The 69,901-nt window shown below is 55.3% G+C and overlaps 1 protein-coding gene across 1 annotated transcript; it reads left to right on the forward strand.

Moving 5' to 3' along the window:
* Positions 1-5,376: 5,376 nt before the first annotated feature.
* KCTD16 (potassium channel tetramerization domain containing 16) lies at positions 5,377-56,756 on the forward strand (the record flags this gene model as incomplete). The annotated part of the gene is made up of 2 exons (XM_084215712.1): positions 5,377-6,208; positions 56,305-56,756. The coding sequence occupies 2 exons, from the start codon at positions 5,377-5,379 to the stop codon at positions 56,754-56,756; spliced, it is 1,284 nt and encodes a 427-aa protein (XP_084071838.1).
* Between the last annotated feature and the right edge of the window lie 13,145 nt (positions 56,757-69,901).

Raw genomic sequence — 69,901 nt, forward strand, 5'->3', positions numbered from 1 at the left:
GAAAAGGAGAGGAGGAAGATGTCTGCTGAAATAGGCCTTCTTATGGCAGAACTTGAAAGGGAGGAAGGAAGTGCCTTGCAGAGGGGAGACTGAGAACGGCGATTTTTGTTTGATTTTAATCCTTGGTTGCTGATGTATCCATGAGGTCTCTGCCTGCCTGCACGTGCTGGCTCTCTTGCAGGGTCAGGGCTGTTTGTGTAGCTGATTGCTTTGTTGAACAGTGGCCATGGAATTCCAGAGGAGTTGTCAGCACACATATATCAATTATTCTCCAGAATGTTCCCCGATGTGCAGTGATTGATATGGAGATCACTGGAACATGATTCCCTCATACTGCCAGCTTTTGGAAGGCTCAGACCTTGTGCTGTGCGTGTGCTGTGGGTCTGGTGCTCGCCAGAAGGAGCAAAGGGTCTCTGTGCAGGAGCTGTGACCCCTCTCTGTGTGATGCACGATGGCAGAAAGCGATGTCATGTCTCCATTTGAGCCTTGCTCCCAGCCTGTGCTCACATCCTGAGCAGCTGGGAAAGCTGCTCTTCCCTTTGCTTGTTTGGGATGAAAATACATTATGCACTCGAGTTATGAATAAAAGATCAAGGGCAAATCTCTGTAATGCTTTACTCTGTGAATAAACCCGCCTTCATGGCACTCACGCTCTTTGCTGGAAGATCCTTTCTCAGGGATGCTCAGCCATTTAGTGTTGCTTTATGCTTTTTCTTCAAAGTGAAAGATTTGTTAGGGCTTCCCATTCGCACGTACTGCTGGATTTGAGCAGTGAGAATTTCACTGTGTGTAATTCACACTGCTGGATCAGGGGATAATCTCTGATTTAGCTCGGTATCACTTGTTCTTGCCTGGCTTGCCTTGCAGGGAGCTCTGGAGCTGGCTGATGGGAAGGATACACTCCTGCTGGAGAGGTGTCTGGGTTAGGGGGCTGGAACTCACAGGAGTCTGGGGTTGCTTCCTCCCAGGCTCTGTTCTCTCTGTGGGTTGAGGCTGGATTGGCGGTCCTGTCTGGGACCACCAGTGCAGGACACAGTTTCTGCCTCTCAGGGAAACACTAGCTCTCATGATAGGCCCAGTCCAGACATTTCCTTATTCCTCTGCCATGCCACCCTTCTCAGAAACTGCCCTCTTCTTGCTGGCTTGATGGAGTTCTGCCCTGGGAAACATTGCCTGGGCTCAGTACTCGGATACAAGCCTGCTGAGAAGCACAGACTGTTACAGGGAACAGGGCTGAAGGATCCTTAGGTGGCACCTTGAAGTTGTTCCTGAATCAAAGTGCAAGCCTGGAACTGGAAGTGCTGTTCTTTCTTCCTTTTTTATTTTAACTATTGTGTGTAAAGATCACACAGAGCGATGAAAGTTCTCATGTGGCTTTTTTAGGTGGAATCTTATATCAAAAATCCAGCTTGAATGTATTTTTTTCCTCAGAATTGCAACTTCAGTTTCTGCTACTTTCAGTTGCTCCTTCTCCAGGCACCTCTAAGCTCTTGTGTTGTTGCTGATAAACAGCTTCCACATTTCTCACTATGTGTGGGCGACTTGATTCGAATTTCCAGCCTGTGTGTTTCCTCTGGAGATGGGAGGTGATATACACACACACCCTGTTACTCCAGTCCAGGTAACGCTGCCCTTCCTTTCTAGCCCTCATTGCTGCTGCTTTTCAGACACCTATTTCTAACACCCACCAAATTCAATAAAGTCACTTGTTCCATGATTTCCTGAAATGCCAATTTAGCACTTTGTCATAAGGAATGACCTCAAACCTGTGAATGATGTCACAGCATTCATGGATTGGCTTCCAGCACAGCTATGCTGGGGCTTTTGGAACATACACTTTAAGCTCAGACTAAATTTTCCCTTGCCTGTGCTGAAGGTTATGAAGGCATCTGTCAGAAGTGAGAAGTGCTTCATCCTCCTCCCTTTGATGGATACTGCTTTTCCATCAGAACTGTAGTTGCTCCTTGGTGTGGTCCTGACACATATTTTACATTTAGGTCACCATGTATTTGGCCCAGATTTTAAAGTTTCACTCTCTCAAGCTGCATTTTGATGGATTTGGCCCATGGCTTGTATTTAGCTGGGGAGTGTTACGTGATGCTTTTACTCCTGAAGTCATTTCATCAAAGGAAATTGTGTTACAGTGAAATGATTGGAACATCCTATGTGAAGAAATAAAAGCAGGTGCTGAATTGCTTTCATTACTATTTGAAAAGTGCAGTTGCATTTCTAAAGCTGTTGTGATTAAAATTCTATGGGTTTTGTTCTTTTCAAAGGGCAATTCTGATGATAATGTTTCAAAAAGACTTTGAGCTTAGAGCTGTCTCTACTGGCTAATCACAGGGAATCCGTGCCTGCTGCTCGTTAGAGCCTGTCAGGAGTCCCAAGTGTGGATAACTCTGTCCCTGCTCACTGAGCACCTGCACATCCCACTCTCTGTGGTGGTGTCCTGGCCCCGAGCAGCGCCAGGCTGAGCTCCACCCCCAGCCTCGGGCCTTGGGTTGTTGTCACGGGGACATCACAAACGCTTCCGTGCTGGTTTGGGCACTGTCACCTCTTACTGGGGAGACGGAATGGATTCTTCAAGCCCTGCCAGTATGGCACCCCTGCCTTTATGAAAATGGATTTAAATTAGGTGGCAGCATATGAACTCACATGGACGACTGAAATATTTGCAAAAGCTGATGCAATTCTCCCTGCTGTGAACAGGGACAGCACTGGCACTCCCAGAGGCAGCTGTCAATCCCTCTGGCTGGCCATGCAGGTGTTAAATCCTCTCTACACTGACTGCACCAGGCTCTTAGAAAGGTAATGAAGACATTTAAGTGAACATGATCTCACATCCCACCTTTAAATCCTCTGTGCAGGGGTTATGGAGCACTTGACCTGCACTGCTTCAGCTGCTCTGCAGAGCCACAAGGGCAGGACACAGGACTTGGGCTCTTCTGAGGCACAACCAGCACACCCTGTAGTGGCACCAGATTCTGCTGGTTTGAAAATAAGGATCCTGAACTGAGAGACAGACTCTGTTCAGGAGTGCAGCAGTTGCTTCAGAATGAATGAATGAAGGTAAAAATCAAGGTTTGATTAACTGTTCAGCTCTCAGATTTAATTTGAAAAATCTGTAGGTACACAAGTAATGATTTTCTGTCTTAGCCTTGAAAATTATTCTTTTTGGCTATTTTGTTTTAAATTACAACCATGTTTTAAAATTGTGGCCATGCTCATCTGCAGCCTCAGCTGGTGCTAATACGCCAAGGTTGTGGATTCAATCCCAGGTGGATTTACTTAAGAGCTGAACTCCATGATCCTTGACCCTTCCAACTCAGAATATTCTGTGAATCTGTGGACTAGGTGCCGTCAGCAAAATCTACCCCTGCATGGTGACTCCATAACAGAGAGACTTCACTCTAAAGCTTTTAGTCAATGGTTGGGTAAAAGGCTTTCCTTTCTCATATGTTATCATTCCGAGAAGAGTATTTTTGCCCAGAAATGGTGTGAGCTGGTACGGGGCTGTGCTGCCCCGTTCCCGCGGATGCCGGCAGTGTGGGGTGCTCCGGGGAGCCGCCCCCGCAGCTCCTCCGCTGAGTTTCGCCTGCCGCCGGGATGCCGGCTCCTCTCTCCGTGCCCGCAGCGCCCGGGCCGAGCAGCGGGGACGGACACGAGGTGGCGGTGCCGGCGCGCCCGCGTCTCTCCCCGTTAGAGACCCACAAGGAAAGCGGGCCCTCCGCACCGCCGGAGCCGCCCCCGGTCCCTCCTCCTCCCTCCCGCGCCCCGCGGCAGTTCCCCTCCCTGCCGGCTCCGGGAGGAGCGGCGGCAGCGGGAGCGAGTCCCGGTCCTGCCCGGCAGCCGCGGCTTGGTCACCCGGAGCCCCCGCGCCGCCCGCCCGCATCGCCAGCGGGGACCCCGCGGAGCCGGGACAGGCACGTTGCGGGCGGGCAGGGGACGGGCGCTGCCCGCCGAGGGGACGGAGCGGGAGGGACTGCACCGCAGTTCGGGCGGCGAGCAGCGGGCGGCAGCGCTGCCCGGCCCCGGCCGGGCGGGGACCGCCGCTGTCCGCGGTGCTGCCGCTGTCCGCGGTGCTGCCGCTGTCCGCGGTGCTGGCCGGGCTGTGCGCGCCCTGCCGTGCCCGCCCGCGCCCGTGCCCGGCGCTGCCCGGCGCCGCCCGCTCGCGGCGCTGCCCGGTGCCGGTGCCGGCGCGGGACGCGGCGCCCATCCCGGCCCGACTCCTTTAAGATGATGCAATCGGCATCGCCCTCCGCGCTGCCGACCCCGCGCCGCTGAGCGGAGCCCGGAGCGCACGGCGGGGCGGAGCGGAGCCAGCGCGGGGCGGCCCCGGCGGTGCCCGCGGTCCCGGCGGGCCATGGGGGAGCCGCCGGCCGCGCTGCCGCCGCGGGAGCCGCCGGAGCCCGGCAGTGCCTAGCGCAGGCTGTGGGCTTTCTGCAAGTCATCGGGGCCGGCGGACGCACCCCCGCTGCCCTCCCGCTCCCCCAGCCCAGCGCATCCACTCGGGAATTATTTTATTTATTTGTTTGTTTATTTATTTATTTATTTTCTTCCGCCGTGCTGTATGTACTGGTTTCCTCGTCACCCGCCACGGTTAACTTCCCTGTGACTCGATTTAACACTAGAGACCTCCGTGGATGCTGCTAAGAGCACTTCTCTTGCCTTTGCTGTCCCTTGCTGGGATCGGATTCACACTACCCGGACCCTGTGTGCCTGTATGTGTGTTCTGAGTGTCTTGACATTTTGGTTTTCTTTACAAGAGCTATGCATTAATTGTTACCAAGGTAAGACTCCCCGTTCTTGTTCCCTCATGTGCATGTCTAATTTAGATGTTTCTTTAAAGATGAAGTATGCAGTTTCTTTTAAACAGTGGAGTCATATGTAGCTCTTCCATTGATGAATACTTGTGAAATAGAAGCGTAGAACTTGCCCAAAAAAAGAGACTTATTTAGCAGATTTAGCTTGGCTCTACAAACTGCTCTGCTTTTCTCTGTTGCAGGAGCTGTGATGCTTAGAAGAGTAATTTGTGCCTTGTTTTGTTTTCCCTTTTCACAGACCTGTGAATGACCATAGGCTTGGCTTGACCTTGATTTTGATGGCTTTGTTGGAAGATCTGATGATGTGATTGCATGTCATGAGGCGATTGCTCTTCAGCCTCCAGCCTCCGTGGCTCAGTGTATAAACCGCTTCTGCCACACTGTCACTCATGGACAATTCAAATTTTTCTTTTAAACAATTCTTTTAGCTATTTTTATTTTCTCACTTCTTGTTTTCCCCTTGTTTCTTCTGAATGTTGGGAGCTTTATTCTACCCTCTGATGTGATTGATAGTCCTGCTTCTCCGTGCTGCTGATTTCCAGTTTAAACTACAATGGCTCTAAGTGGCAATTGCAGGACTTACCTTCCTACTCGGGAGCAGGGGTCAGGGCTGCACTCCTTCCCCGAGGTGGTGGAGCTCAATGTGGGCGGCCAGGTTTACTTCACTCGCCATTCCACCTTGGTTGGCACCCCTCACTCCCTGCTCTGGAAAATGTTCACCCCAAAGAGAGACACAGCCAACGATCTGGCCAAGGACTCCAAGGGAAGATTCTTCATCGACAGAGATGGTTTCCTGTTCCGCTATATTCTGGACTATCTCAGGGACAAGCAAGTGGTTCTGCCTGACCACTTCCCAGAGAAGGGAAGGCTCAGGAGGGAGGCTGAATACTTCCAGCTCCCAGACCTGGTCAAGCTCCTGACTCCCGATGACACCAAGCAAAGCCCTGATGATTATTGCCACAGCGACTACGAAGAGGTGTCCCAGGGCAGTGACACCAGAATTTGCCCCACCTCGTCGCTCCTGCCGCCAGACCGCAAGTGGGGATTCATCACCATCGGCTACCGTGGCTCGTGCACCATTGGCAGGGAGAGCCAAGCAGATGCCAAATTCAGGAGGGTCCCAAGGATTTTGGTTTGTGGAAGGATTTCTTTGGTCAAAGAGGTTTTTGGAGAAAGTTTGAATGAAAGCAGAGACCCGGACAGGGCTCCAGAAAGGTACACCTCCAGGTTTTATCTCAAGTTCAAGCACCTGGAGAGGGCTTTTGACATGTTGTCCGAGTGCGGATTCCACATGGTGGCCTGTAACTCCTCGGTGACGGCTTCCTTTGTCAACCAGTACACGGACGACAAGGTCTGGTCCAGCTACACTGAATATGTCTTCTACCGTAAGTACCAGCCGCGGGGGGAGAGCAGCGCCGAGCTCCGGCTGCCGTGCCGCCGAGCGAGCGTTCCCGCAGCGCGGGGAGCGCCGGTGCCCGTGTCCGCCCAGGCGCGGGCAGTGCTCAGATCCGGGGGACACCTTTCCGTGCGGGCTGTGCAGGTGAAGCGGGGCTGAGCTCGGCGGGCCGGGCCTGGCTAGGTGGCAGCACAGACTGCCGAAAGCGCCGTGCCTGTGCCCGGAGGACGCGGTGCCTCTGGCACTGTAAAGCAGCGCCCGAGTGCCTCGCGCGCTTCCCGGGCCGTGTGGGACACAAACCAAGGGTGCAAACACCGCGAAATACATTACAGAAAACCTTTGACCGGGATTCACTTTGCAAAGGTAATAGGGGTTTGATAATCATCAGGCGCAGGCAGCCGAGCCATCTGTCAGCCGCCCTGACACGCTTCCACGCAGGGAGGGGAAAACACAATTCCATCCCTCTGGCCGCATTTCAGCGGGGCCCTCTCAGAGCAGCTGCTGTGCTCTGGAATGAGGGCTCGGAGCAGAGAGGGGCAGGGGCTGGGCCTTGTTACACAACACGGCCGTGGAAAAGCGAGTGTCCTCTCCAGGAGCAGCGTGTGCCCTGCTCCCCGCAGCCACCCCGGAGCCACGCTGCTGCTGCTGCCCTGAGCTGGAGTGCTCAGGGGCTCATTAACTTCAGCTGATAGCCAGGTACAGCCTGGTTACCAATGGTAACACCGGGCTAATTTGGATCCCGTGAGGTTGTACCAGAAAATCATTCCACATCTGCTGTGCCGACACGTTTGAGAGGTTCATGAAGCTCTTTGCCTCCATTTTCATTTGAGGAGGATGAAGGATGGAACAGTTGCATCCATCAGTGTATCCAGCTGCTGCTTTGGCAGGTGGCCTTGAGATAGAGGGACAGAGGGATAGAGGGATAGAGAGGTAGAGGAACTGAGGGACACAGGGATAGAGGGACACAGGGATAGAGAGAGGGACACAGGGATAGAGGGACAGAGGGGTAGAGGGATAGAGGGACAGAGAGAGGGAGAATGCAGAGCTGCCACCCTGGGTGTGGTGCTCACAGTGAGCAGGGTCCTGCTGTGGGGAGCTGACAAAAGTTTTCGATGGAGGATGCATCAGGAAGTGAACAGTTTGGGTGTAATTCCATGGATTCAGTGCCATCTACTCTTGTGTGGGGCTCAACAGGCAGCCCTAATCTGCTTATGCAATGAAGCTTAAGTTAGCATCCTGAAAAACCATCTGGGTTTTTGACATCTGTAGATTTACTTAAAATTAGTTTTCTAGCTGGATTTCTCAGCAAAATAGTCCTAAGGTCATGGATCCGCTTATATTCCAACCGGGATAGATGATTTGTGTTATTAAGAAGCTTCTTAGAAATTACAGTGTCTTGTACAAGTTCTAGGAGGAGAATTAATGTAGGTAAAGGAATGGATTAGAAAAATTGTGCTGGTGTTTATATTTGAAATAGGGAAAAAATATAAGTTCTTTAAAGGCACAATGATCTCTGCTAATTGAAGAGAGGATGAACATAGGCTTTCCCTGAATTAGCAGAACAGACTCCTGATTTTCATATTTCTGAAATTTTTACCTTAAAGGATTGCACACTGCTCCCACATCACTTCAGCCAGGGTAGGGACGAAGAGGAGAGGTACTGTAGAAATTTTAGAGAATGAAAGTCCATAGCAGGTGTCACAAAATCTTCTCTCATCAGTTGAATCCAATTGAAGTTCCTGGAAAGATTCCTATTCCGTTCAGCAGGCTTTGGATTTGGCTCTGATGGGTTTTGTGGGGTTTTGACACTGATGCAGTTTCAGAGGTGGATTTTCAGTGTCCTTCCCCAGGTAAAAGCCAAAGCCATGGCTGTGGTGCCAGATGACCCTTTCTTGTCCCAGCCCAAGTGGTTCAGTTCTGCCTGGTGCTGGTTCTGCTGCCATGGAGTTCTGGCTGTGGATCTTCCCTGGCCCCACACTCAGGGCTGGCTGCAGCTGATGCACCTGACAGCAGGCTCCACCTGGAGCAAAGGAGCTCCCTCTCCAAATCTCCTGAAATGATTCCATTCCCATTGTCCCAAAGCCCTTTCATCTGAAAGTTTGAGGACCAATAAAACTGACATCTGGCTTTGCAGTGGAACACGGCATCTCCTCTGCAGCTGCTTAGCCATAATTACTTCTTTAGATGCTGCCAGCTGTGTCTATGTAAGCATTAATCATCAAGCTGCTGTGAGCAGGTTAATGGGCCTGAACCTGGAGGAGTCTAACACAGCTGGGAGGCAGAGGCAGAGGTGGTCTTTGCAGGGCTGCTCAGGAACTCCTGCCAAAGGCCTGTTGGAGGAAATATTCTCAGCTGGAAATGGATGATTAGCTCCAGAGGAGCAAGAATACAGGGAGGAATGGTGTTTCAATACACCAAACACATTGTATGCTCCAAATAGCACTGAGAAGGAAAATGCCTGCAGTTGGCACAAAGAAAAAGAGCATTTTTCATGTTCAAATCCATCTGAAAGTGGCTGAGATGGAGTGGAGGGGGTGTGAGCTGAGCAGCTCTCACATGGGTACAGCGCATGCTGGGAAGAAATGCACCATCAATATTGCATGGCCCTGGGTCCCACGGGCCCAGGCCGTGCTGTTAGGGGTGTGGGAGAGAGAGCTCCCCGTGGGGGAGGCTTTCCCAAACCACCCTGCAGGGTGAGCCTGGCACTGCCAGCCCTGAGCTGTTTGCTGAGGAGAGCCCGGGACGGGGGCACAACAGGGGCACTGCCAGGCTCCAGCCAGCCCCCAATGGGCCGAGGCACTGCAGGGCTTGGAGACGGGCTGGGCTGGGCCAGCAGAGCCACCGCCGAGCAGTTCTGTGACACACAGCTCCTGTGGGGTGGCACGGGGTGGGCACGGGGCACTGCCAGGCTCCTGCTCGCAGGAGGGGAGGGGCTGAGAGCTGAGGGGCTGCCCATGCATTTCCTTTCCCTCTGGTTTCTCCTATAGCAAAGATATTTCCTTAAATTTTCTAGTGGCTATGGCTGGATTTCTGACCAGAACCATTTTGTGGGTTCTCCCCCCCCCCCCCCCCCCCCCCACTATTGCTTTAACGATCTTAAAGTAAAACTTCATCTCCAAAGTCTCTCATTTTTGAAGAGGGTGAACAGCCTCTGCTTGGGTCTTCATTTTCCCCTGTTTTCAGCTTTTGTAATGTGATGAACTGAAAGTGTGCACTCGAACCCCTGGTGACAGTGGTGTTGGGGGCGGGAGCTGTGACAGCACCGGGCTGGCTCAGCCCTCCATAGCCTGGCCCCATTCCTGGGCTGTGGCAGCACCGTGCTCCTCTCCACCACAACCCACAAACCAGCATTCTGCTCCTTCCAGTCCCACAGCTCTGTCACACTGGGGGTGACACCCTGCCTGTGGCTGCTGGCACTGCCAGGAGAGCAGAGCAGCAGGGTGGGAAGGGACAAGGCCTGAGCTCCTGCCAGCAGTGCTGTGACACAGCAGGATGTGTGTGCCTTGGGGCAGCTGGGACCTCAGGGACACAGCCAGGGACGGCATGGCATGGCATGGCATGGCATGGCATAAAACTGCCTGTCAGCCCCGTCTCACATGGCTATTGCCCCAACAGCCTGGAGCCATGCCCCTTCTCTCTCTAAGACGGGCTGAGAGGACGGTTGTTCTGATTTGGTGGAGCCTTTCCTTGCACTGGCCCCTGCCCAGCTGCACACAGGGAGCAGCCCAGGCACCTGCAGATGTGCAGAGGAAAAGGTGAGACGTTGCTGGTGCTGTAGCTCTGAAAGCCAAGAATAGATGAAGGATGCTCCTGCAGGCCCTGTGCTGGCTCCGCTCGCTCCGGGACCGTGGGGATGCTGGGGCCCCCCTTGCTCTGGGCAGGAGCTGGCCAGGTGTGCCTTGCAGCTGCTGGCAGGGGGCTGATGGGCAGAGATGTTTGTGAAGCAGGCTGCAGAATGTCCTGGCATAAACAGATGAATCGTCTTAGGTGGGGACGTGCAGGAGGAAGCAGAAATGTCAGGCGATATTCCTGATGCCTGTCCTTTGGGCACTGCTCCCTGGGATAATCCTGGTGTCTGTTTTACAAGAGGATCCATTTGGGATTGCTGCAGCCAGCTGGGGCCTGTCACTGTGCATGTGTGACTGAGCTAAAGGATCCCATACTGATGTGCCTACCACTGACTCATAAATTCATTGTGTGGCAGAAATTTGACTCACAAAACGGAGCAGCCTTTGCACGGTGACACCCACAGCTGTGCTGTCAAACGGGCAAGATGTGGGAGAGGAACATCACCCAGTTCTCTTTAAACCAGTACTGCCACATGATCCAGGAGCTGCTTCTGTCTGGTTTTAAATCAGTGAAGATCAAAATGACCCCAAAGTGAGCAAAATGAAGTCTAATCCAATGAATAATGCAGGCTTCTTCCCTGCTGACAGGAGATGTTTCTGTTTCCAGGTAATTATTGTCATCATTGATGCCTCTGGTTCCTCTTGCCAAAGCAAACCCTCTCACCAGGATGATCATCTGCAGGTGGTGGGGCTGCAGCCAGCCAGGTCTGTCAGTCTCTTCATGGCTGAAGGACCTTCCTCCAAGTTTTTTGCTCTCCCAATTTGTCAGGGCAGACTGAAAAACCTGCAGAGCTGATTAGAGTTATTCCATAGATGAGAAATGCCGTTATTTATTGGAAACCAGTTGTGTCAAATCTGATTGTCAGATTAGGCCAAGAATCTGCTGCTCAGTGAGTAAGCAAAGCAAAGCTTGACAAAAGAGTTGGTTGGATTTAGGGCTCGGAGTTTGTTCTGACAATCTGCAGACAGTGATGTTGAGGAGGCAGCAAGGATGGCTTTGGCTCTGGCCTGTCTGCCCAGCACTCACTGGCCCTTTGGCCAGGGTTACCCTGACCCTTGGGTGTGACCCTTGTGGACTGCCCTGTTTCTGTCCACATCTGTCCCCTGCCCCAAGCACCTCCTGGGCATGGCAGCAACCCCTGTCCCAGCAGCTGCACAGCAGCCAGGCAGGCTGCTGCCAAGGAGGAGCCTTGTCCCTCTGTCCCTCTGTCCCTCTGTCCCTCTGTCCTGTGACTGGGGGAAGGAAGGGGCTTTGCGGCTGAGGAGATAAATCAGCCCTGCCTGCAGATGTTTTGAACAGGTTGTGGCCTGCAGTTTTTGTTTTCCCTCCCTTCCCAAGCTGCCAGGAGGGCAGTGTGCCAGGGGCACTGCAAACACCCCCGTGGGGCCAGGGCCTGGCCGTGGGCACAGCTGTGGGCACATCTTCACTGGGCCCAGCCACCAGCGCTGCCACAGGGCAGCGGGAGGGAGGGAGGCACAGCCTCCCCTGGCACTTGCAGTGCTGCTGCTGCTGCTGCTCTGTGATCCAGAAAAAGACCATAATGACTAACAGATTAACCAAGGAGAACTGGCATTTAGGGGGGAAAAAAGAAAAATCCATGTATTTGAAAGTGCAGCCTGGAGCTGGCCATGTGCCAGGAGCAGCACACGAGGTCTGCAGCCCCGTTAGGGAGCGGGGCAGGGTTTGCTGTGCTGGAAGCAGAGGTGTGTGCCAGGGAGGGCAGTGGGCACGGGGAATGCCTGCCCTGCTGCCCGGGAGGGCACTCCTGGCTGGGGTGACCCATCACCCTGGGCAGGGCTGAGAGCGGCTCCCAGCAGCCCCTTTCTGCAGCTCCTTCAGCCTGCTGAGGTCTGGCCTCCTCCAGAGCCCGCTGAAACCTAGCTGTGGGTCTCAGGAAAACAGAACCAGCAAGAGTGAAGGAGTGCAAATGAGAAAACACAACCCGACGTTTGCCGTTCAATAAATACCCGCAACATATTGTGCACACAGACAAACACTGCCTTGCAGCAGGTTGGGTTTTTTCTGTCCAGCCATCCTGGATTTGTTTAATTTTGTTACCACAATATTTTCTCAGTTTCTCCTCTTTTCTTTTTCGGCTTTTCAAGTTCAAGGCTAACGTACAATAAATATGGAGACACAAAGCAAAATCTAAATTACGACTTTGCACACAGAAAGAAGAACCCTTTTTTCTTTGAGCTTCCTTGCTCAAAATTGTATTTTTTATGAAGCAAGAAAACAGACTAAAGTGCTTTAGGCTTGGTGGAGTCACTTCAATTGTCACTGAGCTGTAATGCTGCCTGAGCTGGCCAGAGCCAGGAATCCTGTGACAGTGATTCCCCTGCTACTTTCAGATGTACTCAAGTTAATTCTGGAATACACTCAAACATTGCTGCCATTATCAGGGCTCCTAATGCTGCTCCCAGTGCTTCAGGAGCAGAGGACTGAAGCTGCAGATGTGCTCGGTGAGGGAGGGTGCTGTGGGGATGGTCTGGGGGGTGCTGAACGCAAGGAATGCCCCTGGCTTCATCCAGGGCTGCTCTGAGCACTCAGGTGTGGTGCAAGAGCTCAGTGCTCAGGTGATGTGTCCCTCCCTGGCTCAGTGCAGCAGCCTGGCGTGGTCCCAGGCTCATGGACCTGACTGAGCCTTGCCAGCCACTCTGGGCTTACACAGAGGGACTGTTTACCAGGGCATGGAGTGACAGGGCTTCCAACCCACCCCATTCAATGGTTCCGTGCTTCTATGGCTTCTGGAGCAAATGTCCCTTGGAGTGATTGTCCCTTGGCTTTATCTCTGCTAGCAGGGGCTGCGTAAATGAGGTAGAGAATGCCCAGCAGAGCCCTGGCTGGGCTGTTTCCCTTGGTTTCCCCAAAGCAGCTTGCTAAGTCAGCTGTCTAATAGTGTTTGAAGGAGAGCGAGAAGTCTGGAGCTGTTAGAATTGTTTTGCATTTCAGTGGCTGGTCCAGCTGAGTTGAAATGCCCACAAATGTAAATTGGTCCATTGGAGGGTGCCCTGGTGACCCCTCTCTATCGACTCTCACTCATGTCCTTCCCATCCAGGACTGCTCATACATCACTTGTGTTATGAATTTCCCTGCACTGCCTCTGACTCTCCTAACGACATGATTAACGATTTCCAGGAGCTCATTGATTAGCTGTTAGGGCAGCTAAAAAATTCCTCTACCAGAAACCAAGTGAGGAGAACCGTGGCCATCCTGGTTTCCAATCCATCCTGGAAATCCTGCTGCCGTGGTGTTGGGAAGTGAGCCGTGGTGTTGGGAAGTGAGCACAACATCCCCAAACACAAACCCAAGGAGGAGAATGATCCTGGGCTCTGGGGAGTGTTCCTAGAACAGTCTGGGGGGAGCAGCAGCCTGAGGGATGCTCCCACCCTGGATCTGAGCAGGGGCTGCAGCTGGGAACAGACCCAGCACTGCCCTCCTGGCCTCAGGCTTGGCCAGGGCCTCAAAGTCAAATTTAGAGAGAAAATTTCTGTCTGCATATTTTGGAGGAGACTCATTTCAGGACTTCAGATTGAATTTCCATCAATCTGAATCAGAGTGTATTTTTACAGTGGAATTAAATCAGGCTGAAATAGAACCCAGTGGAACATGCTGATTTTGACTGAATTTTGCACTTTAAATATTTCCAAAGCAAAAAACTCCAAGCAAAGCTTGAGTGAGGAAAGACCACACCACCAGAGAGCTTGGGAAAGTGTTTGTGCTCCTGCAAAGGGAATGTCACTGGATTTCTCTCAGGTCAGAGCTTTCCCTGGCGTGGGCAGGTCCAGCTCTGGTCCCAGAAGGATCTCGGAGGCTGATCCCGAGGCTGGGAGGTGGACATGGCTTATTGCAAATCTGCCCTCTGATGCTCCTATAAAAATGGAATTTTTGACCACCACTTACACTAAATCTGCCAGCAGGACCCATGATGGGGCTTTCATAGACAGCTGGAACAGAATTCACTCTCATGGTGTCATTGCCTCAGTGCGCTGTCATGTGGCAGGTGAGTGTAGGGGAAACACTGAAGATCTCAAACCCCCTTGTTCTAGTGTGTCAAAATCAATAACAAGGAATTTGAGGAGTTACTGCTTGTTCTAAAAGTATGTTGGCTTTGGTTTTCTTTGGTTTTCTCTCCTGACCATCAGGAGCAGTCAGTGCAGGGAACTGGGTCTCAAGAGGCTGCCTGGTGCTTTTTCCTTTGGTTTGACGTTTCACCATAATTGTGGGGAAAATAAATGACCATTGTCCTCCTGTGGAATTGCAGAGGGAATTCTTTTTCTGAATTAATGGTCCAGCGGTGGTCAGTGGTAACAAAATTTTTATGCATAAATAATGCCATTTATTATATTATTGATGCCCTTACTTGTTGATGTTTTTTTAGAGTCAGAAGAGCAGCTCTGAGGAGCTCAGGTTAATGGCAGGAGCTGTGCTGAGTCCAGCAGAGCTGCAGCAGCTCCCCCAGTGCAGAGCTGGCCCAGCCTTTGTGCAGCTCTGCCCCGGCAGTGCGTGCTCCCGTGGGGGCTGGCTAATTGGAAAGGCTGCCATGGTGAATCTCTCACTGTGACACAGGGAAAATTCTAATGTGCTTTGCTTAAGAGCAGCTGGGCTTGCTTGAGAGGTCACTGTCAGGAAAATGTTGCTGAAAACTTCTTGGAAAACTTCCTTCTGTCTCAGGAGTTTGGCCGTGACATGCTGTCACAGAGTCCCAGAATCCCGGGATCCATGAGGCTGGAAAAGCCCTCCCAGCCCATCCAGTCCCAGCTGTGCCCCATCCCCACCTTGTCCCCAGCCCAGAGCCCCGAGTGCCACCTCCAGCCCTTCCTTGGACACTCCAGGGATGGGGATCCAACCCTCCCTGGGCAGTTCCAGTGCCTGAGCTCCCTTTCCTTGGGGAAATTCCTGCTGTGCCCACCCTGAGCCTGCCCTGGCCCAGCCTGGGGCCGTTCCCTCTGCTCCTGTCCCTGTTCCCTGGAGCACAGCCCGACCCCCCGGCTGTCCCCTCCTGGCAGGAGCTGTGCAGAGCCACAAGGGCCCCCTGAGCCTCCTCTGCTCCAGGCTGAGCCCCTGCCCAGCTCCTCAGGGATTTTCCAGCCCCTTCCCAGCTCCTCAGGGATTCTCCAGCCCCTGCCCAGCTCTGTTCCTGCCCTGGACATGCTCCAGCCCCTCAGGGCTCTCCAGAGCTGCCCCAGCCCTGGAGGTGCCCCAGCATTGCCAGCACAGGGACGGGCACTGCGCTGGCCCTGCTCCAACCCCAGTGCTCTGGCTGAGCCCTCCTGCCAGCACTGCACACGGTGACTTTGTCTCTGTCCTGCCATCACCTCTTGAGCCACAGCCTCCTAGAGAGAGAGGTGTTGTCCCCAGGGCCTGAGGAATTCCCCTGGGTGCTGTTTAACCCAGCCCACGTGCAGCCCATGGGTGGCTTCGCTCTCCCTGGCAGAGCTACAATTACCAGGATGCAAAACCTCTCCTTTCTAGCTGGGAGAAGAGCAGTTTCCAGGTATTCTTGATTTCATTAATTTGTGAGCATTCAGGAGAACAATCCCTCTATTCTCTCAAGTCAATGCACTTGTATTACGTGAGGATTAAATCATTCCCTTCCCTCAGAGCAGAGGCTGCAGACAGAAACCTTCTATGCCTTCCCTTGCCTAGACAAAGAATATTTAAATAAGGGTGCTGATAAAAAATGCTTTCACTGGTAAAGACTTGATTAAAGAATCTGCTGCTCTAGAGTCCTGTAGGTGAAGGCAGAAGTCAAGAGGTGCCATTTCGTGCAAAGGGATTGAACAGTTCCTTTAAGTTTGGTGTGTGGGAAGGATTTTCACAACTCAGTGACATCTCCAGGGCTGGGGAGAGCCCAGGTCCCAAATCTAGTGGAGGTCACTGGTGGGGAGGATCAAACCCTGCTCTATCTTATTTCCATTTCTAAATCTTCAAAATACTTGACTTGTACCTAGGAAGCATCAGTGTTCACTTCACACAAGTTTTCTGGTTTAAGAAGCCCAAATAATCTTCGGTGTGCTGAGACTGGAAGGACGGGAGCTGATCCACTGGAAACTGTCAATAATTGCCTCCCTTCCCTCCAGCAGCAGCCCACGAGTCCCCAGCAGGCTGGAACAGGCAGGTGGCACGTTGGCAGCCAGGCCCTCTCGTGTGGGAGGATGACAGATTTGCCCACCTCTCCCCGAGCAGCTCCACAGCCTCTCGGGTTCCTGCAGATAAGGCAGGGGACTCAGAGCTGGCTGAGGCTGCTCTGTTCCCATCACGGGATGGTTCCCATCCCTGGCAGTGCCTGCTGTGCCAGCCCAGACAGATCCACTGCAGAGTGCAGGGCTCGAGTCTGTGCAGCCAGCAGCTCCCACTGCATCCCCAGCTCCCACTGCATCCCCAGCTCCCACTGCATCCCCAGCTCCCACTGCAGCCCAGCTCCCACTGCATCCCCAGCTCCCACTGCAGCCCAGCTCCCACTGCAGCCCAGCTCCCACTGCATTCCCGGCTCCCACTGCATTCCCGGCTCCCACTGCATCCCCAGCTTCCACTGCAGCCCAGCTCCCACTGCATCCCCAGCTCCCACTGCAGCCCCAGCTCCCACTGCATCCCCAGCTCCCACTGCATCCCCGGCTCCCACTGCATCCCCAGCTCCCACTGCATCCCCAGCTCCCACTGCAGCCCTGGCTCCCACTGCAGCCTGGCCAGCAGCTGGACCCTGCCTGTCCTGCTTTGGCTCGTGGCTTTGGGACAAACACCATCAGAATTCCAGCCTGGAGCTGAGAAGCTGCAGGGCCACCCAATTGTGCCCTTCCAGTGCCCATGGCAGGGGTGGCACTGGGTGGGCTTTAAGGTGCTTTCCAGCCCAAACCATCCATGGTCCTGTGACTCTGGGATGCTGAAGTAGAATTTTAGAACGTCTAAAAACATTCACAGATTTTCTCTGCAAAAAGACAATCAACCCACAGGCAGAGAGGGAAAAGCAAACCCTCCCCCAAAGCCTTTGGAAGCAGCCTGTGCTGATGGAAATGCAGCAGAAATCCAGCATTCTCCTGAGGAAAGCTAAAAGCTACATGGCAGACAGTAAATAAATAATTGCAGGGAAACATTGCACATAGATTTCTTGGGGAACAGAACTTAATTAAATTTTGTGAACATGCCTACAGAGTTCCATTGATCAGGAAAAAATGGATATGGGCTACGTCTGTAAGATTTACTTGCTTGGTTGTGTTTTGCCTTTCTTCCCTCCCTCAGCTTCATTCACTTTATATCCTGCAGTGGTGAGGGAGCACAATTCTGGTTTTCCTCTGTGAAGAAATTGATTCTGAGCAGCACAGGACATGATGTATGGTTTGTAACTCTAAAATATTGCTAAGCAAAAAAAAATCACTGAAGAAGGCCATGCAGATATTATATTAATTTCCATTCTAAAATGGATTTCTTTCCACTAGGACCAATAAAAAATATGCAAAGACTTTCAACAACCTCTCTAGTAATGATTAATTAAAAGATGGGATAAATCTTGCTAGGCTAATTTAGCAAAGTAGGTTTTTTTAGACACTTCACAGGACATTTTTTGCCATTGAATCCAAACTTCTACCTGATTTCACCCAGCAGCCACTCTGGCTCTGGCTGGGGTCTCAGATCTGTTTGTCACCACAACCAGAGTCAGGGAGGTGAGAGTGGCTGGTGCCTGGTAAAGGAGCAGAGGGGCTGGGCAGGCACAGCCACCTCCGTGGCCAGCCCAGGGAGTGCCAGGGGACTGGACCTGCTCCCCTTTGCAGGGCTGAGCTCTCCTGGAAGGGCTGATCCCCCTCTGGAAGGGCTGATCCCCCTCTGGAAGGGCTGATCCCCCTCTGGAAGGGCTGATCCCTCCTGGAAGGGCTGATCCCTCCTGGAAGGGCTGAGTCCCCTCTGGAAGGGCTGATCCCTCCTGGAAGGGCTGATCCCCCTCTGGAAGGGCTGATCCCTCCTGGAAGGGCTGAGTCCCCTCTGGAAGGGCTGATCCCCCTCTGGAAGGGCTGATCCCTCCTGGAAGGACTGATCCCTCCTGGAAGGGCTGATCCCTCCTGGAAGGGCTGATCCCCCTCTGGAAGTGCTGATCCCTCCTGGAAGGGCTGATCCCTCCTGGAAGGGCTGATCCCCCTCTGGAAGGGCTTGTCTCCCTCTGGAAGGGCTGATCCCCCTCTGGAAGGGCTGATCCCCCTCTGGAAGGGCTGCACATGCTGCTGACCCTGCAGGATGGCAAATCTGCAGAGGCAGGGCAGGGCTGCACCCCAGCAAATGGGTGCTGCTGTGGAGAACAAAATATATTCCATGTGAACCCAGAGGATTTTTTTCCTGTTCATATTTTCCTGCTCAGATGTCCTGCCCAAGTTTCCCTCGGGGCTGTGGGGGCTCCTGGGTGCTGCCAGTGGCCTGGGCTGTGTCCCCCAGCCCGGGGAGGAGAAGCCCCTGCTTTGCTTTGCTTTGCTTTGCTTTGCTTTGCCTGAGCTGGCTCCAGTTCCCCTCCCAGCAAAGCCCAGCCCCAGCAGGAGGGTTGGTGAGTGAGGGGGCTGCTGTCCTTGCTGCAGGATTGGGAGCTGGCATATTGGTGAGGCATTAAAATTCCAATGGAACAGATGGTGTCAGGATTTTAACTTATGTTTATGAGATGCAGATGGTCCAAGGAGTGAACTTGTTCACCAGTTATTTTTATTTTGAACAGGTTAAGAACAAATTACTCTCTGACTATTGTTGTTACTGCTCTGCTTGTCATTTCTTCTTTCCCTGCGTGTGTTTGTGTCTGTGCACATATACAAGTCTCAGAATCTCTTTTCCATGGAATGACAGACTGAAATAGCCCAATCTCTGCCTAAAACTCCTCTCTCAATATTTTATTTACAGTTCCCATGTGCTCAGCCTACCCTCCTCTGGAAGAACTGTCCCTGTGCCAGGGCAGCTTGTCCCTGCCCCAGGCTCAGCCCTGATCCAACCCTGCCCTGACTGCACACCCGAGGCAGGGCTGGCACACCTGGGGTGAGGATGGCAGGGCAGGCTGCTGCTCTTGGTTGCACTGGAATAGCCCCAGGCTGACCCCACGTTTATGCCAGTAAGGATGGATTTATCCAGCCCTGTCATGAAACACGGGGTTGTATTTTCGTCATAATTTATAAGCCTGTTTCATTTTTTATAGAAAGAAAATACATGTACTGCTACAAATTATTAATGTCCACCTGAATATTTTACACCCACCACACGGCACTCCTTTTCATGTGAAGGCCCCAGTGTTTGGCACAAAGCACCTGTGTACATTTAGCAGCCTGTTGCCCCTGTCCCATGTCACACACTCAGGGAGGGATCCAGGAGTTCCCTTTCAGCCACGTCCCCGTGCCAGCCTGGGCTGTGCTTGGGCTCCGTCCCTGCTGGGGCTGCAGGTGGCACCTCCTGGGAGGGTGAGTGTGGCCTGGCACACGGAGCTGCTCCTGCAGGGGGTTTGCTGTGTGCAGCTGGGCACGGGGAGCTGCTGCCAGCTGCTGCTGGTGTTTAATTTAGAGCCCAGTGCAGAGAGCAGGAGAGTCCCAGAGCTCCCTGCGGTTGGAACAAGCTGGAGGTGTTTGAGATCTGTAGATTGGGGAAAACAACATTTCCCAAGGGTTAGAGCATTGAGGAAGTGTCTGCCCAGCTTACTCCTAACAAGGAAGGTATTGCTGAGGTCTGACTGTGATCAAGTGCCTGGGCCAGCAAAAATAAATCTTTGTCTGTTTCCTGTCCTTGGTGCAGTTGCTGTGTCCAGCCTGGAGCACGGCTGCAGGGAAGGGTCTCACCAAAGCCCACAGCCATATGGGCAAGGGCAAGCAGCAGTGCAGGTGTGGGCTAATCAGGTTCAGTTATTCCTCCCTCGTGCCTGCTGCCATTACTCATCCTCTCCTGCATGCAAATGTGCAATCACAGCTCTCCCTGCTAAAGCCCACGGAGCTTTGGTGGCTCTGCTCCCACCCTCCAAACACAGCAGATCTGGGAATGCAGCACTGGGGGGACAGAGGCACCCAGGGACCCCTGATCCCACCCTGGCTCAGGGCCCTGGCTTGTCATTTTGACTGGTGGAGACGTGGAGGGTTGGGGAGGGTGGGGGAGCCGGCTGAGAGCTGCAGGGAGGCTCAGGGATGCCTGAGCACATCTCCAAAGCTGTGAGACGCCTTGGCCCTGCAGGGCTGGCATGTCCCCTCTTGGGGGCCAGCCAAGCTGGTGGGCTGGGCTTTGGGGATCCCCCAGAGCACACAAAATCACCCTCCCACCTACTTCTGATAATGAGTGTTTTCCACAATTATCCCAGGTAAGGTGACATTGACCCAGAAGGCCGTGCCATAGCCAGAGGTGCTGGAGCTGATTCGGGTTCCCTGGGAGCAGCTGGGCAGGGAAGGGCTGAAGGGCAGGGCTGAGGGGCAGGGCAGGGCTGCAGTACCCCTGGGGGCTGGGGGTGAGCAAGGAACATTCCATGGTGAGCACTACAACGCTGTGAAGGACAGCCACTGACCCAGTGCCATCTGCACTGCCCCCAGCCCCAGACACGGGCCTTGGCTCTGTCCCTGGCAGGAGCTCTCCCTGTGCCCACCACCCACACCTTCCTCCTCTCAAGCAGAAACGCTTGAAATTTCCTGTGGCTGCTTCAGAGCCAGGGCTTAGAGAGCTCTGCAATATCAACTTCTTGCATTTTACACTGTGTTTGAAACCTTCTCTTCAAACCCTGAGCCCCTCTGCGCTGTGGGATGGGAGGGGTCTCCCTCTGCCCCCACACTGATCCTGTCTCTCCATCCCAGGGACCCCCAGGCTGGTGGGGCCAGGGAGAATTTCCGGTACCCAAATTTCCTGCACCTGACCCTGCTAGCTTTCTCCACTGCAAGGAATAATCATCAGTATGTTTTGGCGAGTCAAGTAAATGGAATAATAAGTGGAATATCAGAGACGCTGGGAAGTGTTTGCTCAGCTGGAGTGACAGCCTCAGTCCCATACTATTTTTTGTTTGCAGATGCAGCTTTACAAACCATGGCTATAGGACAGATTAAATATTGTTTGAAAAAGTGATCAGAGATTTTGTTTGCAACTGTGCTGTAGCTCTTCTCCAAATATTGGAAGGATTTTAAATAGGTTTGTATTGATAATGGCACTGTAATGCCTTTCCTTGCTTGTACAGATCATCAGCGGTTTAATGTGCTTATTCCCAAGGGATGCAGTGACTGAAAAGAAGAGATTAAGATAAACCTTAAAGAATGTTTTGTGGGGGAAAATTGTATTTCCTTTGAGGAGGCTTTGTGTAAGGCCTTGGCTTGTATCTCTTAGTGCTGCTGTGAGCAGTGGGCAGGACCAGATCCCTGTCTGCCCCACTCTGAGCCCCAGTGCAGAGAGAAGGTCCAAGCCAGGGGTGTGCCAAGGGCCTTTCCAAAAAGGGGGTTCCCTCTGTGTCCTGTCCCTGGGGCTGGGCTGCTGGGTTGTGCCCCCACATTCCTGTGTCCCTGAATTCCAGCAGGGCCCTGGGGCTGCAGCTCCAACCTAGAGCTTCCCCTCCCAGCTGGGAACGCAAATGGGGAGGCCTGGGCTGTGTGTGCCCTGCCCTGGGCTGTGTGTGCCCTGGGCTGTGTGTGCTGTGCCCTGCCCTGGGCTGTGTGCGCCCTGCCCTGGGCTGTGTGTGCTGTGCCCTGGGCTGTGTGCGCCCTGCCCTGGGCTGTGCCCTGCCCTGCTCTGGGCTGTGCCCTGGGCTGTGTGTGCCCTGCCCTGGGCTGTGTGTGCTGTGCCCTGCCCTGGGCTGTGTCCTGCCCTGGGCTGTGTGTGCTGTGCCCTGCCCTGGGCTGTGTCCTGCCCTGGGCTGTGCTGTGCCCTGTGCTGTGCCCTGCCCTGGGCTGTGCCCTGCTCTGAGCTGGGTGTGCAGCAGTACTCTGGGTGGCTGGGCTGGCACAGCCAGCTCTGTCCTGCTCTGTGCCATCCAGCACAGGGACACAGCCACTCCAGAGCCATCCAGCTGGTAAATCCAGAGCGACACCGTTTGCCAGAAGCTGTTTGAATGTACAGGAGTCACATCTTTACTGAGCTGTTCTGAACACGTCCACCTGGATCCAAGCTCATCCAGAGCAGGCTTCTTCTGCAGGACAGGGACATGTCCCATATGTCCCCAGAGGAGCTGGCTCCACGTGAGGAGCCCTCTCACAGCCCTTGGAGCTGATGTGCTCCAGCCACGAGGTCCTGAGCAAAAATGGATGGACCTGTCTGTGGCTGCAGGTCCAGGACTGCTGAGCCCATCCACCAGTGGGGCTAAAATCATTTCAGTGAGACCTTTACTGGGCTTTGGAGCTGAAGTTTGTGTTGGTGTGTGTTGCACACCCTGAGGACAATGTGCCAAGTGACACAGTGACACCTGTGTGGCTGTGACCATCCAAAGCCACCAGAGACAGTTCTGCTTTCTGCAGCAAGGGAAGGTCTCCTTGGTTTGGAACTGCTGCTTAAATGCAGGGTGGCACAAACCCATCCTGTCACTGTGCTTTCTGCTCCATGCCCTCGGCTTGGGGCAGCTGATGGGGACAAAGCTGAGCTCAGGCCAGGCTCAGGAGCAGCCCAGGAGCTGGCAGTGTGGATGTGACACTGGCTTTGTTTACCGCAGGAAAAATATGACAAAACCCCCACATAACCAATATTTCAGCTGATCAGAACTGGTTTATTTGTTGGGTTTTATTGATGCTCTGATCTCTGGTGAGAAAATAATTGGCTTAAGCAGCAGAAGCCTATTCCATCTAAACCCCGTGACAGCTTTGTTCAGTGACAGCAGTGGGTGACCCCGCTCTGAGTAAACAAACAAACACTCTCACTTATGTACCAATTATGTGTTATGGAATGGAAACTCTGAAGTACCCGCTTTGCTTTGCTCTAATTATTGTGCTGTCTCCTCTTGGTTAATTGCAGTTTTTAAACTTTGGGTTGCACTGTGGGATATGGGCCGGTCAGAGCTCTGCAGGAGGGCAGCAGCTGGACGTGTGGGTGCATATCTCAGTATATTTATATATATTGTATAGATTTGCATTTAGCCCTGGCGTTGGCTCAGCTGGGCAGAGCGTGGTGCTCATGATGCCAAGGCTGTGGGCTCAGTCCCTGTGTGCACCCACTCAAGGGTTGGACCCCATGGTCCTTGTGGGTCCCTTCTGTCATTCTGGGATTTGTCAAAGCTTGGGCTGGATGGTCTCTCCAACCTTCCTGGTTCTCTGATTGAACAGTCAGCCACCCCCGGGGAGCACAGGGCAGGGTGAGCTGCTTTACCCAGGCCCAGGCAGGGGCAGGGAGGGTGCAGAGGCCAGCCCAGTCCCTGCCCAGCTCCACGGCCATGCCAGGGCAGGGTGGCAGCAGCGCCAGGGCAGGGTGGCAGCAGTGCCAGGGCAGGGTGGCAGCAGTGCCAGCAGCCCCGGGAGGTCACAGCCCGAGCCACTGGGTACAGTGAAGTTATGTGAACTGAAAGTGAAGGACTCTTCTTCTAAAAATAAATGGCTTTGTTTGCCCAAGGGATTTATTTTTCTAGATGGCTCAGCCATGTGTTTGTTTAGCAGCAGGACAGAGCCGGGGGCACAGGGGCTGCCTTGGAGGGGAGCTGGGGCTGGAGCTCTGCTCCTGGCTGGAGTGGGCACTTCTGGGCTGCTTTGGGTATTTATGCAGGGATTTTTGACCTGGTTTACTTTCAAGATTAACTGAACTTGAGAGGTTTTTTTGTAGACAGTAGGTCCAGTGCCTGTTTTCATAATCTGGAGATCCACAGGATACATTCCTGTGATTGTCCTCTGCAGGGACAGGAGCTGGACTTTGGTGATCCTTGTGGGTTCCTTCCAACTCATGATATTCTATAATTTTAAGTTTTATTTCTTTATGATATTGCTATATGATCATCTGAGTTATTCTGAAGATGAAGACATTTGATTCTCAGATGAGAACACAAAGAGCAGTGTAGAAATTCAATTTTCTGTTAAAATAATCTGCAGGCACATAGAGTTGCTCCCTGGGAAAGCCCAAGGTAAAGGAGCTAGAGAAGCTGAGTGTCCCTGACCTTGCAGGGCAGTGCCAGTGAGCCACTGCCACCCAGCTGAGCCCTGCAGAGCCCCCAGCCCCGAGGGTCCCTCAGAGCCCTGGGCAGAGTGCTCAGCCCCCCGAGCTGCTCCCCAGCCATCCCAGGCCCTGCCCAGCTCCCCCTGTAAGCCACACCTGCCCTGGGACCATTCCTTTCCTCCCGAGGCCCAGCAAGGCTGGGCTGTCTCTCAGAAGCAGTTTTGTTAGACTTGGACTTGCATCTCTCATTCCCCTCCAGTGTGAACGTCCCTCAGATAACACAGCTCACATGAAAAGACTTCTTCAAATTCTTTAAGTGCACATTAAAATGCAAATCGGCCTTCTTATTAAAGACTTCTGGAAGTTCTCTGACAACACATTTAAATGCAAATCAGTGAAACGTAGACTCAATATTAAAATCCAAACAATTACTTGATCCACATGCTGAAATTAAAGCGGGAGCACATCGTATGTCTCCAGAAAAGCAGTGGCCATCCAGCAGCACGGGAGGCAGCTCTGGGTGGGGCTGCCCTGGCTTTCCCAGGGGTCACTGAGCTCTCCTGTCCCTCCACGGGGGTGGCACGGGCTCAGAGCTGTGTCTGTGGCACACAGCTCCCACACTGCCACGGTGCCCAGCTGGCATTTCTGAGACCCCAGCTCCTCTCTCTGCCTGGTTTGGGTGCCACCTGTGTGCCAATGTGCCAGGAGCAGCCAGGGCAGAGCTCTGGGCAGGTGTGGGCTCATCAGGATCCAGAGATAAAGTGGGAGTGTGGGAGGCAGCAGCACAGACCACTCAAATCCCCTCCATAAGTAAGGAGCCAGAGCTGGATTTTGAATTTTCCCTCAAATGATGCAGTGTGAGGTTAAAGCTCTACCCCAGCCAAAGTGCTGGTAATTACTTGATGGAGCTTTAGTAGGCATGGGCTGAGGCCAGTTCTAAAAGCTCAGGGTGTCAGGGGAGGCAGCTCAGCCGAGCACATCACATCTGCTTTATTTTAAAGTGTGATAATCCATTAGGAACAACAGGCTTTAACTGTCTTTAAATCTGAATGAGGCCCTTTTGCTCTTGCTCCGCCGTGCTCCTGAGCAGAAGGTGCTTTTTCACCACTCTCTGTTCCCCTCTCTGAGTTTATTGGGCTGCTTTCACTCAGGCTGGCTCTCAGAGGTCAGTGGGTGACTCTCTGGGTGTGACAGAAGCATTTCTGTGCTGGGCTTTTCTCCTCTTTCTCTCAGACTTTCCTTTTGGAATATGGCTGCTTTGTCTGAAAATCTCAGCCAATGTTGTTTGGAGGAAGGGAAGGTGTTGAGGTACCCCCAAGAATGTGGGACCCATGTATTTGGGAAAAGCACTGCCAGAGGGAGGGCTTAGAGGAACAGCCCCTGGTGACTCTCAGCTTTTCACAGGGGTTGGAATGATTTGATTTATCACCTTGAGCAGGCTGAGGGGACAGGGGACACTGCAGGGTCACACTTCTCACTTGGCCAGCTCAGGTTTTACTGCTGGCTGGTGTGTAACCACACCTGAGGCTTCTCCTAGAGAAAAAGGGGATTCTTTTCTCTCCTGAATTGGAGATCCCACAAACAAGCTTTGCCAACACCAACATTTTATTTATTTGGGATGTTTGAGGGATCTGAAGCTCTGCTTTTGTTTGGATCTTTTATGTCATTTCATGTGCTAATCAGGGCTTTTTAACTTGACTCTGTCACTCAAAAGCTTCTTGATGATGATGAGCAAAATTAAGCTGTTTCACTGCTGAGTGTGTATCATCAGTGAATTTTAATTTTAAAGGAAAAAGTGAGAATCTTTCTGTTTTTAAAAGTATGACTATTTTAAAAAGGACTCATAGTGGTTTTAGTTAATCTTCTAAGTAAAATGGAATCCAAAGTAGAAAATGGATCTGGTTGTTTCCTCTCCTCCACATACCATTCATTACATGAAAACAAATGTCATACCCAAGTAGATGTGAGTGATGCACAAGGACAAGGTGTCTTGTAGCTGGAATCCATCAGTATTTGAAAAATGGGAGGAATGGGAAGTGTTTCAGCTGGTGATGCTCATGGGTTCCTTGTCTGTGCCCCTCCCTTGATTGTAAATATTTCAGTGTTGGGGAAAATCAAAAATCAGGTTATGAACTGTAAACGAAAATTACTTTTATATATGAGCAAATGGGGAAAAGGGGAGGAATCCCAGAGTCCCTAGGCTGGAAAAGCCCTCCAAGGTCACCCAGTTCCAGCTGTGCCCCATCCCCGCCCTGTTCCCAGCCCAGAGCACCGAGTGCCTTCTCCAGGAGTCCTTGGGCACCTCCAGGGCTGCGGATCCAAAGCTCCCCGGGCAGCCCCTCCAAGGCCTGTAAGAGGTGCCGGGTGTGCAGAGGAGCCCCGAGCAGCTCCCGTGCTGCTGTGCCCGGGCTGAGCCGGGCCAGGAGGAGGAGGAGGAGCAGGGCTCTGGGGGAGGCAGGCCCGAGGAGGAGCTGGGGGATGCTCCTGCGGCTGTTCCGGCCCTGGGCTGGCTCCATCCCGCTCGGAGGTTTCTGCTGCCATGGGAAGCAGCCAGGCAGAGCTCCTGCCCCCTGTCCCCCCGGGCCGGCGGTGCCGGGGAGCTTTGGGGACGATGGGGACGGTCCCTCCCGTCCTGCCCCTGTGGCCCGAGGGCACCGAGCTGCTCCTGTCCCTGTGGCCATCATCCCTGCCGGGCTCTGTGTTCGGGACCCGGGCTCTGGCTTTTACCAGAGCGGGGGGGAATCGCCTCTGCCGCTGCCTGCGGGCGCTGAAATCCCCGACATGTGCTCGTTATTACGGGCTTAGGAAGCCGGCAAAGCCGCGCCTCGGCAGTCCCTCGGCACAAGGCACGTTCCCGCAGCCCACAGTGCAAACTAGACTGGAAAACCGCGTTATTCCTGAGCTGTTTGTCCATGGCTTTGTTGCTAAGTTGGTGCTTTCTCATTCAGAAGGAGACAGAAATGCAAAGTACCCGTTTTCCGTGGGTGCTCGGATCCGTGCGGAGAACATCTGCTTCCCCCCACGAGCGCCCGCCTCGGCTCTGCTCTTCTCCCTGCTCGGTCCCCACGCTCCGCACCGGCGCTGGGGGTGGTTTTGAACGCTGGGAACGGGCAGCGATCCCGGGGAGAGCCCCTTAGGGCTGCGGGCCCTGGCCGAGCTCGGCCCGGCCCGGCACGGCCGCCCTGGGACGGGAGCGGCTCCGGGGCCCCGGCACCGGCGCGGCCGGGCGCTGCCCGGGGGCTCGGGGCTCGGTTCCTCCTCTCCCGGAGTACGTTCCCGAGTCCTCCTTTAGGCAGTGCTCCCCTCTAGGAGCTGAGGAGCGTTTGCCGTAGGGCTCAGCCCCGCTCTGCCCCCGCAGCGCTGCCCGGAGCATCTCCGGGTGCCGCTCCCCGGCCCCGCCCGGGCTGTGCCCGCCGCACTCCCTGCTGGCTTCTCATTTCCCTCCCTCCCCTCTCCCTGCGACCCCCTTGTCCCAAAGTCACCTCTCCACGTGCCCCTTCCCCCTCCCCGTGGCCCTGCTCTCGCTTTCCCTGTGGTGCGGGGAAAGATATTTCCATTTTCCCATTGAATTTCCACTCTCTGCTTGACCCAGCTCGGGCAGCTGCTCCCCTCGGGCGGTTTCTGGGGGAGGAGGAGGCGGCCCGGAGCGCCCAGCCCCGGCTCGCAGTGTCCCAGCTCTCCCTGCCCCTCCGGCAGAGCTGCCCGGCCCTCGGCGTGCCCTGCGAACGCCGCCCGAACACATTTTCCGTAACGATCCCCGAGCAGCAGTCAGCACCTAACGGAGCTCGTGCAAGCTGTTTTCTGCGCTCCGAGGAGAATTCCTAAAGAAACAGTTTGTAGGAAATGTATCGGAAAATTAACTTTGTGTTCATCAACACATCGTTAACGGCTTTCTCACTCTAACAATCAAATGTCCCCGATTGTTCCCAGCCCGGAGAAAGGTGAAGGCTGGCACCAGGCAATCTGTTCTCCCAGCATTTGCTCGTGGCACTGCTGCTCCCGGGGTGCGCGGGCTCCTGATGGGGGGGCAGTGCAGGAGGAGGCATCTGCTGCGTTCCTGAGCCTGTTTACAGCGCCGAGCCCAAAATCTCTATGGGTTGGAAGTGATGAATTTTGTTAAAATTTGTTTTTACAAGAAACAGGCATCATTCATGATTCCCTTTTGCCGCTCTCAGTTTTCCTTGCTTCTCCTTCCCAGGCTCCTCGGGCAGCCAGCACAGCTTTTCATCTCCTGTGTTTTCTGGCAACTCTTCCTTCTGTGTCAGCCTCCTCTGCTGCACCAAGAACATCATTTTTTATTCTATTTGGTTTTGGGTGCTGGTCCCCAACTGTATGATTTGCTAAAGGAGCCAAAGTTTAGTTTTTCTTTTACTTGCATGGCATCCATGTGAATTCAAACCACCCCCACCACCCCCACGCAGTTTTTTTGAGTCATGAGTGAGTTGCCTTGGAGCCTGTGACTTCTCTCGTTGCTCCCCATAGTAGTGACAGCCAGGACTGTGGGCTGACTTGGCTGCTGGTGCCCAGAGCCACCCCCGAGGGCTGGCAGGGCTGGGGGGCCTGCGGCTCCTTCCCCACACAGTCACTGCCCTGGGGTCACCGTGGGGCTCTTCCCCAGCAGGCCGGGGGGACCACGCTTCCCACAAGGCTCTCCAGGGCAACAACCAGGGATGCTCCAGCCCTGGAAGTGTCCAAGGCCAGGCAGGAGCCGCCTGGGACAGTGGGAGGTGTCCCTGCCCACGGCTGGGCTGGAATGGGATGGGGGTTAAGGTCCCTTCCAACCCAAAGCAGGCTGGCATTCTGTGCTAACCCCATTGCAGGAGAGAGGAAGGAGCTAGAGCAGTTGTGGTTGTGAGGAAGAGGAGGCAGAGGAAGGGTTTGCAGGGGGACACTGAGGTGACACCTGGGGCTGTGACCTTTCCCAGGATCTTCTGGCAGTGTGTGAATGTCAGGAAGGAGGAGCAGCCAAAGAGAAGAATGTATTAATTATGGAGATGGGATTTTGTTTACCAGGAAATAGCAGAGAGTGCCTTCAGTCCTTGGGCCAAAGAGCTGGCACGGGGTGGGAGCAGCCAGGCCAGGCCATCCCAGCTGAGGGTGATGCCCCAGCACGGGACTGAGCTATTGTGAGATCAGGGGGTGACCCCAGTGGAGAGGGACGTGTGGGAAGAGAGAGGGGCAGCGTCCCCAGCCCTGCAGGACAGACCTCCCCAGGGCTGGGGGGTGCCTGGATTTGGGGCTAGGACTGAAAGAGAGGTGTCTGCGGCTGAAAGATGCATCTGTGAGTCATCAGCACAGAACTGTTAATTAAAGATGTGTTGAGGGATGAAATTACGCAGAAACGAATGAGGAGCAGAGACAAACAAGCCACTGTGAGAACTGCACAGAAAGCTGAGGAAGCTGTGGGAGAGGGGTCTCCAAAGGATGGATTTCAGCGGGGATTTTGTGTCAGGACGTGGGGTTTGGAGGAGAGGAGCTGCCTGAAGCCCTGTGTTGGAGCAGGGCCAGAGGTTCCTCCTCTCCTGTGGGCACGGCAGGGCCAGGACAGGCTGCAGCAGAGCGTGGTGGCCAGGACGGGACTGACAGCTTGGGTGGGAGGGCAAGAAAGGACATCCCACAACTGACACCCCCTGCCAGCTGCTGGAGAAAACAGGGGCAGACAAGGTGTGGGGTGACAGGGACACTGCTCCCCTGGCAGTGGGGTGACAGGGACACTGCTCCTCTGGCAGTGGGGTGACAGGGACACTGCTCCCCTGGCAGTGGGGTGACAGGGACACTGACCCCCTGGCAGTGGGGCTTGCTGGTGGCAAAGGAGCAGTGCAGCTGTGTTGGGAAAAGAGGTGGCAGAGGAGTTCAGGTGGAGGGGCTCCGCCTGGCCATGGAGTGGGTTTGGGATACCTGTCCCTGGGCAGGAGCAGGTGCTGCCAGCCTGCTGCTCATTTCCATTTTAACTGCATTTTCCCTCAAGGGAGAACACACCAGGTAATCTCCTGTTTTGCTTATTCTGACATTAAAAAAGGAATAACAATAGGGTAACAAAAAAAAAAAAAGAGATTAATTTTCAAACAGTAATTGCCTTTCTGTTGATAGCACTGACAACTCCCAGGCACCTTCCAATTACAGCGTTTGTGTCTTCCCTGTGCCTCAGCTCCCGTGGCTCTGTGCCTGGAGCAGGACCTGCAGCAGCAGCCAGCAGCTGGTAATGCCCCACTGTTCCGTGGGACAGGGAGTGCCCAGGTGGGCAATGTGTGGGCTGAAGGGACCTCCAGGTTGTAGCAGTGCTGTCTCTGGCTGGAAACAGTGACCACACCAAGGGGTGGTGCTGGAATGGGATCCTGGGCTCTGCTCCTTCGCTGCACTGTGAGGGATGGGATGTTAGGCTGCTCTTCCCACACTTGCTACGTCCCCTGTGCCCCCCATGGGCCATCCCTGAGCCCACCACGGGCCATCCCTGTGCTCCCCATGGGCCATCCCTGTGCCCAACCATCCCCTGTGCCCCCCATGGGCCATCCCTGAGCCCCCCATGGGCCATCCCTGTGCCCCCCATGGGCCATCCCTGAGCCCACCACGGGCCATCCCTGTGCTCCCCATGGGCCATCCCTGTGCCCAACCATCCCCTGTGCCCCCCATGGGCCATCCCTCAGCCCACCACGGGCCATCCCTGTGCCCCCCATGGGCCATCCCTGTGCCACCACAGACCACCCCCAGTGCCTGTCCCTTCCCTGAGCTCCCATCCCAAGCTGGGGTTTACCTGGCCCCTGGAGCAGGTGCTCTGGATGCTGCAGCTCTGCCCGTGCAGACATTCCCAGCACATCTGCCATTGTATTTCTCCTGATTTCCAGCAGCCTTTTAGTGTTGTCATTTTATGGGCGCTGGTGCCTTCCTGCTCACAGGGGAAAAGGAGATCTTTATAGGGAAAGCAGAGAGTATGGAGCATTGCTCTGCATTCAGTGACTCCTCTTTATTCCCCTTTTCACCACAAGAAAGAACATGTGAGAGGAGCTGCATGACAGGGAATGACGAGCAGAGCCCGAGGCTGCTGGTGCTGCTGAGAGCGTTTTGTGAGCAGGGGAGTGCTCGGGTGGGCAAGCTGGGGAAAGAAGCATTAGCACAAGTGGCTCCACCAAATCCTAACGAAAGCTGCCTTTTAGGAAGAGCTGGTGGTGCATTTGTGGTCTGCAGTCATTCACTGCTTTCACCCCATTTCATTGCAGAGAGGGGTGTGCTTGAAGCCACAGGAGTGTGGATATGGAGTTATCCATGTACGGGGAAAATCCCACAAACTCTCTGAGCTGCATCAAGCTGTGCCTGGGGGATCAGAGCCCCTCGGCTCCCTGCTCCCTGGAGTCACTGCTCCGCCGCCGCCGGCTCCGCTCCGCTGCTCCCCAACGAGGCGAACAGGGGCGCTGAGGCACCGGGGAGCGGGGCAGCCGTGCGGGAGAGGGGGAGCAGTGCGGGAGAGGGGGAGCAGTGCGGGAGAGGGAGCAGTGCGGGAGAGGGGGAGCAGTGCGGGAGAGGGAGCAGTGCGGGAGAGGGGGAGCAGTGCGGGAGAGGGGGAGCAGTGCGGGAGAGGGGGAGCAGTGCGGGAGAGGGAGAGCAGCGCGGGAGAGGGGGAGCCGTGCGGGAGAGGGAGAGCAGTGCGGGAGAGGGGGAGCAGTGCGGGAGAGGGGGAGCCGTGCGGGAGAGGGAGCAGTGCGGGAGAGGGGGAGCAGTGCGGGAGAGGGGGAGCCGTGCGGGAGAGGGAGCAGTGCGGGAGAGGGGGAGCCGTGCGGGAGAGGGGCAGCCGTGCGGGAGAGGGAGAGCAGTGCGGGAGCGGGGCAGCAGTGCGGGAGAGGGGGAGCAGTGCGGGAGAGGGGCAGCCGTGCGGGAGAGGGGGAGCAGTGCGGGAGAGGGGGAGCCGTGCGGGAGAGGGAGAGCAGTGCGGGAGAGGGGCAGCAGTGCGGGAGAGGGGGGGCAGTGCGGGAGAGGGAGCAGTGCGGGAGAGGGAGCAGTGCGGGAGAGGGAGAGCAGTGCGGGAGAGGGGTAAGCGGTGCGGGAGAGGGGGAGCAGTGCAGGAGAGGTGCGGGAGTGGGGGAGCCGTGCGGGAGAGGGGCAGCAGTGCGGGAGAGGTGCGGGAGTGGGGAAGCGGGGTAAGCGGTGCGGGAGCGGAGGGGCCAGGGGAGCCGTGCGGGAGCGGAGGGACCGGCGGTGGGACAGGGCTGCGGGAGCGGTGGGACAGGGCTGCGGGAGCGGCGGGACAGGGCTGCGGGAGCCGTGGGACCGGCGGTGGGACAGGACTGCGGGAGCGGTGGGACAGGGCTGCGGGAGCGGTGGGACAGGGCTGCGGGAGCGGTGGGACAGGGCTGCGGGAGCGGTGGGACCGGCGGTGGGACAGGGCTGCGGGAGCGGAGGGACCGGCGGGGGGACAGGGCTGCGGGGCTCTGGGGCTCTCCCTGCGGCACCGGGCACCGCTCTGCCTCGCCCGCCCCGCACGCGGCGCTTTCCGTGCCAATTACACCGGAAATAATTATTTCATTACACAATTCTTTGCTAACCGCTCTGCTCTCCATCTTGTCTTTGATTGCTCAGGAGCGATTTGGGGTGAAATAATTGCATGTTCAGGGAATTTGCTTCGAAGCTGGTAATTATTAATTTCCTCGTCAGCTGGTGTTCCACGTGCGTTCGGTGCGCGGGGCTGGGGCCGCTCCTTCCCGGCGGATCCCGGCTCTGTTCCACCGCAGTGCTTCCCTGTTTTACACCATCCACGCCTCGGGCTGGTGCCCCTGCCCCTGCTGCGCTTTGCAGCTCGGTGTTTCTGCAATCCAGCTGCCTTGTGGCTTCGAGCTGCCGAGTCCGGTTGATTAGCAATGATGTGCTAATGATTCTGGTTCTGTGTCTGTCGATAATTGCTTCAGATTTTGAGAGTACAGAGCCATTAAGGCTGGAAATGACCTCCAAGATCATCAAGCCCAACCTTTGGCCAATCATCACCTTGTCAACCAGACCAGAGTATGTCTAGTGTTGAACAAAGTTCAAGAAATTACTTTTAGTAGTTAAAAGTAGTTTGAAGTTCATGAATAATATGTAGGTCATCTCAGGAGCCATCATTAACCTGTGCTGAAGCCCACTGAAGAATTTAAACGCGGTTTGAATCTCCCATTTCCTGAGCAGAGGTGATGTCTAGGTGTGAGGAGTGTGACAAATCCTCATCTCCACCCCCTCTATACTCTCCAGCAAGTGCAGAATTATTCTTTCCCACAATTAGGCCCATTCTGAATTTCCTAACTGTGAAATTTAAAAATCCAGTTTATGTCTCTTAAGATGATAGTGATGAACCTTTTGTGGATGAAGGAGAGATGTGGCAGGGGAGGCCTGAGGCGCCCTCCTGGCCCATCCTAAAAGCAGAATTGGAGAAGCCACTGTCACTGTGCTTTATACTGAATTTCTGCTTGGGTCTTCCAGTTGGCAGCCACTGTGAGTTTCCATAACTATTGGTGTAAATTCAAATTTCAGAGAAAATGGCACTGTGGAGGAAGTTTGGTCACTGATGGGGGAAGTGCAGGGGAAGTTTCTGGCCCAGAAGTGCTGCTGGGGCTCGCAGGTGCTTTGGGGCAGATGCAAATCTTGTTCCAGGTAACTCTGGAACAGGCCATGGACAGGGAATGGTGTCTGTCAGAGACTCCTGCATGTGCTGAAACACAGAGCTCTGTGTGCTCCCTTCATCCCCTGAATCCCTGGCTGCCCACGGCTCCCAAAGGCAGGGGTGGTGAAATGCCATTTCTGCCTCTCCCGGCTGCAGCCACATCCAGCCCTGCAGCCTGGGAAGGGAGATTCCCTGCAAAACTGCCCCACTCTCTCACTGAACTCTAATCTGCTCCTTGGACTTTCGCTCTTTTTCTTTCAAGCCGAGGTCAGTGTCTCACTCCTGGGGCACAGGAGGGTGACACTGCGACTCTCCTGTGTTTTACAGGAGCCTGGGAAGCCTCAGCTCTGACACGGGAGGCCAGGCTGGGTAACTGCAGTGGTGGGGGACAGGCTTTGTGATGTGTTCTGTGACAAACAGGAAACAAATTATGATTTGGAAAGGATTCAATTAACCTGAATGAGTTCAGTTAAACGGCATTAAAAGTTTTGCCCAGAGTATTTGCTGTCTTATCTTTTCATTTCTATGTAAAAAGGTTCCTTGCTGGGTTTGTGCACGTTACCTTGAGGTTTTGATTAACTTCAGTGTTTCCATTAGCTACCTGTAATTAAATATTTATGGTACAGTACATCCATGTTCCTGTACAACACTGAGAGCAGAGAGGGAATGGGGCTCAGGAGCAGGAGAGGGGCTGGTGCAGGGGCTGGCTGGCTTTGTCAGCCTCTGGCTCTGCTCCATCCAAGCTCTGTGCCCAGCCTGGGGGCTCTGAGCCCTGGAGCAGCTGCGTGGGAAGGGCCCAGCCAGGAGCAGCAGAGATTTCTCTCCTGGTGCCTCCTCTCGGGCTGTGCATAGCAGGGAGAATCCTCCTAAATCACCTTGTCAGTGTTTGCAATTTGGGCCCACAAAACTGGCAGGAGTTACTGGCGTGGGACACCTCGGGGGCCATAAAAATGGGGAGCTTTAGTTAGATTTAATTAGTGACAAAAGGTTCTGTCAGACTCTTTCCTCGCAGAACCCCTGCTGGCAAAGCCCCCATGGGCCTTGGGAGGAGACTCCTGGAGCTCAGGCTCCTCACTCAGGCTCCACACGTTTGTTTAGAAAAGGGGCATGCTGCCAGAGGAAGGGGAACCGTCCTCAGCCTGCCCAGGGGAGGTTTAGGCTGGCTGTGGGGAGCATTCCTTCCTGCTGGATGGAGAGCCCTGCTCAGTTTGCTCAGGGCAGGGGAGCAGAGCCCAGGGCTGCGGGCAGGGGTGAGCCAGGGCACCCACAGGTCCTGCACCCACCTGGGAGCTGTGTCATTGTCACCTGAGATGAGGTGGATCCAGTTCCCAGGGTTGTGGGATGCCCCTCAAAGCCCCTAAAAAACCAGGTGGACTCAAGCACCAAAGAGTCTCCAACCTCCAGCAATGCAGAACACCTGCATGTCCTGTACCTGTTCATATGATCTGTGAAATATGCATCAAGTGCCTGTTGCACCAGGGACTGCTGCCAGGGCTGCTGCCCTCTCTGCAGCCCCTGCTCACTCCGGGGCTCTGCACACAGGGCAGGAGGGAGGAAAAGCCCCACCAGAGTCAGAGCAGTGCTCACTGATAGCACTCAGTCCCTGGCTGCAGGTACAGATGTAAAATACTGGCTCTGGCCAGAAAATTGTTCTTTGAATAATTGTATTGTGTACCTCAACACCTCTTTGATCAGGAGCAATTTGTGTGAGGAGTTGGCAAGTTGGTAATCCCTGGTTTTCCAGGGGCATTTTACAGGGAACAGGGCTGTGGATGAGAAAATCCATCCATGAGTTCTGGGGGGAGAAACAGGCTCCTTTCAAGGGGGAACTGTTGCAGCTGAAGTAAGGTGAGCCTTGCAATTAAAACCGGATCCACTCGAGTGCTTGGAAATGTCAGGGATGAGGGAGACTTTGAGTGCCTGGCTCTGATTTTTAACTTCCCCATTGTCCTTGAGCTGAGCCGCAGGAGCTGGGCAGGGCCTGTGCTGGTGACCCCATCCTACAAAGAGCCCCCCAGGATGACTGCAGTACCTCATGGAAACCCTTGCTGCAGCTCCTCCCTGCTCATTACTGCCAGGACAGGCAGCCCAGGTGCCTCCAGGGCTGCTGTTTGCTGTCACTTCAGGGTCTTTGAGGTGTCATGTGCAGAAATCACAAACCCAGGCAAACACAGGTGATGTCAGGTATTGTGTTCCCTTTTATTCCTGCTGTATTAAATGCTGCTCCTCTAGAAACAAATGTGTTGTGCACTAATTTGGTTGAGCGCCAGGAACAGCATCTGCATTTGCATTCTGTGAATTAGAAAGCAATCTGTTGCTAAAGGGGAGCTGGTGTAGTCATTTCTAGCTCGGAGTGCTCCTGAGATATTTCACCAAAAATACTCTGTGTCTGAGGCTGCTGCTGCCTCCTGTCTCAGATAAAAATGGCCACACAGGTGCTCTCGGAAAAGAATCATTCACAGCTATTTGTGTCACTTACCTCATGCTGCTCCAGAGAAACAACCACCATGCTTCCAAGCAAGACAGATTCATTTTTTTCTATGAAGCTTTTTTTAGTAAAATGAAATGCTTGGGTTGTTTTACCTTTCTGTTCAGGAAATGGCACAATCCCACCTGTGGGAGGGAGAACTGGGGGTGCTGCTGACACACAGCTCCTGCATGATTACCTGGAGATGCCGTGAGCCTTCCCAATCCCCTCTGGAATCGCCCTAGGTGGGATGGTGTACCGCAGTGTAAAATGGACGAGGCTCTCCCGAGTGTGAGGGCTCGCAGTGAAAGCAAGGCTGGCTTCGCACACAGATTTTTCAGGGCTGTGTGGGCCGGGGCTTGGAGCGCCCTGGGACAGAGGAAGGTGTCCCTGCCCATGTCCCTGCCAGGGGTGGCACTGCATGAACTTTAAAGCGCCTTCCAACCCGAACCAGTGGGATTCTGTGGTTCTATGGCCTGCAGGGCTCTGGAGGCACATCCTGCTGTGCCGCCTCCCTGTGTCCCCAGGGAGCAGAGCAGCCAGCCCCAGGCTCCTGCAGCCGGGCAGGTCCCAGGGCTGAGTTCCCCTCTTGCCTGCGGGTTCTCGGAGATGCCCTGGCGACGATGGTGCGCTGAAAAGTGCTCAGCCTTTGCTGCCAAGGGCTCAGGAGCTGCCGAGTGTCTGCTGCGCTCGTAAAAGGGGGACGGGCGGCTGGAGCTCCGTGCGGGGCTGGGGCGGCTCCGTGCCGCAGGACCCGGCTGGCCGGGCTGGAGCGCTCCCGGCGCCGTGCCCCGGGCTGCTCGGTCCGCAGTGAAACCCGGCGATGTTTTCTGCACCCCGAGGCTGGCACTGGCAGTGAAACCCCGGCGATGTTTTCCTGCGCCCCGGGCTGCTCCGTCCGCAGTGAAACCCCGGCGATGTTTTCTGCGCCCCGAGGCTGGCACTGGCAGTGAAACCCCGGCGATGTTTTCCTGCGCCCCGAGGCTGGCACTGGCAGTGAAACCCCGGCGATGTTTTCCTGCGCCCCGAGGCTGGCACTGGCAGTGAAAGCCGCGGCCGGGCTGTCTCAGGTGGCGATACCGAGCAGCCTCGACTGAACAGAGCAGAGCTGGGAGCTGCTCCTGCCCTGCCCTGGCTGCGGGAGGTTCCCGAGCAGCTTTTCCTCCCTCTCTCAAGTGCAATAAGCGATCCGCTGTGCCGGGCTCGATTCGGGGAGCACAGGGACAGGGAACAAAGGGGTCCGGTGAGAGCCAGCCCGGGGCGACGGGCGCCTTTGAGATGGCTCGCTGCTCCTCTGTGCTCTCTGCTGTTTGAGGATGAAAGCTCTCCATCTGGGCTCAGGCTGGCCATTAGAGCGCTCCGCTGAGCCCGGCCCCGCCGCTGGGCACGGCTCGGAAGCGCTGCCCCGGCCGCCTCTGCCCCCCGGGGCCGGGGTTGGAGCCAGCCCGGCCTCCCTGCACTGGAGCCGCTCCCCGGAGCCCGCCTGACCTTCACACACAGGCAGGGTTAAAGCCGAGACTAAAAAACCTCGGTGCGGTGGGGAGTGGAGCTGGGAGAGCAGGGCAGGGCTTGGCCTGGATGTGCACACAGCGAGGGGAACAGAGAAGGGACAGAGAAGGGACAGAGAAGGGAACAGCCCTCCTGGAAAGATCCCGTTCACTGCTGTGCGAAGGTGCTGCGTGGTTTCCAGCTCTGAGATCAGCGCCCAGCGCTTCCCCTGCAGAGGGCAGCTGGCCGGCATTGCTCGCTCTTCCCGGAGAGAACGGGAAATGAGGGATCTCCATCCTCACGGGGGAGCTCCCACAGGGCCACTCTGAACACACCTGGGCCCCCTGGCTGCTCCCAGAGCCCCCGGCACCCGCCCCACGCTGTCCCGGGGCTGGGCCGGCAGCAGGGATGCCACGGGACAGTCCGGGTGCTCCTGTGCCCTCCTGTGCCATGGAGAGGGAGCAGGGATTGCCACGGGACCATCCAGGTGTTTCTGTGCCCTCCTGTGCCATGCAGGGGAGCAGGGATTGCCACGGGACAGCCCAGGTGCTCCTGTGCCCTCCTGTGCCATGCAGGGGAGCAGGGATTGCCACGGGACCATCCAGGTGCTCCTGTGCCCTCCTGTGCCATGCAGGGGAGCAGGGATTGCCACAGGACCATCCAGGTGTTTCTGTGCCCTCCTGTGCCATGCAGGGGAGCAGGGATTGCCACGGGACAGTCCAGGTGCTTCTGTGCCATGCAGGGCAGCAGGGATGCTGTGGGACACCCAGGTGCTCCTGTGCCCTCCTGTGCCATGGAGAGGGAGCAGGGATGCTGTGGGACAGCCCAGACACTTCTGTGCCCTCCTGTGCCATGCAGGGGAGCAGGGATTGCCACGGGACAGCTCTGCAGAGGGGCTGCAGTCCATCCCTGGACCTCTGGGGCCCTGCAGAACCTGCAGAGCTGCTGGAAGGAGCTCAGTACACTCTGAAGCCTGCTCCAAGTGCGGGGCTCCTTTCCCCATGGAGGAGCAGATCCTGATTTTGATGCCTGTTTCTGTCAGCATCCCTGGAGGTTTTATTTCCTTGAGCTGCTATCCCTGCACTGATTTGTTTGGCTGAATCCTCGTCGAGGCACTTGAGCTAAAAATGAAATGCAAATGTACAGGAGCTATTCCTGCTTTTTTCAGCTGTATAAAGCAGGAATTGGAAAGATAAATTACCATAGTTCCCTTTAAGCACATATTGCTGGGGAGCAAACACTAAAACATCAAAATAAAGCCTTTTTTTCTCCTTCCCTCTTTTTAAAGCAAGAATATAATTATGCTCCATGGCTCTCACCAGAGCACAGATCAAAGCCATTAAGGAACTGCTCTTGGCTGTTTTACTGTGGCTCTGGGTGGCACACCCAGGGTTTGTAGGGGGGCAGTGGCTGCAGGTGGCACTGCAGGGAGCAGCCCTGGCACCCAGGGAGGCTCAGGGCAGTGGGCACGAGGAGCAGCACGGCCCCAGAGAGGGGTGGGGGGCTGCCCTCAGCCCCTGCCCCTGTGCCAGGGCAAAGGCTGGGCTGGCAGGGAGGTGCCTGGGGCTGCTGTAAAGGGGATGCTGGTATCGAGTCTCTTGCAGCTTCAGTGGCTGCTTGGCTCATTCTCATTTAGGATAAAATTCTCTCTCCGAAGCTCAGGAATGCCTGAAATGCAACTCCCCTGACTCCCACTTTGCAGCAGGACAAATTGGATCCCCAGCACTGAGAGCCCTCGCTCTGGAGCTCAGCAGTGGGCACTGGGTCATTTTCCCCAGCACAGCCAGGAGATTGTGCACAGATAAGACTATCCATCATTTTTAACACGGGCAGGCTTGGCAAAAAAAAAGACATTTCCAGACTGAAAGCAATTTATATTTCCCCACAGAAATGTTCCCCTATTTAAAACAACAATAGTTCCCTTCTTGCCTTCCTTCTGCCTGCACACCCCTCCTCCAGGGCATGTTCCAGCACTGGTCTGGGCCTGACTGCAGGGAAAATTCCCAGCTCCTGCCTCCCCTTGGGGAAAGGAACAGCCCCAGGAGAAAAGGCAGCTCTGGAGAGGAGACAGGAAGAGAAGGGATGAGGAAAAAAGGGAATGATCCAAGTGGGGAAATGGTGGTGTCCCCTGCAGGAGCCTCACCAGCTCCCAGCCAGGCTCAGCTTAAACTCCTGTTCAGAGAAACTCACCTGTGGCCAGGTCAATGCCACACCACGTCAGGCCAGCCCAGACCGGGTCCCAGACCCGCAGGGACTCACTTTGATCCAGTTTTTGGTGGAGGGCCCATCCCTGGAGTGTCCAGGGAAGGGCTGGGGGTGGCACTCGGGGCTCTGGGCTGGGGACAAGGTGGGGATGGGGCACAGCTGGGACTGGATGGGCTGGCAGGGCTGTTCCAGCCTCAGGGATGCTGGCATTCTGTGCCCCATAACTAAAACCAGCTGAAAACACCCTCAGTGGTGGCAGGGCTGGCATCTGCTCAAGGTGACCTGGAGAGTTGTCATGGTGACCTCCCCAAAAACTCCAGGGACATTTGTGGCCCTGCAGAAAAGGAGCCTTTGCATGAGGGGATGGGAAATACATCACCACTGGGCTTGGGTCAAATCCAGAGGTTTTGTTTGGAAAAGAAGTTTTCAGAGGAAAAGAACACAGCCATCCTGAGCAATGCTCTTTCTCATTTGCCCTTTGCCCAGGCTGCCAGAGGAAACTCTCCCTCCCTGCCCGGCTGCTGTTGGGTCCCCAAAAAGTAGACTTAAAGCCAGAGTTCCCCTGAAATGAACCAGGATATTAATTAAAATCTGTAATTGCAGAGCTCCTGAGCCAGTAATGATAGGATGTGTGAGTGTTTCTCTGTGATTCCTGTTAATCAAGAGGAGAGCCAAAGAAACAATGCGTTAATCACAAAAGTGAGGATTTCTGAGCACATAATGGTTGGTAAGGGCCCAACTGCCATGGATTATCCCCAGGAGTTTCACACACCATGGCCTTTTGTGCCTTTCAGAGCCTGCCTGAAACAGAAACACCCCAGATCCTCCCGGGGTGGGCGCTGAGGGAGGGCTGGGGGCTTGTCTGCTGTGATTGCAGGGACGGGCTGAGCTTCCATCTGGGCACCTGCACATCTTGAACCACTGCCACTGGTTTGCTGGAACAAACCTGGCTGCCAGAGCCTGGCTGGGAGCAGCCTGAGCGTGCCTGGGCAGGGATGCTGGCCCTGGGTCCGTCACAGCCCTGCCCAGGGGAGCTGGCACTGTCACTGGAGCCCCAGGGCTGGCACTGCCCCCCTGCTCCCCTGGAGGCACTGGGCATGCAGGAACTGAGGCTGCACCTCTGCTCTAACAGCTCCACAGACTGCCTGAGAGCCGTGGGGCTGCAGCCACAGAGCTGCCAGGGCTGGGCACTGCCCTGGGGTGCCAGGGACAAGGCCACTCATCTGTGGCACGAGCATGGCACCAGCACCAGGTGTTTGGGACAGCCCGTCCCCGGGCTGAGCAGGCACTGAGCAAAGGGAACTGCTCTGTAAATCTTATCAGGACAAACCCCATCTCCAGCAGAGCAGCTGGAGAGGATCCTGGCAGAACAGATCTCAGCTGAAATCCCAGCGTGGGGCTGGGCAGGGCCTGGGCAGCCTTTCCCCAGGACAGCTCCTCCCTGCCCGGGCAGAGCAGCCCAGCAAACCCTCTGAGCAGACGTGGCAGGAGCTCTGCTGCCTGGGCAGGGTGCTGGTCCTCTCTGGGTTATCTGAGGCTCTCCTGATCCCCCTGCTCGTCCTCTCATCCCTTCGTTTCCTCTGGTTTGCGATGCATTTATTGAGCCAGCAGTAAACCTGTCACTCCAGCAAGTGTCTAATTGAGCTGCTCAGTCCTGGGAAGCCTCTGTTTCCTTTCAGAAGATAAATAAACACCATCCACCACAGTATTTCTTCTTCCTTGCCTCCTCCATCCATCCCTTTGTCAAACCCAGAAAACCCAGCACAGCAAACGAGCAGAATGTTCTTGTCCTGCTTACCTGGGCCCTGCCTTTGGAGCTGTTTGTGGCCCCCTGAGCGTGGCCACCCCCAGCTCCAGCTGGGCCACTGCCCGTGCCCTGGTCCCCACCCTGGCCCAGCTGGACACTGCCACCTCCTGCTGCTCCAGTACCTCTCAGTGTCAGACATCGAACTGCTGAGCTGGCCAGACTGCCTCTGAGGCTGCTGTGGGCCTTGAAATAAATCGCAGTTTCATCAGTTCCAGGATAAATCACTTAGTGGAATTTCCCAGATGCTTTGAAATTAAGTTTATATTCTCCTAAAAGAATGTCAGGCTCGTTTAGCAGAAAGTTAAACTTCTTTCTTTGCAGCTGGAAGTGCAGCTTGGGCTCCTTGGAGAGGGCAGGGCAGGGTCCCCCTTGGGCAGGGAGTGTGCCTGGGCAGCACCAGGAGGGTCTGGCAGGGCAGACCCCAGGGGATTTCCATTCCAAGGCAGCACAGGCTGCCCCTAGGGGGTGGAGGGCTTGGGAAGCTCTTCAAGGATGTTTTTTGCTCTGCTGAGGGACCTGCCTGACCCCTCTGGTTGGAGGGTGGCTGGAATCCTCTGCTCCTGCAGAATGGGGTCACCGCCCAGCAGTGCTGGGGAGGGGTCCCTGGGGGGCCTGGAGACACCTCTGGTGACTGTGCTGTGACCCTGGGAGAGGAGAATCCTGCTCCAAGAGAAATCCCAGTGCTGCCAGCCAGCCCTGAGCCCAGGCAGGCTGAGGGGCTGCCCAGGGCCAGGGCTGGCTGTGCCTGGTGCTGCTGGGACCTGTCCCGTGCCCAGCTGGAGGGTGCTGGCACACACATGCCTTTTGCTGCCCCCGGTGTGCCTGTCCTGACTGCCACGGCGCCGTTCCCCTCACCCGGGGTGCAGCTGAAGGCTGCCAGGGGGGCTCCTTTGGGCACGGGGGCTCATTCAGGTGGGCAGTGGGTGCTGCTGGCAGTCCCAGCCAGCTCTGCTGGGGCTCCTGTGCACTCCTCTCCACGTGTTGGGGCTTTTCCATCCCTCCCAGTGCTCCCCCAGTGCTTTCATAACCGTTGCAGCCACGCCATCAATATTTAAAGAGGCTCCAAGTGCTCATTTCCAGCGCTCCCTGGCGCAGGCAGTGGCTCCAGCTGAGTGCAGCCCTGCGTAGGAAACTTCTGCTGGGCTCTCCACCCTTCCTTTCCCAGGGATGGATTTGACTGTTGTTATGGATATCCTGAAAGAAGGATACCAGAAAACATACATTAGACCAATAACCATATCATAAATATGTATTTGCACTGGAGCGGGCAAATTTATCTGCGGAATGATTTAAAACAAAATAAATTCACGGGATAAATTATTCAGTGATTAATATTTGACCAGGCACAGTGTATGCAAAGTTACCTTAATCTGTTTGGAGGCCTGGGTAATGCACAGCGTTGTGCAGGATTTTTACAGCTGTTAAATATTAAGGGCCTCTTGGTCATGTGCACGGGGGCCTCATAAATCATTTTGTCTCTGTAAAGGGGCCTTGAAACACAAGTAAATCACTTTGCTGCTTGGTTTATGGCCCTTGTGTGCAGCAAGAGAGATATAAAAAGGCTTAATGTGTAAATGAGGCTCTGATTCTGCTGCTGTGGGACCTGTGATGCTCTCCCAACACCAAACTCCCTGCGGGAAGGGGCAGCGTGGCTGGAGGCAGCACACGCCGAGGTGGAGCAGCTCCCTGGCCTGTGCCACGGGCTGGCAGGGTCCTGGGGGCCCCCTGCCCTGCCCCAGCCCCCTGGCACCCCTGCCCCAGCCCCCTGGCACCCCTGGGCACGGCGGGTGAGCCCAGTGCCAGCGCCGTGCTGCGGGACGGGCAGCCCGGGGCTGCTCTGCCGGTGACAAGGTGTCAGCTCAGCTCCTGCTCACCAAAGTGTGACTGACCCCAGGCAAACAGGAGCCTCTGCCCCAGATACTGCTAATGCTGCTTTTAATTTCATTGTTGCTTGGTATGTAAGAGAAATCTCTTAAACTCGGTGAAATCCATCAGCTGGCAGGGTGGGAGCTGCCGGAGCCAAGCTGTCACTGTGATATCATAACTAGAGCAAATGGCTTTTGATTTGGTGATGGCAACGAGACAGACCTTTAGCTGTAAATTATTCATGTACAGGACTAATACAGCAAACATTACAGACCATGCCAAAAGGCTCCTTGGGTGTTTGCTCTGCCTGACTGCCACGCACACGAGCGATTCCTTTGTCGCCGGTGAATCCCCGATCTCCGGCTACTGCTTATCACAGCACAAATGCAAGTACCCATGAAATGAAATTTCACTCTATTAATTAAATATTTTGTGTTACAGATTAATCTCCCACGTTGAGTAAGAGTTTGCTCCATTTTTTGAAGGCAATAGGTTAAATGTGGGAGTGAAATACAATATCAAGCCCCAGCGAACAGATAAATCCTGCCAGGCCCAGCACCCTCCAGAGGCACCCCAGGCCCCAGAGCCCTGACCCTGACCTGGCACAAAAGGTGTTTCCTCCTGGCACAAAGCTGCTGAGCTGCCCTGTGAAAAACTCCAATCACTTGTTTTTAACATTTTAAAAGTTTATTAGTAATAAAATGGTCATAAAAATAGCAATATAATTAGAGTAATAAACATTTTGGACAATTTGAATTAGGACAATATGAGACAACAGAAACAAAGAGTTACAGACGTCTGGGTACAGACTTCAGGCAAAATAAGCCCAAAAAAGGCCCCACATTAACAGAGGATTAACCCTCAAAAGCAATAACCTGTTGCATATTCATACAGCTCATACATGGGGCATACACACAGGATTCTGTCTGGGCACTGTCAGCTCCTTCCTCTGAATCCTGATGGCGTTTTCAGGGCTGAGTGAGGTGGGAAGAAGTCTGTTTGTTCTGATAATGGAGCAATAAATTCTCTTTCTCTGCAAGGTTCAGGTGTCCTATGGCTGCTATCTCAGTGCGAGTCCTTTCTTTAAAAAAATTATCTTACGCAGCATAGTTTCTATTTTTCTCTCTCCCTCAGCTGTTGGGCTGAAGCTGAAACATTTGCACTCTTCAATTTATAGTTTGGGCCTTTTTCTCTGTTCATCCTGCCCATCTCAGCCCTCAGGTGTGAGTTCTCTGCTGGCTGGACTGTGGTTATCCTGGCAGGGAGGCAGGGATGGGGCTGATGCAGCCTTGGGGAACAGACCCTGCCCCCAGGGCTGAGTGTGTCCCCCCTGAAGCTCCAGCCTGGTCCTGAGAGCTCCAGATTCAGACCTCAGAGCTGGTCAATAAATAATGGCCATAAAACACCACAATGAGCCTCTTGACCAGCAGGTCACGCATGCATTTAGAGTGTAATTTATCTTTCCTCAGCAAAGGAACTGGGCTGCAGCATTTGGTTTTCACCAGATAAAGCTGAAATGAAGCAATAGGTGAGACCTGAGCAGCTGCTCCCTGTGTCAGCCTCCAGAAATGACTCCCAGGAACGAGCTCCAGAGCATCTCCTTATGGCTGTCCTTGAGGAGAGCTGAGGGAGGGCTTTTAACCGGGGGCTGCTGGGGGTTCCACCCTTCCCACAGAGAAACCCCTTTGTCCTGCTGGGCTCAGTCTGTCTGTCAGGACAGGGGCTGCAGGGACCTGCTGGGGCTCTGTGTTTTCTGGTGCCCAGAGCTGCCTCACTCCCTAACCAGCTCCTTCCCTGACCCAATGGCTCCGTTTCTGGAGCTGATCTGATGGCAAAGGGCCCGGGAGGGAAGGGGGGAAGGAGGTGTCTGAAGCCATTTAGAGCAGCTGAAGGCTCTGCTTCCCTAACCCAGCACAGCTCCCATAGAGCTGTCTGTCTGTCTGTCTGTCTGAGGGATGGGCAGGGCCTGGCTAAGCTCAGCTGATTTCCTGGCTGGTGTTGGATGCCCCCCGTGCATCCACCTTCTGTAATTACCTTCCATTTTTAAGTCCCAGAATCCCAGAGGTTGGAGATGTCCAGCCCTGTTCCACGTTCAGGAGCTGCCCATCCTGCCTGCATCCCTATGTGAATTCAGAAGCAATGGGGCACCTCAGCCTCGCCTGCCCTCTGCTTTTATCCTCTCCAGACCCTGCACAGGCAGAAGGAGCCTTTGGGGTGATGCTGCACAAGAGGAGCTCCGGGAGCTGGGGCCCTCGGGTCCCTGCCCAGCACCCTGGTGCAGCCCCTGCCCCGCCTCAGCACCCTCCTCACCCCCTCACACCCTCTGCAGAGGGGAAAAGCTTCTGATCCCTGAGCATTTCGGATTGCCCAGGCATGGGTTACTTAATTGGTCTTGAAAGCGGTGCTGAAAATGCTTGGAATAAAGAAGTGTCTGGAGGGTCTCCCACTGCCTGCATTTATTTGATGCAAAAGTGCTTTGCTCAAGATGCTAAATCAGATAAACCAAACCATTCATTTCTGAAAGTTCAATTCACCACTTAGAGGATAGCAAATAAACCAAGCTAAGCCACAGCAGCACTGAGCAGCGAGATACGGGGTTTAAGGCAAAGCCCACTGTGCCTGGGAATGTTTCTCACATAAATCAAATTTATCTCTGTAGAGCAGAAGCCCAGTTTATGAGGTTCAGACAGGGAAAAAATAAGAAAACTTCCAGAGAGGGTGTCTTAAATAGCTCATAAAAACGGAGCCTGTGCCCCTATGGAAAGGGATATCTGATAGTCCCAGAAAAGAGCCAGCCCCGACCCAGAGCTCAGCTCCACCTGCGGAGCTCCAGGCTCAGAGCATCCCTCCCTTCCCGAGGCAGAGCTCAGCTCCACCTGCAGAGCTCCAGGCTCTGAGCATCCCTCCCTTCCCGAGGCAGAGCTCAGCTCCACCTGCAGAGCTCCAGGCTCCGAGCATCCCTCCCTTCCCCGGCCAGCAGCAGCAGCTCTGCCCGTGGTTGTGCTCCAGGGAATCCATCACCAGCGGCTGCTCTGGCCCTCAGCCCTCCCTGGTTCTCTGGCAGGGACAGGGGCAGGAGCAGGGACAGGGGCAGGAGCAGGGGAAGGGGAAGGAGCAGGAGCAGAGCAGGGACAGGGGAAGGAGCAGGAGCAGGAGCAGGGACAGGGGCAGGGACAGGGCAGGGCACAGGCAGCCCAGGCAGGGGCACAAGCCGCTGTCCCCGTGTCCCTGCTGCTCCAGGCTGGCACCGCTGCCCACAGCAGGACCCTCTGCTGCCCCTGCCAGAGCACAGGCTGCTCCTCAGGAGGTGAGCAGGAAAGTGCAGCTGGTTTGGGCTAAGGGAAGGCAGCCAGGCCCGAGCTGTTGGTCAGTGCCTGTGGCTGGGGGAAATGCCACTGTCATCCCAGGGGATAAATCAACTGGGAACGCCCTGTGGCACTGCTGGGCCAACCCTGCCTGTGGAACCACGGAATCCCAGCACAGTTTGGGTTGGAAGGATCCTTAAATATCAACTTGTCCCACCCCTGCCATGGGCAGGGACACCTTCCACTATTCCAGGTTGCTCCAAGTCCCATCCAACCTGGTCTGGGACACTTCCAGGGGTGGGGACTCCAGCCTGTCCCTGGACAGCCTGTTCCAATGCTTAACCAGTCTTTCAGCAAAGAAATTCTCCCTAGCAATGCAATCTGAGCCTCCCCTGGGACACCCTGGGGCCATTTTCCCTCTCCCACCCCTCACTGTCTGGGGAGGAGGCTGATGCTCCCCTCACAGCAGCCTCTAATTAGGAGATCAGTAATGGCTTTAAGCAGGAAAGAGGGAAGTAATTTCCAAAGTAATTGTTTCCATAAGCATCTTCTTCAGTGGATGTCTCAGCAGAGCCGTTTCTGGCTGCTCTGCTGCCCTTGCCCCTGTCCCTGTGCCCAGGTGCAGCCGCCACGCTCCATGTCCCTCTGTAATGGGGACATACATCATGTCACTGTGCCCAGCCAGAGGCAGCTGCTCCTGCTGGCTCTGCCCTGCCAGCCAGCCCGGGGACAGTGCCAGCAGGGGCTGAACCGGGCAGGGAGGAAATGACAACTCACACTGCAGGCTGCTCCTGTCACCTGGGCAGGTGTGCTCCCTGCTGCTTCACTCGGGGCTTGGGCCAGTCCCAGTGGGACAGACTCCTTTCGGGCCTGGGCTACCCCTGGCAGAGCTGGGAGAGCGGCTGTGGCCCTCTGCCACCCTTCAGGTGGCACCCAGCACGGGCACTGAGCTGTGCCAGCCGGGTGGGTGTGCCAGGAACGGGGGAGCTGCAGACCCTCCTGGGGGTTCCTGTCCCTGCAGACCCTCCTGGGGGTTCCTGTCCCTGCAGACCTTCCTGGGGGTTCCTGTCCCTGCAGACCCTCCTGGGGGTTCCTGTCCCTGCAGACCCTCCTGGGGGGGGGGTTCCTGTCCCTGCAGACCCTCCTCGGGGGGGGTGTTCCTGTCCCTGCAGACCCTCCTGGGGGGGGGTTCCTGTCCCTGCAGACCCTCCTGGGGGTTCCTGTCCCTGCAGACCCTCCTGGGGGTTCCTGTCCCTGCAGACCCTCCTGGGGGGGGGGGGGGTTCCTGTCCCTGCAGACCCTCCTGGGGGTTCCTATCCCTGCAGACCCTCCTGGGGGTGTCCCTGTTCCTGCAGACCCTCCTGGGGGTTCCTGTCCCTGCAGACCCTCCTGGGGGGGGGGTTCCTGTCCCTGCAGACCCTCCTGGGGGGGGGTTCCTGTCCCTGCAGACAGCCAGGCCTGGCAGTGGGTGCCCTCCTCCCTGGGACGCTGCCCAGCCACCCCTGAGCTGCCAGGGGGAGCAGCAGGGCTGCATTCGCCCACCTTGAGCAATATTTGCTTTAAATTCCACAAAACTCCTCCCACCACCAGCCTTTTTCAGCAGAGTCACTCCAGTTGTGTGTTTAACAGCTCGCTGCCTGCTATAAAGCTTAATTATTGATTGATAGCCCTGTTATACAGCTTAATTATTGATTGGTAGCATGGTAACCCCTGCTGAGGGAAGGGAAGGGAAGGGAAGGGAAGGGAAGGGAAGGGAAGGGAAGGGAAGGGAAGGGAAGGGAAGGGAAGGGAAGGGAAGGGAAGGGAAGGGAAGGGAAGGGAAGGGAAGGGAAGGGAAGGGAAGGGAAGGGAAGGGAAGGGAAGGGAAGGGAAGGGAAGGGAAGGGAAGGGAAGGGAAGGGAAGGGAAGGGAAGGGAAGGGAAGGGAAGGGAAGGGAAGGGAAGCTGCAGCCCTGAGGAGAAGGGGACTGCAGAGCCTGGGAGAGCTGGCCAAGGAGCCCTGAGAGCAGCTCCTGGCAAGGGTGACTTTTGGGAACAGCACTGGAGCAGAGACAAAGGGACAACGGGAGGATACTCCAAGAATAGCAGATCACTTGATACTGAGAGTAAAAGATGAGAGAGGAGAAACTGGAGCGACTGCAAGAACAGAACAAAGGAGAGGTGAAAGGGGTGAATTTCTCCATGTGATGGTGGCACACAGAGGCCGCCAGCAGGACCAAGGAGACACAGATTTATCTGTGGTGGAGATGAGGACCAGGTGGGAGATAAAAGGGAAGAGAGCATGGCATTAAATCATTGGGGGGAAAAGTGAAACTCAGGCCTTTTAAGAGGAGAGCTGGGTTTGTTCCAACTGTATCCAAAATAAAATGTCATGAAAAGACAGCAGAACTGCAGCTGGATTAAAAACTACCTTACTAGCTGGCTGCTAGCAGAAACTCCTCGTTTCAGAGCTGGTTATCTCTCAGCCTGGGGATTTCCCTCCGTGCCATGAGGGACTAGCCTGTCACGCTGGTGCCCGTGCCAGGGTGACAGTGAGTGACAGCCTGGCTGTCCCTGAGCTCTGTCCCTGCAGGGGCTGCCTGCCCAGCGCTGCAGCACACCCAGCCTGCTGCTGAGCAGTCATTTGGGTTATTTCATTCTCACATCAGAATAGCTCTGTTAGGATCTGGGGCCCTGTAAAGCCAAACCAAAGTGCTGCCCCCAGCAAACCCATTCCAAGCACTGCTCCCTGTCCCCAGGGCTGGCAGGAATCAGAGAGCTTGGCTTGGGAGGGATCTTGGAGAGAACTGAGCTCCAGCCCATGAAAACAGAGCGATGTCAGAGCTGCCACCTTGGGGAGGGCAGGAGGGGGAGCCCCAGGAATCGCCTGTGCCCCCTGTCCCAGCCCTCAGCCCCTCTGAACCCAGAGCTGCTGAGCCGTGGCACTGCCAGGGGGACAGGAGGAGATCAGGAACCCAGCTCCTGCTCCTCTTTCTCCCTCTGCTTCCTGAGATTTCCTTGCACGAATGTCATTTGTGATGGGGGTAAAGGGGAGCATGCAATTTATTCTCCATTATGTTCAGAGTAATGACAAGTCTTAAAATAGCTCTCAATTAGCGATTGATTGCAATTAATTGGAACAACATAGGCTGACATGATAGCTTCGGATCTCCAGAGCATTTTTGAGTTCATGAGCTCTAATTTCCAAAAATTCAAGAATTCTGGCTCCCACATTACCCCAGCCATCTGTCAGCAGTTTCTCCCACAGGTCTTCGAGAAGCAGGAGCAATAAACACTCTGGCTTTGCTAATTACAGCAGGTGTCCAAAAGGGGGCTCATTTATTGGGAACTGGGGGCTCCACCTGGGTGAGGAAATACCCATGTACTGCAGAGAGGCTGTGGGCTCCCAGCCCTGGGAGTGCCCGTGGCTGGGCTGGACAGGGCTGTGCTGCCTCTGCCCTCACCCTGCATTGCTGCAGAGCTCCTGCATTGCTGCAGAGCTGGGGCAGTGTCAGGGCACTGTTTCTGATCCTTCAGAGCAAGGCGGTCCTACCTGTGCTTTAATTAATGCACGACTGCAGCATCTCCCTCAATGAGAGGTTCCCTCCCTGATCCTGATCCCTGCTGGTTGTGGCTGTTGCTCTGCTGGCCGAGCAGAGGGCTCTGTGTGTGCAGTGCAGGGCCAGGGGTCCCTCCAGGGTCATCCAGACAGGACAAGGGAAACCCCTGCTCCTCAGCCCAGGCTGCTGTCTTTCCACCAAACTTCACTTCCGAGGTCTTGAGCACAAATTGAAAGTAACAGAGAGCAAAAGGAAAGGCAGTGTTAAGGTCCTGGGTTAATGTGGCATTGATGAATCAAAAAATACTCAGAAAAGTCCTAAAACTGAGGAGGCAAGGCAGAACTGGAAGCAGGAAGATGCAAATAGTGGCAGCTGTGAGTTCTCTGTGCTCCAAACTCACCCAAGCTGGAGCTGTTTGACAGAACAGAAAGAGCAAATGCCGTGGGCAGAAGAAAACTGAAGTGCCAGGTTTTCATACCAACAGCATTTTCCCAGAGGAAAATGGACTGAAATGGCTCAGTCCTATGGCCAAATGCTGTTTCTGTTCACAGCCCTGGGGATGGGGAGCACCAAGCAAGGCAGCCAGCAGCACTGAGTCATCCCTTCAGGTGCTGCTCCCAGGGAAGGCTTGGCTGTGCAGTGCTGGCCTGCACGGGGCACCAGCAGAGCCCAGAATGTTCCCTGCACGGCCCAGGGGGATGAAGGGACCACGGAGGGGCTCTCTGGAAGGCCTGGGGTGCCCTCAGCTCCCAGACAGGAGCAGCAGCTGCTCCCCACCCTGCCCGCGCCTCCCCGTCCTGCTGCTCACACTCCAGGCTGCTCCCTCCTCTCCAAATTTTAACTTCATCACATGTTACTTTGAGAAGATCCCTATATAAATATTTTGGCTCATTTAATATGCCTTCTGGTATTTTAACACCAGGTCTCTTTTTCTTCACCATTTGGGGAACTTATTTTTATTTTCAAACAAATTTGATGCCCTTGCAGCAGCTCACTTCCAGAACCAAGTGCTTTAGGGAAGATTGCAGGAGTGCTGGTGAAATGTCAGTGTGCTGGGAGACTCCTGATGGAAGTGTGTGTGCTGCTGCTGGGCACTGGCTGAAAATCACTGTGCACCAGCAAGACAGGCCAGGGAACAGTTCTGGGGTTTATATTGAGTTGGCAAGTTCAGAATATTGAAATGGAAAACACTTTGAACTAGAAATTTTAAATTTTAATTTAAATTTCAATTGAATTCAAATCAGATGGCAGCATCCAGGTGTCCCCGGCTGCCCCTAGAAGGGTAAAAAATTGTGTGAGCTTCCTAAGGGGGCTGGAACAGCCCCAGGCTCTGCCTGCTCCCTTCCTTCCTTGGCTCCCTTCCTCCCCAGCTCCCTCCTCTCCCCGATCCCTCTCCCCCACTCACTGCTGCCTCTGAACAAATGGGAGGGCTCAAACCAGTCCTGTCACTGCCAAGTCCTTCCCAGGATTGTCTCTCACTGAAATTTTACTGCAGATGCTTCTTCCCAAAAGCAAATAAAGGCCAATAAATTCCGGGGTGTCCGGGGCAGGCGCTGGAGCTGTCGGTGCCCGGAGTTTGTCACATTCCCCAGCTTTCCCTGGGTAATTTTATTTAGACAGGGGCATTTCTGCTGATACATCTGGCCCCATTACTGAGCCAGAATGTATTTATTGAACCCCAGGCAGAGCTTGGTCTCTGATCAGTCCCAGCCCCTCGGTTCCCGCAGGGATGCACGCCCCAGTGCCCGCTCCAAACCCGGCACTGCCCCAGCACCCCCGTCCCAGCCCGGGGCACACCCAGCTGGCACCGACCCCTGCACACGGGGCTGTGCCTGAAAGCCCCAGCACTGCATCCCTGGTGTGAGGGGGCACAGAGGGTGCCAGGGCTGCAGGCACAGCCCTGACAGGGCTCCTGTGGCACGGGGGACAGGCAGCTGCTCCCCCTGCCAGCCCTGCCCACCCGGCAGTGAGGACAGACAGGAGGAGCAGGCAGCAAAACCCAGAGCAGAGGTGAAAGTCATGGGACAGGAAGGAGAAAAGGAGCGTGAAACAAATAAATCAAACCAACCACAAAGCCCTAGAGCAGAAGGAGCAGGGGAAGGAGTACAAGGTAGGAGGACAACATAAATGGAGCAGAGTGGATTGAGAACAGTAGGAAAATGGCTCAGGTGATGATCACGGGCTGGGAGGTTGGTACAGCCACACACGTGGAGGTAAATGAGCATCTGGATACAGAAAATATCCCTGGCTGCCTCAAAGAAGGGCACCAGATGTGTCTGGGCTGTTGCCTGGGGACATTGTCCCTTCCCAGCCGTGACACCATCCCCAGGCTGCCCACAAACCTCAGGAAAAAGGGCTGTGCAAGCTGCAGGAACGGAATGAAAGGAGCATTATTGTGAGAAGGAGCCTGCAAGGGCAGAGCTGTGCGAGAGCTCAGTCCCATCCCACTGAGCGCCCTCCCAGAGCTGCGACTTTCAGCCCAAATTCAAGAGGAGTAAAAAGGAAAATGTTGAAATTTCCTGGAGAATGGGAATTTGTAACATTTGTTCTGAAATGTGACAACATTGCATTTCTGGGCACAGAGCCTTGGGGCACTCTTAGACCCCTCTGAGTGTACCTGCAGGTCTGCTGCCCTTGGGGGGTCCCTGTGCCCCCAGGACTGTCTGTGCTGGTTCTTCATCCCAGGCTCAGAGTCTCCGAACTGAAACCCTGATCAGAGGTGTGTGAGCTGGGGCAGTCCCTGGCCCATCTCTCACCATGAAAACTCTTCCCTGGCTTTTGTCAGTCTGGTTTCCGTCCCAGCTCTCTCACAGCATCTGTCCTCCTGCACAGGGATTTCCCATTCCCTCCTTGCAGCCTGCTTGGGAAGAGGGAAAGGAGAAGGGGAAAACTGGGTGGCTGCTGGCTTGTGTGTCAATTATACATCAGAGGCTTTGCTGCTGCTTCAGAAGCTTCTAATAATAATTATTATAATTAGGGCACTGGGAGAGAAATGTGCTGAGATCAGGGAGGAAAGCAGGAAAGCCAGGCCAGAATTAATTAGCCACTTTTATCTAAGAATCTCAAAGCATTTAGACATTAATTAACGGGAGCTGTGGTTAAGGCAGCCGATGCTCCTCTGCCGCCGCTGCGGTGCCGGGCTCGGGCTCAGCCCCTCCTGGCCCGGCCCTGCGGGGCACAGGGATGCTCCTCCATCCCCTCGGCCCTGGCTGCCCCCGAGAGCCCCGAGGAGCCCCAGGGCAGGGGTGTGCTGCTGCAGCCGGCCCTGGCACCCGGGGCACCCCGTTCCCGTGGGCAGGGGGCTCCTGCGGAGCCAGCCCGGCCCCTGGAGCTCCGTCCCGTGCCACGGCACCTGGGGCAGCCACAGGGCTGATTGCTGGGCAAATCCTTCCTGGCTCCTGGCACACCCGCCGTGTGCCCACTGTTGGTGAATATTCATTAAGAGAAATTAGCATCTAATAGGTCTTAATTGACTTATAAAAGCCTTGTTTTGTGCTAATGAAGTCTGTACTGTAGCTGTGCCTGACGGCAGCTGGTGGGTCCCTGTGCCCCCGCTGCCACCTCGGCTCCATCCCTTCTCCTTCCGGCAGCCCCTGGGAGCTGTGCCTGTCCCATCCCTGTCCCAGTCCTGTCCCAGCCCTGTCCCATCCCTGCCCCAGCCCTGCCCCAGCCCCGGAAGCGTTCAAAGCCAGCCTGGAGAAACCTGGTCAGTGGTGGCTGTCCCCCCTGCCCGTGGGGCTGTCCCCCCTGCCCGTGGGGCTGTCCCTGCCAGTGGCAGGGCCATTGCAATGGGACAAACACCCCTTCCAGCCCACACCATCGTGGGACAGTGGGACAGCCTGTGGGTCCCACTGGGAGAAGGGTGCCCGTGGCCTGAGCACTGTGTGCAGGCTTGCAGAGCTCACTGACGATCCCGGCAGTGCCCTGGGCCCCTGCAGGGGTCTGGGGTCAGTTTGGGTGCTCAAGGCACAGCTGGAGCTCTGTTCCTTGGCTGGAACAAACCTCTGGGTCTCAGCATCATCCCGCTGCTGTGGGATGTGGGTACCAGCTGCAATGAGGAGCTGCTGGAATCACACAGCTCCTGGCAGTGTTCTCAGAGCACGTGGGCCAGGGTTTTACAGGGGCTCAGCTCATAATGCCTTGGTCCAAGCCTAGAAATGGATAAAAAATTTCAGTTTAGCCATTATTGACTGTTTTCAGACAAGACACAGGGCAGCTTTGAAGTGAGTCTGTAAATGAGAGTAGCCCTGCAGCTCCCAGACTGAGAGACTCCTGCATCATTGACAAGGAAGAGGAGGGAGGAGATGAGGAGGCTTCCTGACTTCTGGTTTTCTGCCTGTTCCTGGAAATTGTGCGCTCTGTGTTCCTGGCTGGGTGAGGATGGAGGTACAGGAGAGCAGGGCAGTGCCAGTGGGGCTCCCAGGGTCACAGCCCCTTCCCAGGCTCTGCTCCCCGGCCTCAGGGGCTCTCCATTGGCACCAACGCCTGTTTCTCTTTTTCTTTCCTTTCCCCCATTTTTCCACGGGGGTCTGGAGCAGAGGCAGAGCAGCAAAAACTCACCTGAGTCCATGGTGTGAGGAAATTTCCCCAGCTGGCCCCAGAGGAGCTCTGGTGCAGCTGTGACCTGTCACCGTGTGTCTCTGCCACCTCGTGTCCCTGTCACTGCTGCCAGCCCAGGGCAGAGCTGCAGCTCCAGCCAGACCAGCCCCGTTCTCTGCTGTTCCTCCAGCCCCTGTCCCACTGTGAGGGACCCTCAGGCCTGGGGGTGACACTGGGGATAGCCCGTGGCTCCCTGTCACAGTCAGAGCAGGGCTGCAAAGCTGCTGGTGCCTCCTGTGGTCCGGGGCTGGCAGAGCTGGGCAGAGCTGGGCAGGGCTGGGCAGGGCTGGCAGAGCTGGCAGGGCTGGGCAGGGCTGGCAGGGCTGGGGAGAGCTGGCAGGGCTGGGGAGAGCTGGCAGGGCTGGGGAGAGCTGGCAGAGCTGGGCAGGGCTGGGCAGAGCTGGCAGGGCTGGCAGGGCTGGGCAGGGCTGGGCAGAGCTGGCAGGGAGGATGGATGCTGCCCATGACCGCTGTGTCCGTGCTGGCTGTGCTGCCGTGGGCACGGAGCCGCTGTGCCCGGTGCCAGCTCTGCCCTGGTCACGGAGTGCTGCGGCTGGGCAGGGCTCCAGCTGGAGAGCAGAGCCTCAGCCCTGCACTGCAGGATCGGGAATTGTCACTGTCCTGGGCTTCCCTGCTGGGCTCTGCCCGTGAAGGACCCGCTGTGCCCAAGGGCTCTGGTCTGGCTGTGCCCAGGCCTCTCTGAGGGAGGCAGGATTGGGGTGTGGAGGGGGAAGCGGATGATGTTGGGGGGTGATGCAGCCAAGACAGAGGCTGGCAGTGCTGGCTGCCCCAGCTGGCTCTGCCCTGGAGCCTCAGAGCAGAAACAGTGTCTGGAGAAGTCAGGGGGCTCCGGCTGTGGTTGTTCAGTCGGACACTCCAGTGGTGGTTCCTCCCTGAGGATCTCTGCAGAGGTTCCAGCCCATGTTGGATATTGAACAGCACACGGCTGTGGGGTGGATGAGGAGCTCCAGGGTAAGGGCATCTGCTGCTGGTCCTGGGGAGCTGCAGGCTAAGGGGATCTGCTGCTGCTCCTGGGGAGCTCCAGGGTAACAGGGATCTGCTGCTGCTCCTGGGGAGCTCCAGGGTAACGGGGATCTGCTGCTGGTCCTGGGGAGCTGCAGGCTAAGGGGATCTGTCCCGGGGGAGCTGTCCAGCGCTGTGTGCTGATTTCCAGGGGAGGTCCCTGCGAGGGTCTCTGTGGCCCTGGCTGCCCTGCCGGCCCGGGGGAGCTCAGCAGCCTGTCCTGGGGTGTGGGGGGTCTGGAGCTGCCGTAACCCCGGGCTCTCTGTCCCCCTGCAGGTGAGCCCTCCCGCTGGTCCTCATCCCACTGCGACTGCTGCTGCAAGAACGGCAAGGGCGACAAGGAGGGCGAGAGCGGCACGTCTTGCAACGAGCTGTCCACGTCCAGCTGCGACAGCCAGTCCGAGGCCAGCTCTCCCCAGGAGACCGTCATCTGCGGGCCCGTCACACGCCAGCCCAACATCCAGACTCTGGACCGGCCGGCCAAGAAGGGCCCGGTGCAGCTGCTGCAGCAGTCCGAGATCCGCAGGAAGAGCGACCTGCTCCGGACTCTCACCTCCGGCTCCCGCGAGTCCAACTCCAGCAAGAAGAAAGCGGTGAAGGAGAAGCTCTCCATTGAGGAAGAGCTGGAAAAATGCATCCAGGATTTCCTCAAGATCAAAATCCCAGACAGGTTTCCCGAGAGGAAGCACCCCTGGCAATCGGAACTGCTGCGGAAGTACCACCTTTAGGTGTGGGGTGGGCAGAGCACGACCTCGTTACCTTAGAGCCAGATCCCAAGAGATACAAGAGTAATTCCCAACAATAACTATTTGTTAGGTCGCCAAAACCAAAATCCATCTCTAGTACTGCCTAATTTGCCTATTTCACCTTAACATTTCTAGTCGTAGGGGAACGATCTTTTTGCAGTCCTGGAAGCACAATGACAAACGCTTTTGTTTGTAAACTCCGAGTCTTACACAAGCTGAAAACCTTAAGGGCACGGCCAGGCCGGCCCCGAGGGGCGCTGGGGCAGCCCGGAGCAGGCAGGGCACGGTGGGAGGGCTCGGTGCCCTCTGCAGCCTGCTCGGAGCACAAGCCTGCAGGGAGGAGCACAGCACAGAGCCCCGGCACTGCCCCGGCAGTTTAAGCATGTGTATTTATATATGTGCATATATATATGTGTGTATATATATCTCTGTGTATATATATATATGTATATATATATCAATATATATTGCTTAAAGATTTTCTGGCTCTCTCCTTATAACTGCACTTTCTCAGAAAAGAGCATTTTTTTAGTCTGTGGATGTCCCGTTTCTTCTCCAGGCCTTTGAGGGCTGAACAGTAGAAATCCATCTCCCTGTCCCCCTCCTCTCCCCCTGCCAGTCCTTGCCCCTCCCTGGGGCGCTGTAGATGTGTCCCAGTGGAGGGCAGGGTGCAGTCTCTGGGTTTGTGTCGCCATCAGCAGACATTCTGTTTGTTTGGGATGCTGTGTCCCTCCTGTGTTTCCCAAGGCTGTCGGCTGTTACAGGCGTGCTGACCCCCCTGGAAGGCTGCAGGGGCGGCTCCGGGCTGTGTGGGGATGCTGTGGGGATGCTGGATCCTACAGGTGCCAGGTGTGTGTGCCAGGAGGGGCTGTCCCAGCTGGCAGGGACAGTGGGCACCGCGGCCCCTCTGCCCCAGAAACCCCCAGCCCGCGCGGGGGGCTCAGAGCTGTCCCTGCAGGAGGGAGCAGGGCTGCGCCAGGAGAAAACACAGCCCTGCAGGGGCTCCCTGCAGCCCCTCCCGCGGGGGCCAGCCATGCCAGGGCCCCGGTGGCACTGCAGCAAGGCACACCCTGTGCCCATGTGCCCTGAGCCCGGGGAAGGGCCAGGGCAGGGGACACGGGCTGGCCAGAGAGGGGCCGGGGCTGGCACGGGCAGGGGGACAGCCAGGGCTGGGCAGGGGCCTTGGGCTGCTGGGGCAGCCGTGGGGAGGGACAGAATGCTCCGGTGCTCCAGCTGGGGAGGCCACATCTGGGAACAAACCAGCTGCAGGATTTGGGATCAACAATTTCTTTTCTAAAGACACAGGAAGAAGATTATATATATATATATACATATGAATATAAACTGTGGGCAGTGGCAGTGCTGGTGGCACAGATCCCTCAGTTCTGACTCAGTAAGTGTCCTGCAGGCCCCAGGATCCCCTCCCACACCCCCACGCTGCTGTGGGAGCTGCAGCCCTGCCTGCACAGCCCTTTTGGGAGCTGCAGCCCTGCCTGCACAGCCCTTTCTGTGCTCCTGCTGCAGCCCCAGCCAGGAGGATGCTCCGTGCCTGCAGGGCTCCATCACCCTGGGCTGGGCGGGGTGCCAGGGAACCCTGGGGTCTCCAGGAGCCCCCAGCCGTGTTTGGGGTCGGGTGCACCTTAGAGCAGCTAAAAAGGGAAGCAATACGTGTGCAGAGGGGTGGGCAGGCTGCAGGTGGGGATCCCTCGCAGCAGTGCACCTGCAGAGCAGGGCTGGCGTGGGTGGCTGGGGTCCCCTGTGGGATGGTGTGGGTGCAGGAGGAGCTGTCCCTGACGGGACTGTCCCTGGCGGGGCTGTCCCTGGCGGGGCTGTCCCTAACGGAGCTGTCCCTAACGGGTTTGTCCCTAACGGGGCTGTCCCTGGCGGGGCTGTCCCTAACGGGTTTGTCCCTAACGGAGCTGTCCCTAACGGGACTGTCCCTGACAGAGCTGTCCCTAACGGGTTTGTCCCTAACGGGGCTGTCCCCATCGGGGCTGTCCCTAACGGGGCTGTCCCTGCTGTCGGTGCTGCAGGAGAGGCTCTGCCTGGGAAATGCTCACCGGAGAGACTCAGCACTCCTGGGACGGTGCTGCAGAGCCAGCTCGGGGCTCAGGACATTCCCTGCCTCTGGAATTCAGGCTCTCGTGCCACCCTCTACTCACAGGCTCGAAAGGCACATCTTCCCACGGAAATCAGTGATTTGTACAAGCTCCGCAGATTTGGCCCTGCTTAGTTATTTCACGGTTAGTTTATAGCATTTTTCTCTCCTCACTCAACATTTCCTGCATCTTGTCCCCCTGGGAGCCATGCCCCCTTGCTCTGGCACCAAGCAAGAACCAGGAACAGACAGAGCTCTCTGGATTTCAGCAGGGCACGGGGTTCAGGACAGGCCAGCTGTGTTCCTTGGCAGGAGGCTGCAGCTAAAACCTCCTGCTGGCACTCCAGAGCTTCCCCTGGCTCTGTCCAACAGCCCAGCCCTGGGCTGCGGGCTGCCTGGGCAGGGTGGAGGAGCCGGTGTAGGGGTGTGAGTGTGTCAGTGAGTGTGTGAGAGTATCTGTGTGTGCGAGTGTGAGAGAGAGTGTCTGTGTCTGTGAGTGTGTGTGAGTGTGTGTGTGTCTATGTGTGTGAGAGTGTGTGAGTGTGGGTGAGAGTATCTGTGTCTGTGAGAGTGCCTGTGTGTGTGAGAGTGTGTGTGAGAGTGTCTGTGTGTCTGTGAGAGTGTCTGTGTGTCTGTGAGAATGCCTGTGTGTGTGAGAGTGTCTGTGTGTCTGTGAGAGTGTCTGTGTGTCTGTGAGAGTGCCTGTGTGTGTGAGAGTGTCTGTGTGTCTGTGAGAGCGTCTGTGTGTCTGTGAGAATGCCTGTGTGTGTGAGAGCGTCTGTGTGTCTGTGAGAGCGCCTGTGTGCGTGTGTGAGTGTGAGTGTGTGAGTGTGTGTGTTCCCAGGGGCACGGGACTGCTCCATGATTAATCACTGGGGGAAAATTAGACCAAATGAAATGTGCCCAAGTGGGCTTGATTTATGTGGCCTTCACGTCTCCAGTTTGAGATGAAATGGTTATTGCTCTCCAGTGCTACAGAAATAAAGGTCTCAAACTTCAGCGATCACAGGCAGGCCCAGCCTGCAGGGACCCCCAGGGCAGTGCCAGGCGGTGGAGGGGCAGGCAGGGCCACCAGACCTTCTGCAGGCTGCGGGGTGGCGGCAGGAGGGTGAGCGCCCCAGCAGCCCTGCAGATCCTTGCCAGCGTTGGTGCTCACTGGCATTGGGGCCATGCACAGCTGCACTGCATCCCTGCTCAGCTCCCAGGGCAGAATTCCCAATTTCCAGGGGCTTTGCCCCCCTGAGTCCCCTGAGCAGGACTCAGAGCGCTCGTGGGACTCGCAGAGAACGTGTCATTCCCGCAGAGCCCTGGGGACCAAAGGCTTTGCTTTTCCCCCTGAGCCCCCTGCCCTCCCAGCACAGAGGCTCTGCAGCGCTCTGGGGAACATCTGGGTGCGCTCCTGAGTCCATTATTAATTTCACTGGCAGGCTGTGGGCCGAGGGAGAGGACAGGGTTGGGTTTTCCTGGCAATGGCCATCACGTCCCAGAGTCCCCCAGCCGTGTCCCCCCCTGCTCTCCCAGCCCTGGCGAGGCTGCAGGAGCTCCCAGCCCCCTCCCCAGGCCCCCTGCCCTGCGAGTACGGGCTTGACTTTCAGAGTACTTTATGCACAAGGCCCCATGTGTATCATGGTACAAAATAATTGTCCAGTCTTATGGATAGTTTATGCCCCAGCGGGGTTTTGTAGATTAATAGTAAAAGAACAAAAAAAAAAAAAAAAAAAAGGAAAAGCACTTTTAAATTATTTATATTATAAAAAGACGTTCTTTATTTTTCTTGGCATTGATGTCACTTAGCTAAAAAATCCGTTTATAAATAGGATATTGCAGATTTTAAACTATAGCAATGCTCGAGCAAACACGGATCCAGAGTTCCACAGAGCAAACGCCCGAGGTGAGCAGAGGGGGCAGGGCCCAGCTGGCCCAGGGGTGGTGCTGGGGGGGACAGGGTGGGGTCCCTGCGGGGTCCCAGCCCTGGGGCTGAGCTGAGGTGCTGCCAGTGCAATATTCCCCAGCCCACCTGGGGGCACGGGGGCTCGGGGGCCCTCGGGCTCTCTGGGGCCCTGCTCACGTTACATTTTCGGACCTCATTCAGCACTAAATGACTTCGCTGAGGCTGAGTCAGTCTGTTGCACATTGATGTAGATTAAGTGGCACCCACTGAATTACCTCTCGACTTTCCAACGTGGTTCACTTGTACATAAGTGTAATGTCAAACTGTTTACAGGTTCTTTTGTGCGTAATTGTGGAAAAAACAAAAGTTTTAACTGCAAATTTAAAGGAATCGATTTTACTGGAAGGTGTTTAAAAAAATGAATGTGCTTAATACAGTATAGACATCCTTGCTAATGGTCTCACCTGAATGCATGTATCCGTGTCGTCAGTCCCACCAGTGAGGTTATTGGCAATATTCTGCAGTCTGTGAATAGCAAATATGCATCAACTACTGTGACTCTGACAAATATAACTCGGTAACTGTTTCTACTGTGGTGTGTGAAACAAATCCTGTAGCTTTTAGCCTGCTGTATTTCCCTGGTGCAAGGAGCACCAGGAAAGAGAGATCTGGGAGGAATGAAGTCACAGCTGTGCCCCGAGCAGGGTGGTGACAGCCCCTGCTGTGCTACGAGTGCTAAAAGTGCCATTTTCAGAGGCTGGCAGCTGAGGGGAAGGGGCTGCTCCCTGGGCTGGGGCTGGGGCAGGGGCTGGGGCAGGCAGAGCCTGGGCAGGGCTCTGGGACCCTGCACGGGGAGCTCAGCTGTGCTCTGGGGTGCTGGGGCTCCCAGCTGCACCAGCTGCTATTGCCACTCCAGTTCACAGTGAGTGGCTGTACTGGGGGCTGCTATTGCCACTCCAGTTCACAGAGAATGGGCTGTACTGGGGGCTGCTATTGCCACTCCAGCTCACAGAGAATGGGCTGTACTGGGGGCTGGTGTTTGCCACTCCAGCTCACAGAGAATGGGCTGTACTGGGGGCTGGTGTTTGCCACTCCAGCTCACAGAGAATGGGCTGTACTGGGGGCTGCTATTGCCACTCCAGCTCACAGAGAATGGGCTGTACTGGGGGCTGGTGTTTGCCACTCCAGCTCACAGAGAATGGGCTGTACTGGGGGCTGCTATTGCCACTCCAGTTCACAGAGAATGGGCTGTACTGGGGGCTGCTATTGCCACTCCAGTTCACAGTGAGTGGGCTGTACTGGGGGCTGCTATTGCCACTCCAGTTCACAGTGAGTGGCTGTACTGGGGGCTGCTATTGCCACTCCAGCTCACAGTGAGTGGCTGTACTGGGGGCTGCTATTGCCACTCCAGCTCACAGAGAGTGCACACAGGGAGGGCACAGACCAGAATAAAGGTCTCAGTACCCCTCAGCTGTCACACACACCCAGCAGTGCATCCATGGACACATCCATGGCTGTTTAGCACAGACTGATGTAACCCCATCCCTCCCTGCTGCCTGGGCACTGTCCCCCCTCCAGAGCAGTGGGGTTTTCCCAGTTTTCCCAGTGGGTTGGTTACTGCAGTTTTTAATCTGCAGTACTTGGCTGTGGTGGGGAAGAAGCCCTTTCCAATGGCCCCTTCCTGGCAGCAGGTGAAAGCTCCATGTCTGCAGCATTTGCCCCGTGTGGAGCTGCCCGAGGCTGAGGTTTGGGTGCTGCAGTGCCTGCCCTTGTAGGAGGTTGTGAGCTGTGTCCCTCCGTGCTGAGGGGATGCTCACTGAACTCTCCTGGTGCCCCAGCCCGGTGCTGGCAGTGCCACGAGCCAGGTGATGCAGCCCTCAGTCCTGAGCAGGGCTCACCTCCCTGGCTGCCCACGGGCACTCCAAGCAGGAAGATGATTTTGGTTATTCTGAGCACTGGCTGCTTTTGGTGTCAGGGCAGATGTGGAAGAGCAGTGGGTGTGGAGGCAGAACACCTGCACAGTAATTACTGAGGATGTAATTACCTCCCCCACGCTGCACGGGGTGATGTGCATGGGAAGGAGGAGATTCCCTTTGATACCAGGTGATACCAGAAAATGATTTTAATCTGCCTTACAACTATATAATTAAGAGAGCTTATATATAGAAATATCTATCTATCTATCTATCTATCTATCTATCTATCTGTCTGTCTGTCTATCTCCTCACAAGTGTATTTCTGGCTGGGAGCAGGGTGGGCAGCACCAGGCCTGGGCTGGCCCTGCTCTCTGCCCCCTGCTGCCACAAGAGACAAACTCAAAGCTTGTCCAAAGCCTTTTCAGAGGAGAGGGGCCCCTCCCAGGGACAGCCCCTGCCCCCAAATGCTGAGCTGTCCCAGCAGCTGGAATGAGGTGTGGCTGGGGAGGCAGGGAGGGGTGACCCTGCAGGTCACAGTGACAGGTGAGGGGTGACCCTGCAGGTCACAGTGATGGGTGAGGGCTGAGGGGTGACCCTGCAGGTCACAGTGACAGGTGAGGGGTGACCCTGCAGGTCACAGTGACAGGTGAGGGGTGACCCTGCAGGCCACGGTGGGCTTGCCAGGGTGGGACTGAACTCTTGCCCTGCCCCAAACCCGAGCACAGGAGGAGCTCGGTGGCTCCCCCGGGCAGGAGGGGCGGGAGGGCAAGGCTGGGCTGCAGAGCATCCTCCAGCTGCCCCCTCTGTGCCAGGGCCAGAGCAAACCTGCTGCAGGGAGAGGGGCTGGGGCTGGGCTCGGGGGGCACAGGACACCCCCTGCCCATCCCTGGGTTCTCAGGGGCACAGGACACCCCCTGCCCATCCCTGGGTTCCTGGGGCACAGGACACCCCCTGCCCATCCCTGGGTTCCTGGGGCACAGGACAGCACAGAACCCCCCTGCTCACCCCAGTTCTCCCCCGGGGCTGCCCTGCCCCTCTCCCGTGCCTGGGCTCTGGAGGGAGAGCTCTGTAAATACAGCAGGTTAAAAACTGGCGCGGTATCAGCGAGTCTGTACTTAATGCAGATGTTTCCCATGTTTTGTAGTATTGTTTTATTGATAAATAAAAATCAACCAAAGACAAAAGCAGAGTTTGGCGTGGTCTGGGTGGGTAGTTATAGAGACTGGCCTGGCACAAGAGCTGCGGGCCCCCAGCCTGTCCCTGCCATCCCTGCCACCCTGGGAACCCTCCTCCCAAACAGAGACTGTGAAATGGAAATGGAAATGGAAATGGAAACAGAAACGGAAATGGAAATGGAAATGGAAATGGAAATGGAAATGGAAATGGAGGAGATGGGAGAGAAATCCTGCCCTGAGCTCCGTGGCAAGAGGAGCCCTGAGCTTGTCACCAGCCTGGGTGTGCCCTGCACTGCCCCAGCTCTGGGGGTAACACTGAATCACCCAGCAGGGCTGGGATGGCACAAACATCACTAATAGCTCCAAAATAATCCCAAAACGCTCAGGATTTTTAAAGCACAGCAAGAAACGCAAAACTTGCAGCAATTAAACTGCATCTTAATGAGCTGCCTCCCAAAGAAAAGCTTGAGAAAAATGGGTTCATCAGAGACTCGTTAAAAAAATCACTAAAACCATTAATACTCTAAACATCCTCTCCGTGGCATAAATTTTGCATCTTTCCAGATGTGTTTTTATTATTATGCCAAATTTATGGGAGGAGAAAACAAGGCACAGCTCTTTGGGTTGTTTTGTCCCAGGGATGCCAGCAGGCAGCAGCCAGGAGGTACAAAAACCACCTCCTCTGACCAAATCCCTGGGCAGGCGTGCCCGTGCCACGCCAGGCTGCCACATCCAAACCCTTTCCCAAACTTTATGTGGTTTTTACCAGAGCAAAAGATTCCTGATTTGGGGACTTTGTGCTGCCTGAAGGGGGAGGTGATGTCCATGACCCTGGGAGTGGCCACGTGCCCATGAAATGGAGCTGTGAGTGCTGCAGCACAGCATCCCCAAGGGGGTAATAATTAATAATTAGCACTGACTCCAGGATTCCAGAAGGCTGACCAATCACTTTATTGTACTGTACTTATTAAGAAACCCATCACCCTTAACAGACAGTCTGACACAGGAGGACCCAATTGGTCCTTGACCCAAACACCGTCACCAGTGGCCAATCAAGAGATCACCCTTGGTAAACAAATCTCCCTGCCACATTCCAGATGGAAGCCAAAATGTGAGTTCTGCTTTCTCTGGGGGCTTGCCTCTGCTGTTGAAGTTGTTATTAAGCTGCCCCAATTATTTTTGCAATCCAATAAAGGCATCTAAGATGTGCAATTTTAACATAATGTGTTGGGAATGGTAGTTCAGTGCTATTACCAGTGCTGAAGTCAATGGCCCTGCTCATGGAGCTGTGAGCTTTTATTGTCACCATTAGGCCTAGAGAACCAGTCTGTATCTATATCCATATATCTATATCTATAGCTATCTATATCTGTATCATTATCAATGTGAAGTAGGATAACACAAAGTTTAATAATATAAAATATGGGTAATTATTCCTTAGAGCCATTCTAGTGGCCCCTCCTGCTGCTGACCCTGAGACACTCTCTGCCTCACTGGGAGCAGCCCTGGGCCATTGCCGGGGTTGCTCTTTAGGTTTCTGCCATCACTGTGCCCAAGCATAATGAAAAATTGCTTTTCAGATTTCTGTTGGATGGATCCACCAGCTCTGAAGACCCCCCTGTCTCTGTGGGAGCTGCACCTCCAGAGCCCCCGGAGGTCTGAGGTTAATAAAGGACAAAGCATTCCCTCTGGACGCTCCCATAAATGAAGCAGGATTTTCTCCTCACCCCGTATTCCATCCCTCCATCCCCTGGGCAGCTCCTGGCTGCACCCTGCAGCCCCAGCTCAGCCCAGGGCACTGGAGCAGCCAAAGCTGGGACTGCCCCAGCCCTGAGCTGTGCCCTGGGGCAGGAGGGAGGATGCTCCTGCAGGGCTGCCCGATGGGAACACAGAGGTTATTCTGCTTTCACAAATGCCCTAACACGGGGCTTAAGCTCCTTCTAAGAGGACAAAGCCAGTGAGGTCTCTTTTCCAGGAAGGGCAGGTTTCCATCCTGCAGCTCTATTTTAGCACTGCCATGAGTAATCATCTCCTCCAGGTCAAACCCAAAGATGTCCCAAATCATGGATTGAAATTATAGCAAAAAATTCCCTGAACTCCTTAAAGTTAATGACGATCTTCATTTTCATTTGCCACATATTCCTCTCCCCTAATAGCCATGTGCTAAATCTTCATGAGATTTTTTATAGTTTCACTGAAGGAATATTTGCATAATTATTAGTGCATAATCTGCTTTAATGGCCCCGCTGATTTTACTGGTACAGATAAATGCGTGTGGCATCAAATTTGAGCACACGAAGGCCTGGGCAGTGCTGGCTGTGCTGGGGAGCAGTGCCCATGGCTGTGCTGGCTCCTGGGGACAGTGTCCCCTGCTGTGGGACAGCAAAATGCCCTGGGGCAGCCAGAGGGACACAGGGACTGCTGTCCCTCACTGTGCCTCAGAACATCAAACCCCAGCTGGCCTGGGGGATGGAGCCCAAATCCCAGCCAGGGCCACCCTGCCACGGCAGGGACACCTGCACTGCCCCAGGGACACCTCCACTGCCCCAGGGACACCTCCACCGCCCCAGGGACACCTGCACTGCCCCAGGGACACCTGCACTGTGCCAGGGACACCTCCACTGCCCCAGGGACACCTCCCACTGTCCCAGGGACACCTCCACTGTCCCAGAGACACCTGCACTGCCCCAGGGACACCTGCACAGTCCCAGGGACACCTGCACTGTGCCAGGGCCACCCTGCCACGGCAGGGACACCTCCACTGTCCCAGGGACACCTGCACTGTGCCAGGGCCACCCTGCCACGGCAGGGACACCTCCACTGCCCCAGGGACACCTCCACTGCCCCAGGAACACCTCCACTCTTCCAGGGACACCTACACTGTCCCAGGGACACCTGCACTGTCCCAGGGACACCTCCCACTGCCCCAGGGACACCTGCACTGTGCCAGGGACACCTCCACTGCCCCAGGGACACCTCCCACTGCCCCAGGGACACCTGCACTGTGCCAGGGACACCTGCACTGCCCCAGGGACACCCAGCCCTGTCCAGCCTGGCCTTGGGCACTGCCAGGACAGTGTCCCCACTGCTCTGTGCCCACCCTGCCAGGCACAGCCCCAGTCCCTGCTCAGGGCTCAGCCCCTGGGGGCTCTGGGTGCTGCTCACGCCCCATTTGGAGCCTTCCCCTGCACTGACGTGGGAAGGGATAAAAAGGAGCTGCTGAGGCAAGAGGAGTGAGCCGTGGGGAGGGTGTGATGACAGCAGCTATATAAGGAGGCAGCGCAGAATTCTTGAGGGAAAGCATCAAACTTCTGCTATTTTCCAACCAGATCGTACCCTCGCTATGAAATGTCATTTCTGGAGTTTTTTTGGACTGTTCTAATAGATACTGATAAATGTTCCTCTCCTCAGGGCTTGTCAGGAGCAGACGTGATTGATGCTATCTTCAGAAGGAGACAAAAACGTTCTGTGCAGGATCTGCCGCCGTGGCAGACCTCAAAAACAATGGGCTGAACTGAGCAGTGCAGAAGGCTTCCAAAAGATTTGACATTCCTACAAGAGCAGTTCGGTTTTGAATCCTACCTCCTTCAGAAAGCCACAGGAAAGACCTTTTCTAAATCTGGGAAAATAATAAGGAAAGAAAAGCGTCTCAGAATCTGTAGGCAACAGCACAGCCTGAGTACAGTGTAGGGCAAGCTGCAATTTCTGCACCATTTTTGAATGTGCCAATATTCAATTGATATTTTTTAATAAAATATTAACATGTTTTAATGGAGAGATTCTGCAGGGCTGAGCCTGGGGGCAGGGAATGGCTCTGCTCTCCCAGATCCCAGCTCAAGCCCAAAATTAAGCTCTTAATGCCTTAATAAGGCAGAGAGTTGAGCGTACAGTGACCTGTTCTTTAAGTGATATATTAAATTAGCTTTCCTTATGTATTTTCAGATGGAAGTTAAATATTTTCACATAGTTCTAGACTGCAAAAGACCATCAAAAGGGATTAGATGAGATTTTTTTCTCTATTAAATGAGAAATCTGGCACCATGTGGCAGCTGCAGCAGAGCCCACCCCATGCCTGCTCTCTCCTCTCCCTCTCCCTCTTCCGTGGAATTCCCACAGAAACCCACCAGGATCCCCTCCCTTGGCTTGGCAGAGGCCACAGGAACCAGGACCCTCCTCCTGGTGTTTGTCACATCCCTCTGCTGCCCCGGGGATTTCAGCTTTCTGAGGGCAGGGTCACAGATTTGTCCTCCCATAAAAGCTGACAAAAACCCTTAATTGTTCCCCTGTTATCCAGCAACAGAGGAGATGTTGGAGGTTTTCCTTGCTGCAGACAGAACCTGTCAAAATGCCATGGCTGAGGGCTGCTGTGCCATCCCTCTGCTGGTTCTGCATTCCCAGGGGTGCCTGCAGAGCCCTGGGGCTGCCCTGCCCTGACTGTCCCTGCAGCCTCTGTCCCCAACAGCCCCGGGCTCCAGGGATTTGTCCCTTGGAGCAGGGGTGGGACTGCTCCCCTGACACAGAGTTCACATCCCCAAAATGAGGAGATAAAAATCCTACAGGAATCTGAGCCTTTCTTTGGCCTCATCTGCAGGGCCAACTTTTAGAGTCACTGCTTGTGAACTCTTCCATGTGGGACACAGGGAATGGCTCCCACTGCCCGGGCTGGATGGGACTTTGGGAGTGAGGAATTGTTCCCTGGGAGGCTGTGAGGCCCTGGCACAGGTGCCCAGAGCAGCTGGGGCTGCCCCTGGATCCCTGGCAGTGCCCAAGGCCAGGCTGGACAGAGTTGGGAGCACCTGGGACAGTGGGAGGTGTCCCTGCCATGGCAGGGGTGGCACTGGGTGGGCTCTGAGGTCCTTCCAACCCAAACCATCCTGGGATTCTGGGATTTTGGTACCAAGCTGTGCAGCAGGCTTCCTTTACTGGGACTGGGGCACTTCTTGGGACTTCCAGCAAAATTTGTGAAAGATGAAAATCCCCCCTCCACACGGGAGCCTGACCTGCAGCTGGAGAGCCTTGGCTGCTGAGGCCATGCCTGCCTGTGAGACCAGCCAGGAGCAGGACCCTGAGTGAGGCTCTGAAGCTCAGGAGTGTCCCTGGAGCTGCCCTGCACCGTGGGGTGAGGGACACTCAGCCCTTCTGTCCCTCTGACAGACGCATGGTCAGCATCCTCCTTTGTAAGGGATGCAGCTGGAAGAGATTAGGAGATAACTTCTGGATAAATAGATTTATTGGTGCAATTTGGTTTTACATGGCCAGAATGGAGTGTTTATAAAATATTTATGGAGTTTTCCTTTGCAGTGATGGAACAAGAACCAGTTTAACAACGTGTGGGGCTTCATTAGTGCTGTTCCACAGTCAGGTTTGCTCTGTCTCCTCTTGTCACTTCATTAGGCTGGCCCTCGTGATAGATTGGCCCAAATCACTAATTAATAATTACCTCTTCTGTATAAAATCAGATGCCTTGAGCTGGCACTAGTGGCCGTGAATTGAAGATGATGCACAAACCTGTGTGCGTTCCTCTGCTCCGTGTTTAAGTCATCCCGCTATTCATCCCAACCCTCATCAGAACAGATAATAAAGCACTTCATGAACAGATGTGCCACTTATTCATCCAGTTCTATCATGATAATGACGAAAATTTAATCTGGAGTGTCTATGGAAGATGATCTGAAAGCCAGATTGGTGTGAATAATGAAGCCCCGCCGAAGATGCGAAGGCTGCCTGGAGAGGGGCTCATTAACTCCCCGAGCACGAGCCCGGCTCTGGCAGCACCCAGCAGGGCCAGAACCAGCTCCCCCCGGGCTGGGCCCCCCAGCAGAGCCTCCCCCTGCAGATGGAAGTGCTCTCAATTGCTTTGCCTTTAAAGAAGTATAAAAGGTAATTGCTCTTACAGCTGTGAGCAACATCTGACGCTGCAAAACGCTGAAAGCAAATGGAAGAGAGCTTGGAGAGTCCAGATACATCCAGGGTGGGGGGATAGCATGCAGAGATGAAGGTTTAGCCAAAACATGAAAAAAATGCAGAGACAAGTAGAAATTTATGAG

This window comes from Fringilla coelebs, assembly GCF_963513975.1.
Source record: "Fringilla coelebs genome assembly, chromosome: 15".
NCBI classification, from domain to species: domain Eukaryota; kingdom Metazoa; phylum Chordata; class Aves; order Passeriformes; family Fringillidae; genus Fringilla; species Fringilla coelebs.